The 52500-nt window shown below is 42.4% G+C and overlaps 2 protein-coding genes across 2 annotated transcripts in view; both read left to right on the plus strand.

The window, feature by feature from the left end:
* Positions 1-6417: 6417 nt before the first annotated feature.
* On the plus strand, positions 6418-26619 carry LOC133633731 (hexokinase-1-like). The gene is made up of 17 exons (XM_062026388.1): positions 6418-6574; positions 11564-11712; positions 15690-15809; positions 15902-15997; positions 16068-16167; positions 16310-16493; positions 18783-18938; positions 19007-19240; positions 19320-19624; positions 20280-20428; positions 20562-20681; positions 20786-20881; positions 21968-22067; positions 22137-22320; positions 22399-22554; positions 23324-23557; positions 25575-26619. The coding sequence occupies exons 1-17, from the start codon at positions 6433-6435 to the stop codon at positions 25723-25725; spliced, it is 2676 nt and encodes an 891-aa protein (XP_061882372.1). The 5' UTR covers positions 6418-6432; the 3' UTR covers positions 25726-26619.
* Positions 26620-39986: 13367 nt separating this feature from the next.
* Positions 39987-52500, plus strand: part of LOC133633737 (zinc finger and BTB domain-containing protein 45-like) — a 17147-nt gene continuing 4633 nt past the window's right edge. The window contains exons 1-5 of the mRNA XM_062026398.1: positions 39987-40543; positions 45233-46537; positions 46826-46963; positions 51908-52048; positions 52223-52499. Coding sequence (XP_061882382.1) covers positions 45488-46537; positions 46826-46963; positions 51908-52048; positions 52223-52499 — 1606 coding nt within the window. The 5' untranslated portion in view covers positions 39987-40543; positions 45233-45487. The remainder of the gene's footprint in view (positions 40544-45232; positions 46538-46825; positions 46964-51907; positions 52049-52222; position 52500) is intronic.

The following is a 52500-nucleotide window of genomic DNA, read 5'->3' on the forward strand; positions in this document are numbered from 1 at the left end:
GAAATATTCATTTATGATTGTTTATCAAAATATAACTATAGATGTCAACATTGAGAGAGTTAAGTGGTAAAAACTTAACTCTTTTAGGTTTTGCTCACATTTGATTTCTTCGCCAAGTTGGTGCTTTTCCAACCACATGTAGCAAGCAAGTGTTTAAGAAATACAAATAATATCAAAATAATACTTCAATAGGAAATAATAAAGGTTAAAAGTACATCAAACAAACCTTTAACGAAGTGATCACTGAAAACTCATGCATTCTTCGACTCTGCTTCCTTGAAGTGGAGTGTGAGCTACTTTTCTCGTCGCCTTTCGTAAAATCTTGCACTCTTCCGCACTTTTTGATTACCTCTCGAGCAACTCGGAAGAAACTTTTATCCTTTTTGCAATTTGAACCATTTGTACAGCCCAAAAAACACAGTGATAAGGCATTTTTTTCTTTGCCGCCGAGTACCTATTGAGAACAGAGCTAGCTTGACCACCACATTTATTCATTGGGCGGGATTTGATGTCATGTAACATCCCAGCAATTGTATCCATTTCGAAAGCCAGAGACGAAAGAAAAGAAACACACAGACGTAGCAATTTATGGAACGTTACCAAGTATCTGATGACATCTATTAAACAAGACAAGAAGCAAGGAATTAAACAGAGACAGAATTCAATTCAGCTCAATTGAGGAGAAACGCGTGGACACTGCACCCTTGCACAGTGTCGTCCCACGCTCTGACGAAAGATTGTACGCCTCCTCTTTTATTTGGACTTTCCCTGATTACATGGCAACAGCTGTTTCTAAGGGAGGGGGGGTCGTAAACAGCCATCGCCTTTGGTTACAAAACAGTTCAAAGAAAAGGTCGTAAAACAGTTCAAAGAAAAGGTGCCTGGAGCTCACGCTTTGTAGATCTCGGGTCAAGATAAAATCTTCCTGTGGATTACAATAGAAGAAAGAAACCGACGCCTTCATATCGCTCCTCATCCTACACAGTGGAGTTTTACAAGCCTTTTGCTTGGTAGGATCAAAGACAGCTTTTTTCCTCTCGCAGGGCGAGCTGAACTCAATGTAACACAAAGTCTTGTGATACAATTATTCTGACAGTATGAAGACTATGTCTCCTGGCTGGCCTGGGAACGCCTCGGTATCCCCCGGGAAGAGCTGGACGAAGTGGCTGGGGAGAGGGAAGTCTGGGCGACCCGACCTCGGATAAGTGGCAGAAGATGGATGGATGGAAAGCTCATTTTCATTTATCGTTCAATTATTGACTTATTGGCCCGGGGCCATTTTTGAATGCCTTTGTATATGTCAAGTGAGCTGGTGGAGCCCACAAACAGTTGCATCCCGTGCCGCGTTAACGAGCAGTTAATAATAGCAACGCCACAAAGGTCAACGTGACGACAAACAATCGTGCGTGACACAGCGTTTGACCGCTGATAAGATTACCCGAGAAAAAATAGCAAGCGGTCAGCCAATGAGAAGACGAGTACGCCATTCAGTCCTTGACAATGTTTCTAAAAGTCTATGAACAGTTTAGGTTCACGTGTGTTTGAGGGCTACAAGGTGCTCTGGTTTTTTGCAGAGCCAATCAAAGTATTGGCTTGGGGGGGGGGGGGGGGGTGAATCGATCCCACTCGCCTCTAGTTGAATGTTGAATCGGTCAAGCTGCCCTGACGAGAATAACAACACAAACATCGGTAGCAAACATGCTTGGTCGTCATTTTGTTGCAGTGTGAAAATACTGCTTTGACACAAACTCTGCCAACATTTTAGGTCTGTGAATCGATTCGATTCTTGGGGGTAACAATTCGATTCAGACGCTATTCCCGATTCACACCAATTCTTGATTCAAAATCAATACTTTTTTTTTTTTTTTTTTCAATAACACTGGGTGCCAGTGCTATGATTACCGTAATTTCCGGACTATAAGCCGCACCTGACTATAAGCCGCACCAGCTAAATTTAGGGGAAAATACAGATTGCTCCATATATAAGCCGCACCCGACTATAAGCCGCAGGGTTTTGATGTGTAATTACCGTAGTATATAGGGGTTCCTGCTACCACGGAGGGGATTGTCGGGACAGAGACGACTGTTTGGGAACGCAAAGCGTCCCATTTATTAACTATAAATCTTTCAATCATTCAATCAAACGTTCACATCTTTGACATGGCGAACAGCATTTGTGCAGAGTACAAATACAACGGTGCAAAGTAATACAAAGTGCTCGCATGTACGTTATCAAAATAACCAGCCTACCGGTATATGAAAAGTCAGTCTTTAATCATTGTGTCATCGTCTTCCTCCTGCGTACTAAAACCACCAAAATCCTCTTCGTCGGTGTCGGAGAAGAACAGGCCGTATATAAGCCGCACCCTTGTATAAGCCGCAGGGACCAGAACGAGGGGAAAACGTAGCGGTTTATAGTCCGGAAATTACGGTAACTACATTCCTCCATGAGACAGTTCTGATCAATTGGAATATTACTTCAAGGAAAACTAGTTTTTTTTATTAAAATTCTACCCAAACATTTAATAAAGTCAAATACAAATAAGGCAATACGAGAAGTATCCAACACTTCTCTTTTCTAAAGTAAATCTGTACAGCAAATAGGATCATTTACATCAGGGGTGTCCAAACTTTTTCCACTGAGGGCCGCACATGGAAAAATTAAAGCATGTGGGGGCCATTTTGATATTTTTCATTTTTAAACCATAACAAAATATATGCACTTTTTATTTATTTTATTTTCCCGGGGACCATAAAGGGTCTCAGTCATTAAAATGTTAAAAATAACTCAATTATTATTATTTTTTAATTATTTAGCGCTTACAGTAAATCTCTATATCAACTTCAAGTTGATATAAAGTAATACAAATTAAAAAAAAAAGTTTTATGGCTTTTCTGTCAAAAATAGAGATGTCCGATAATATCGGTCTGCTGATATTATCGGCCGATAAATGCGTTAAAATGTAATATCGGAAATTATCGGTATCGGTTTTTTTATTATCAGTATCGTTTTTTTAAAATATTTTTTTTATTAAATCCACATAAAAAACACAAGCTATACTTACAATTAGTGCACCAACCCAAAAAACCTCCCTCCCCATTCACACTCATTCACACAAAAGGGTTGTTTCTTTCTGTTATTAATATTCTGGTTCCTACATTATATATCAATATATATCAATACAGTCTGCAAGGGATACAGTCCGTAAGCACACATGATTGTGCGTGCTGCTGGTCCACTAATAATACTAACCTTTAACAGTTAATTTTACAAATTTTCATTAATTACTAGTTTCTATGTAACTGTTTTTATATTGTTTTACTTTCTTTTTTATTCAAGAAAATGTTTTTAATTTATTTATCTTATTTTATTTGATTCATTTTTTTAAAAAGTACCTTATCTTCACCATACCTGGTTGTCCAAATTAGGCATAATAATGTGTTAATTCCACGACTGTATATATCGGTTGATATCGGTATCGGTTGATATCGGTATCGGTAATTAAATAGTTGGACAATATCGGCATATCGGATATCGGCAAAAAGCCATTATCGGACATCCCTAGTCAAAAACAACTTAGTTTTTTTTATAGTAAAACTGAAATATGCAGTATTTAGTCATTAGAGCCCTAAAAGATCAATAATGCAGGACACCATTGATTTTAATTCTTTCATATTTTTGAGTAATCACAGTGAAAAGATAAATAAAAAATCACTAAATATATTTGGGATCCAAAAGGTGCCCCACTCATAAAGTGATACATTTTTATTAGGTTTTTCTTTTACTTTCAACACTTAAGTTATGAGATCAACTTCAGATATATCTGTCCATTTTATGCTGGAACTATTATTTTGTTTGTTTTATGCGCTTTTGTCAAAGAAAACTTTTGATGTTTTTATATGGCTGCTACACAATATATGCAATATTTACCACATAAAACATTTTAAAGTGAAATATTTGAAGTCATTGGAGCCCTGAAAATAATTCATTATAACATGGATTTTTTGTCATTATTTTTTTTTTGAGCAATGGCAAAAAAAAGAAAAATGAAGAAAGACAAAAGAAGAAAAAAAAGACAGCCTGCATGGCAGCTTTTGTGTCAACATTGCAACTTTTTCTCGTTAGATTTCACCTCATTCCACTTTTTTTAATGTTCTTTTTTATTTTTACAATAGTATTTCCAGAATGTGTGGCGGGCCGGTAAACAATTAGCTGCGGGCCGCAAATGGCCCCCGGGCCGCACTTTGGACACCCCTGATCTACATCAACTATATGATTTATCTGACTGGATAGACTGAAAAAAAAAAATACATTAAAAAAAGTTTACATTTTTTTTAATTAAGAATCGTTACAAATAAGAATCACGATTCATTCAAAAATATATACTTTTTGACACCACCACTACATTTACATACAAGCGCCGTATTTTCCGGACCATAGGGTCGTGTGTAATGTTCTACATTTTCAATGGAACATACAAAATGTTTGGTGTTGTTTACTTGTGTCATATTGCCATCATATTGCAGTCTACAAGTATCTCTTATGTTTGACTGCCATCTACTGGTCACACTTATCATTACACCACGTAGACTTAAACTTTATTGAGCCACAAGGGAAATTGTTCCACGCAGTAGCTCAGTTGCAAAGGATGGAAAGGGTAAGGATTGAAAGGATAATGCAGGTATAAAGTAGACTAAAAATGTACCATAGTAGCAATATAAAATATAACATATGTAATATTTACATATTATATATACAGAATATAATATATACTGACATATTATATTTTTATATAATATATACAATATAATAAATCCCAATTACCATGTACAATATTACAGTATATGTAACAGCTGCAGCAGAATAAATAATTGGTGAACACAGAAGGTCCCAGGGACCCAAAAATCAGTCATATATTAATTTTGTTTTTACTTTCAATGCTTAAATATCAATATAAAAATAGATCAACTTCAGATTTGTTTTTATGTTTTATGCCCTTTTTGTCAAAACGCTCTTTCGTAAGAAAAACACAAACTATGCAATATTTTCCAATATGAATTGAATATTTGATGTGAAGTCATTGGAGCCTTAAATAGGTCAATAACTCATAACAACAGTGGTCCCCAACCACCGGGCCGCGGCCCAGTACCGGTCCGCGGACCGATTGGTACCGGGCCCTACAAGAATTAAAAAAAAAAAAAAAAAAAAAAAAATATATATATATATATATTTTTATGAAATCAACATAAAAAACACAATATATACATTCTATATCAATATAGATCAATACATCCTGCAGGGATACAGTCCGTAAGCACACATGATTGGATTTATTTATGTAAAAAAAAAAAAAAAAAAAAAAAAAAAAATTAAATACACACAATAAAATAAACAAATAATACAATTGACTCTTCCGTGTAAGCAAAAATTTAACCTAAATAAATATTCAACTGCGATGAGGTGGCGACTTGTCCAGGGTGTACCCCGCCTTCCGCCCGATTGTAGCTGAGATAGGCTCCAGCGCCCCCTGCGACCCCGAAGGGAAGTAGCGGTAAAAAATGGATGGATGGAAATATTAAACACCTTAAAGTTATTTTTCTTTTTTATTCAATTTGGAAAAATTAGGTCGGACGTTGTCTTTTTGTTTATTGCCATCACGTGAATACGACATTTTCTCTTGTTGATGGGCTCATATTGCCCATCCGATTTGAAGCTGAAATATTCCCACAACGGGACTGTCAGAATAATTGTTTCTAAATGATCACAAAACTTTGTGTTGCCATGACTCCCGGCGAGAAGACACAAGCTGTCTTTGATTCTACCAAGAAGAAGGCTTGTAAAACTCCACTGTGTAGGATGGGAAGCAACATGAAGGTGTTCTGTTTCTTTGATGTATTGTAATCCACAGAAAGATTTCGTCTTGACCCGAGAACTACAAAGCGGAGAGGAAGCAGGACCAGACTCCCCTCAAGGCAACCTCTTCTTTGAACTCTTTTACGACCTTGTCTTTGAACTGTTTGTAACAAAGGCGATGACTGTTTATGACCCCCCTCCCTTAGAAACAGCTGTTGCCATGTAATCAGGGAAAGTCCAAATAAAAGAGGAGGCGTACAATCTTTCGTCAGAGCGTGGTGGAACTGTACAAAGAGTACAGTCCAGACGTTTCTCTTCATTGAGCCAAATGTAATTCTGTCTCTGTTTAATTCCTTGCATCTTGTCTTGTTTAATAGATGTAATCAGTGTTTGAACCTGACAGGGACATTTTGGCTTTTAATCATATTCTTTTCCTCCCAATTTGTGTCACTTATACGCAATAAGCGACCATTCACACGTGACCCTTGTCTCTGCCGCCCCCGAGCGGCGAGGGGCGGAACGGACCGGCCGCGGCTAACGTGTGTTTGCGTCCTCAGATCGACAAGTACCTCTACTCCATGAGGTTCTCCGATGACACGCTGAAGGATGTCATGAACCGATTCCGCCGGGAGATGGTGGACGGGCTGGGCCACGACACCAACCCCACCGCCACCGTCAAAATGTTGCCCACCTTCGTCAGGTCCATCCCGGACGGATCAGGTAGAGTCCACGAGGAAAAAACAGACATTGATTGTTAAAAGGATGTTTTTGTGTGTTACCGTTGCTCTTCACGTAATGCAGTATTAGGAAAATAAAAATAGATCTCTCATTTTATTATGTAACAAAATAAGCAATGCAATAATCAGAACCAAGAAGGACTACTTTGATAACATGTGTACAATAATAGCTTTTTCGAATATTCTCGGGAATATTTTATGGACCCCAACGACCGCGTTATTTGGAACTTTGAGTGTACCTTCAGGTAATGAATCCCCCCCCCAAAAAAACGCTCCAACGTAAGTTAAGTAAGGCTCTACTTTTCCAAAAATGCGCTAGCTTAATGCTAATATACATTGGCTTTGCCACCGACACGCTACTGATTAGCATTAGCGATTACACATGGTAATTTTAACAACTTCCAAGTTGTTAAAAACAACTCACAAATAAGATGCACGAGCTGGTGCGTGACACGAACAATTCTTACCGTATTAACACTTTGTAGGGCACAACAGACAGCAAAGGCTGAACGAACAAAACAACATAAATCATACACTACTGCCATCTCACGTCTTGGACTTAGAACTGCGACTTGGTGTCATACTTGCAAATGAGACTCGGAAATGTGATAACAAAACAAGATAAAGTTAGCATAAAAGGTTGCAAGACAAAATCATATTTTATTATGAACAAAAACGTGCATTTACTAACACACACAGAACAGTACCGAAAATTGGTACTGTTGTATGAATTCCCGGTTCAAATGTAAACCCATCCCCAACAAAGAAATTGACCAAAAAAAACACTCCAACGTAAGTTAAGTAAGGCTCTACTTTTCCAAAAATGCGCTAGCTTAATGCTAATATACATTGGCTTTGCCACTGACATGCTACTGATTAGCATTAGCGATTACACATGGTAATTTTAGCAACTTCCAATTTGTTAAAAACAACTCACAAATAAGATGCACGAGCTGGTGCGTAACACGTACAATACTTATCGTATCAACACTTTGTAGGGCACAACAGACAGCAAAGGCTGAACGAACAAAACAACATAAACCATACACTACTGCCATCTCACGTCTTGGACTTAGAACTGCGACTTGGTGTCATACTCGCAAATGAGACTCGGAAATGTGATAACAAAACAAGATAAAGTTAACATAAAAGGTTGCAAGACAAAATTATACTTTATTATGAACAAAAACGTGCATTTACTAACACACACGCAACAGTACCGAAAATTGGTACTGTTGTATGAATTCCCAACAAAGAAATTGACCAAAAAAAACACTCCAACGTAAGTTAAGTAAGACTCTACTTTTCCAAAAATGCGCTAGCTTAATGCTAATATACGTTGGCTTTGCCACTGACATGCTACTGATTAGCATTAGCGATTACACATGGTAATTTTAGCAACTTCCAATTTGTTAAAAACAACTCACAAATAAGATGCACGAGCTGGTGCGTAACACGAACAATTCTTACCGTATTAACACTTTGTAGGGCACAACAGACAGCAAAGGCTGAACGAACAAAACAACATAAATCATACACTACTGCCATCTCACGTCTTGGACTTAGAACTGCGACTTGGTGTCATACTCGCAAATGAGACTCAGAAATGTGATAACAAAACAAGATAAAGTTAGCATAAAAGGTTGCAAAACAAAATTATACTTTATTATGAACAAAAACGTGCATTTACTAACACACACGCAACAGTACCGAAAATTGGTACTGTTGTATGAATTCCCGGTTCAAATGTAAACCCATCCCCAACAAAGAAATTGACCAAAAAAAAACACTCCAACGTAAGTTAAGTAAGGCTCTACTTTTCCAAAAATGCGCTAGCTTAATGCTAATATACATTGGCTTTGCCACTGACATGCTACTGATTAGCATTAGCGATTACACATGGTAATTTTAGCAACTTCAAATTAGTTAAAAACAACTCACAAATAAGATGCACGAGCTGGTGCGTAACACGAACAATTCTTACCGTATTAACACTTTGTAGGGCACAACAGACAGCAAAGGCTGAACGAACAAAACAACATAAACCATACACTACTGCCATCTCACGTCTTGGACTTAGAACTGCGACTTGGTGTCATACTCGCAAATGAGACTCAGAAATGTGATAACAAAACAAGATAAAGTTTGCATAAATGTTGCAAAACAAAATTATATTTTATTATGAACCAAAACGTGCATTGACTAACACATACAGAACAGTACCAAAAATTGGTACTGTTGTATGAATTCCCGGTTCAAATGTAAACCCATCCCCAACAAAGAAATTGACCAAAAAAACCACTCCAACGTAAGTTAAGTAAGGCTCTACTTTTCCAAAAATGCGCTAGCTTAATGCTAATATACATTGGCTTTGCCACTGACACGCTACTGATTAGCATTAGCGATTACACATGGTAATTTTAACAACTTCCAATTTGTTAAAAACAACTCACAAATAAGATGCACGAGCTGGTGCGTAACACGTACAATACTTACCGTATCAACACTTTGTAGGGCACAACAGACAGCAAAGGCTGAACGAACAAAACAACATAAACCATACACTACTGCCATCTCACGTCTTGGACTTAGAACTGCGACTTGGTGTCATACTTGCAAATGAGACTCGGAAATGTGATAACAAAACAAGATAAAGTTAGCATAAAAGGTTGCAAGACAAAATTATATTTTATTATGAACAAAAACGTGCATTTACTAACACACACGCAACAGTACCGAAAATTGGTACTGTTTAGTACCGGTGTGGATTCCCGGTTCAAATGTGAACCCAACCCCAACATAGAAATTGACTAAAAAAAACGCTCCAACGTAAGTTAAGTAAGGCTCCTTTTTTCCAAAAATGCGCTAGCTTGATGCTAATACACATTAGCTTTGCTACTGACACGCTACTGAGTAGCATTAGCGATTACACATGGTAATTTTAACAACTTCCAATTTGTTAAAAACAACTCACAAATAAGATGCACGAGCTGGTGCGTAACACGTACAATACTTACCGTATCAACACTTTGTAGGGCACAACAGACAGCAAAGGCTGAACGAACAAAACAACATAAACCATACACTACTGCCATCTCACGTCTTGGACTTAGAACTGCGACTTGGTGTCATACTCGCAAATGAGACTCGGAAATGTGATAACAAAACAAGATAAAGTTAGCATAAAAGGTTGCAAGACAAAATTATATTTTATTATGAACAAAAACGTGCATTTACTAACACACACGCAACAGTACCGAAAATTGGTACTGTTGTATGAATTCCCGGTTCAAATGTAAACCCATCCCCAACAAAGAAATTGACCAAAAAAAACACTCCAACGTAAGTTAAGTAAGACTCTACTTTTCCAAAAATGCGCTAGCTTAATGCTAATATACATTGGCTTTGCCACTGACATGCTACTGATTAGCATTAGCGATTACACATGGTAATTTTAGCAACTTCCAATTTGTTAAAAACAACTCACAAATAAGATGCACGAGCTGGTGCGTAACACGTACAATACTTATCGTATCAACACATTGTAGGGCACGACAGACAGCAAAGGCTGAACGAACAAAACAACATAAACCATACACTACTGCCATCTCACGTCTTGGACTTAGAACTGCGACTTGGTGTCATACTCGCAAATGAGACTCAGAAATGTGATAACAAAACAAGATAAAGTTAGCATAAAAGGTTGCAAGACAAAATTATACTTTATTATGAACAAAAACGTGCATTTACTAACACACACGCAACAGTACCGAAAATTGGTACTGTTTAGTACCGGTGTGGATTCCCGGTTCAAATGTGAACCCAACCCCAACAAAGGAATTGACTAAAAAAACGCTCCAACGTAAGTTAAGTAAGGCTCCTTTTTTCCAAAAATGCGCTAGCTTGATGCTAATACACATTAGCTTTGCTACTGACACGCTACTGAGTAGCATTAGCGATTACACATGGTAATTTTAACAACTTCCAATTTGTTAAAAACAACTCACAAATAAGATGCATGACCTGGTGCGTGACACGAACAATACTTACCGTATTAACACTTTGTAGGGCACGACAGACAGCAAAGGCTGAACGAACAAAACAACATAAACCATACACTACTGCCATCTCACGTCTTGGACTTAGAACGGCGACTTATTGTCATATGAGACTCAGAAATGTGAGTTAAGTAAGGCTCTACTCTTCCAAAAATGCGCTAGCTTGACGCTAATATACATTGGCTTTGCCACTGACACGCTACTGATTAGCATTAACGATTACACATTACCGAAACAGTACCGGAAATTGGTACCGTTGAGTACCGGTACGGATTCTCGGTTCAAATGTGAACCCATCCGCAGCTGATGATAAAAAAAAAGAGTTTTACAAAGTCATCACCTTCACCCTCTACTACATTGTGCGAGTGCACTGCAGGCGCACAGTCACGCGTCCGTGCAAGCGCACGCCGGTTCACCCCGCGTCTACCCGCTTGCAAAAAATGTGCTGATGTGCGAGCGCGGCGCCGGCGACACGAGCCTCTTTGTGGTCACTGTTGTTTTTGGCAGGCTGGCGTCTGCGCCAACTCCTGACCTCGCCGATATCACGGCGAGTTCTGAGTCAACGAAACAAACTTTCTTTGTAAGGGCGACACGAAAAACTGTTGGGAGTGAGAGTTTGCACAGGATAAGCCTTGCACTTGCTGCAATATGTCCTCGCCACCCGCATTAAAAATAGCTCCGGGGTACCGCGGCTTGATGGCACACGCAAAGGGCAGAGTTGACAGACCCTTCCAAAGGCTGCAATGACAGACACGATACTGCTCCGACTACAACTGTTCTATCATGTGACCAGTGACGATAGAGGTTTTGGTCTCGAATGGGTTCAACCGGAAACGGAGGGCACCACAAAAAACACAAAGTTTATTCTTACCCTGGCTTGCTTTCCACCATCTGCAACGTTCTCATTCTGACAGAAAAGGGGGATTTCATTGCTCTGGACCTCGGCGGATCCAACTTCCGGATCCTGCGGGTCAAGGTGACCCAGGACAAAAAGCAACCGGTCCAAATGGAAAGCCAGTCCTATGACACCCCAGACAACATCATCCATGGAAGTGGGACACAGGTGAACACGTGTTTTGTTAATTAAGATCTTCTGATTGAAGTGTCCTCATCACCACAACAAAACCTTCTTCCTGTTCTTGCGACCAATATGGTAATCGAACATTGTCTGGATTCTGACTCAACAAAGTCATCCCCTGATCCCTGAAAGCACCTTCTCCAGTGTTTCCAACAGAACAGCAATCTATCAGTAGCGGCAAGGTCATTTAATTTGAATTATTGGCTGTGTCTATGAAGGTTCTCATAGATCTAGTCATTGTAGTCTCAGGGCATTCCATCGATCACAACTGGACCGGTTGGTTTGTCTTAAAAGACGTTTGGCCTCTCATCCGAGTAGACTTCATCAGTTCATGATCATAGACTTAAGACTGGTTAGATATAGTCTTAGACTGGTCAAAACTAGTCTTAGACTTAGATTGGTTAGATCGAGTATTAGACTTAGATTGGTCAGACCCAGTCTTAGAACTTAGATTGGTCAGATGGAGTCTTAGACTTAGATTGGTCTGATCTAGTCTTGGACTGGTCAGATATAGTCTTAGACTTAGATTGGTCAGAACTAGTGCAGCGATCATTTTGAACTCCTACAAACGTTTAACGGTACAAAATTGACACAAAAGAGCAGATTAATTCATTCTTCAGACTGTGGAAACACATACAGACTGCTTACTTTTGTACTATTAGACCAGTCAACTGCTCTGCATTGTACGCCGACTTGCTATGGAAGCCTGTTGCGTCAAACCTCAAACTCTCACTCGAAAACGAACTTGGTCAATGTTTAGTGGTACATGATTGCCAGGAGAGGGCAGCACTATGCTGAGAGTTACCTTCTTGGAATGCCAAATCTTTTCAAAAAAGGATACATTTGTAAAACACTTGCAAACGCAGTTATTTGTGGTGGCCCAAAATGTATTATTAATATACGAATGCATGGGGAACACTGGTTTTATCGAAAGTTGACTAACTTAACCAGATCTTCTCAAATGGGGGTGGGTGGGGGGGAGAGAGTGTGTGATGCTTTATCAGTATCATGCATCAAACCCTGCTTCGAAAACCTCTGCATTACAAAAAAAGCTTATTGTAGCCATTAATCCTGACTTCCTCATTTTGATTAAAAACAAACAGCACAAATTAGTGTATTAATTTTTGTTTTGTAGGTAAGTGTTTGATTTATTGTGCTCCTGAGATAATGTTCTTAATTCATTTGAGTATTATTAATTGAGTTTAATTAGATTTTTTTTTTAAATATCAAATGGTTCAAGTCGGTCAAATAAATAAAGATTTATTTTTCTTTTAATTTCAGGCAAATTGATGCACTTTATAATCCAATCAATCCAATCCACTTTATTTGTATAGCACATTTAAACAGCAGAAATGTTTCCAAAGTGCTGCACAACAATATTAAAAACAATATTCAAATATTATCCTTAGCTCCATTAATGACTGAATAAAAACAAAAAAATCATAAATATAAAACCAATATAAAAATAAATATGATTAAAAACAATTTTAAAGGGTAAAACCAATTAAAACAATAAATAGAAATCAAAAATTTAAAAACACAGAGGACCACACAACTCACGTAGTGTTAAAAGCCAAAGAATAAAAGTGAGTCTTAAGACGAGACTTAAAACACTCAACTGTGGGAGCAGTTGGAACATGGAGGGGCAGAGTGGTCCAGAGCTTAGGGCCGACCACAGAGAAGGCCCTGTCTCCCTTGGTTTTAAGTCTCGTCTTGGGCACCACGAGCCGGAGCTGGTTCTTGGACCTCAAAGCATGCGCAGGGGTGTAAATTGTCTATTACAGACTAATAACATTGGTAATATAGTTATTGTTTGTTGTAAGTTGATCTATTGTTCTTTAATGTTAACACAGCTAGAATGTTACGCAGAGGTGTACTTATAACAATTTTATAGACAAATGATACTGTTTACAGTCGGGGAAGAGGGCGTGTATTGTTTTCTTCCTCCTAGGGGAGGCGTAACAGAAAAAAATTGAGAAGCACTAGCTTAGACGCAGGTAATTACCACATACTCTGGTCTTGTTACGCAACACTGAGACAGGGTTCTCTCAACAAGCTTCAGCCAAATGCTCATTAAAAAAAACCCCACAACACAGCTCTGCGAGGAGCCACGTCACATCCGCGACCTCCAGTGAACTTGCGGACAGCAGCTGGTGGCCGAGTTGTAACGTGATCACCAAAAACACAAGAGACGCTCCGGTTCTGTACGGCCGGCTCGCAGCACGACTTCCACAGAACGGATAGCGACAGATGCACTTCCATGAAACCACAGCTGTCTTCAACAAGTAACGTGATATATGAACTGGTTAATAAACAACCGAGGTTGTTTCACAGCAAAAAAAAACTATAGGGAAAGATGTCTTTCTGCCGTCACAGTGGAGATTGTCCAACACTTGTGTGTGGTTTAAGTTACAGGCACGTTGTGTAAATGGTAAATAAAAACAAAATACAATGATTTGCAAATCCTTGTCAACCTACTGTATATTCAATGGAATAGACTTCAAAGACAAAATACTTAACGTTCAAACTGGAAGACTTTTATGATTTTTTGCAAATATTAGCTCATTTGGAATTTGACGCCTGCAACATGTTTCAAAAAAGCTGGCACAAGTGGCAAAAAAGACTGAGAAAGTTATTTGGAACATCCCACAGGTGAGCAGGCTAATTGCATACTTGCCAAACCTCCCGATTTTCCCGGGAGACTCCCGAATTTCAGTGCCCCTCCCGAAAATCTCCCGGGTCAACCATTCTCCCGAATTTCTCCCGATTTCCACCCGGACAACAATATTGGGGGCGTGCCTTAAAGGTACTGCCTTTAGCGTCCTCTCTCACCTGAAAAGGAGACTATTATATATGTCTCCGTTATCCATAGGTTTATCTATAACCCATAAAGTAGGCAGGCACAGAGCTATTTCTCAGCATGTGTTTATTCCAGCCGGCATGTTAATACACAGACACACAACATCCGGATTCCCATCATGCATTGCTTCAAAACTACGGCAAGTAGTAATGTCCAAAAACGTAACAGAGACGAAGCAGAAAAACGAAGGAGAGACATGGCGACGACGAGTAAGAAGACGAAGTACGCTTGCAAGTTCCAAAATGATTGGACAAAGGTAATTTAAGTTCATCCAGGACAGCTCGAAGGGGAAGAGGTATGCTGCTTGCAAATTTTGTAGATCAGACTTCTCCATTGAACACGGTGGCCGAACGGATATACTCATTCGTGAACGGTTTATATATTTATATATATATATAAGAAATACTTGAAAATATTATATACACCCCCCGCTACCTCACCCATCTCCCGAATTCGGAGTTCTCAAGGTTGGCAAGTATGTAATTGGGAACAGGTGGGTGCCATGATTGGGTATGAAAGCAGCTTCCATGAAATCATTCACAAACAAGGACGGGGCAAGGGTCACCACTTTTGTCAACAAAATGCTTGAGCAAATTGTCCAACCGTTTAAGAACAACATTTCTCAACCAGCTATTGCAAGGAATTTAGGGATTTCACCATCTACGCTCCGTAATGTCATCAACAGGTTCAGAGAATCTGGAGAAATCACTGCACGTAAGTGATGATCAATCAATCAATCAATGTTTATTTATATAGCCCTAAATCACAAGTGTCTCAAAGGGCTGCACAAGCCACAACGACATCCTCGGTTCAGACCCCACATTAGGGCAAGGAAAAACTCAACCATGATATTACGGACCTTTGATCCCTCAGGCGGTACTGCATCAAAAAGCGACATCGGTCTGTAAAGGATATCACCACATGGGTTTTGTACTACAAACAATAATAGGAAATGCTCATGCCGGAGGTCTGGCATCTTTATTACATAATGCTGGGAGATTAACGTGCAAAGACGATTATTGCATTACTGCCAGTAGACAAACAAGCAAGTCTTGTTGTGTTTTATTACCACCTCGTATTGTAAACGTGCTTTTGTCCGCAGCTCTTCGACCATGTGGCAGAATGCCTCGGGGACTTTATGGAGAAACAGAAAATTAAGGACAAGAAGCTGCCGGTTGGATTTACATTCTCTTTTCCCTGCGCCCAAACTAAACTGGATGAGGTAAACATATCAGCTCAAGTTGCAACTTTTCAAATCTGAAAATTGTGGAGTCCGTAGACAAATCTGACTTTAATATAACGATTCATTTACAGGCTGTTTTACTGACATGGACAAAAAAGTTTAAAGCCAGTGGCGTGGAAGGCATGGATGTTGTGAAACTCCTCAACAAGGCAATTAAGAAACGAGGGGTGAGTTTCACTGATCGCTGAAAATGAAAGTGGCATCCATTGTTGAGTTAAACGTCTTGGTGTTTCTCAGGACTACGACGCAGACATCATGGCCGTGGTGAACGACACCGTCGGCACCATGATGACGTGCGGATTTGATGATCAGCGCTGTGAAGTGGGCATCATCATTGGTAAGCCTGGATTGTTCGACTGAGGACAGAAAGTAGCACGAGCGCTAATCCTTATGTGGGATGCAAACAGTTCTATGCTCAACTAGGATGAGGGTTCTGCAGCTCCACTGATCCCTCTCTACTCTGTTCTAACCCTTTTCAGGCACAGGAACCAATGCCTGCTACATGGAAGAGATGCGTCACATCGACCAGGTGGAGGGCGACGAGGGTCGGATGTGCATCAACACCGAGTGGGGGTCTTTTGGGGACGACGGCTCTTTAGAGGACATTCGCACAGAATTTGATCGAGAGATCGACAGGGGATCCCTCAACCCAGGAAAGCAGCTGTGAGATTCTGTTTTTCTTTTCTCTGACAGGGATTCAATCAATCAAAGTTTACTTATAAAGCCCTTAATCACGAGTGTCTCAAAGGGCTGCACAAGCCACAACGACATCCTTGGCTCAGATCCCACATCAGGGCAAGAAAAAACTGAACCCAATGGTAACAATGAGAAACGCTGGAAGGGACAGCAGACCCCCCCGCCCCCCCGGTTAAACGGGGCAATAGATGCCGAGTGGATACGGTTATTAATGTGAGAGTCCAGTCCATAGTGGGGCCAGCAGGAAATCCTCTTGCATGTAGACAAGTCGGGACACCGAGACGTCATTGATGCATAAGGAGTCGTCCACCCTCGGCCCCGAATTAAAACAGCTAGCGCCTCCTCCATGGAGGCTGATTGATCTGTGTTCACCTGATAACCTCTCCACGCAGGATAGGGGGGCATAGCAGAAAAGACAGACAGCAGATCAACTGGTCTAAAAAGGGGTCTATTTAAAGGCAAGAGTATACAAATTACTTTTAAAATGGGACTTAAATGCTTCTACTGAGGTAGCATCTAACTGTTACCGGTAGGGCATTCCAGAGTACTGGAGCCCGAATAGAAAATGCTCTGAAGCCCCCAGACTTTTTTTGGGCTCTGGGAATCACTGATAAGCCAGAGTTCTTTGAACGCAGATTTCAGCCGGGACATATGGTACAATACAATCAGCATGATTCACGGTTTTAACGATACCCCCCACTTTTCCTTCATAAGATGACTGACAGCAACAGTACAACAGAGGATTCATGTTCTGTTATCCATACGAATTTACATTGCATACAACGTAGACTCCGGTGTTTGCGTGCAACGCCGAATGATGTGCTTAAGGTGTACGCGGAAGTCAGGATCTTAAACTAATCCTACAGCACGTTTGTGGACAAATGGAGACACAGCCACAAAAGCACGTTCAATCATTTATTAACTAGCGATAACATGCATTCAACAATGGCTGTCGTCACTCCTGCGAACTGCAGCCAATGCTTGTCTACCTTGCTGATGTAGCACGTGACTTGGCAACAGTCGCCTCATTTTTAAGGCACACACTCACACACTCTGGTCTCCTGAAACATTTCTCAATGGTATACACGGCTACAACTTATCACTGCAGTATTTACTTCATACTTACTTCCGTCATTTAACATTTAAAAACTCAGCCAGGGCAAAAACTCACAGTATCTGCGTTTTCATTACCCATAGAAATGCGCAATAAGGAACTATTATTTTTTTAAAAACTCTCAAATATTGCTAAAACATTTTTGCCCTGTCATAAAATGGTTTTTGAGATGTTTCAATTTAAAGTATTTGGCAAAAGCATAATAGTAACCCTTTTTTCGCATTTAAATGTCACCTAAATACCGAACCGGCGGGGCGCTAATGCAGGACGAGGGCAGATTTGTCGTCTTAGCCTCGCTTCCGATCGGTTGTTTATAGTAATTCATGGGCCAGAGCTTGAGTATTTTAGTTTTACTTTACAAGATTGTTTTGTAAGAACCACAACTGATAAATGGTACCAGTGGATTAATGGTATACTGGGGTGGTAAAAAGAACAACAAGGCACACCGAACGGAAAACGTTGGGTACACATCAATCAATCAAAGTTTACTTACGTAGCCCTTAATCACGAATGTCTCAAAGGGATGCACAAGCCACAACAACATCCTTGGCTCAGATCCCACATCAGGGCAAGAAAAAATTCAACCCAGTGGGCACAATGAGAAATCTCGGAGGGAACCGCAGATGTGGGGACCCCCCTCGGGCGACCAGTGCAATGGATGTTGAGTGCATCTAGTTAATAATGTGACAGTCCAGTCCATAGTAGGGCCAGCAGGGGATCATCTTGAATGGAGACAAGTCAGCCTCGCAGACTGATGCACAGAGGAGTGGTCCACCCCAGGGTCCCGACTTTGAACAGTTAGCGCCTCATCTGCGGTCACCTGATAACCACTCCACGCAGGAGAGGGGTGCAGAGCAGAAAAGAGACGGCAGATCAACTGGTCTAAAAGGGGGGGTCTATTTAAAGGCTAGAATATACAAATGAGTTCTAAGATGGGACTTAAATGCTTCTACTGAGGTAGCATGTGATAAAACCGCGATACGATCCAAAATGTGGCTTATATGACCCCTCGTAAGTTCAATAGGATGTTATTTGCCTTCCTCCTTAGGAGGCTGTTTGAAGGACAAATACAAATGACTAAGTATACTTGCATCCCATTGCAATGACTCATGTCAAAGCCAAATGTATTTGTTTCTGCTTAGCTTTGAAAAGATGGCCAGTGGCATGTACATGGGAGAGCTGGTGCGACTCATTCTGGTCAAGATGGCCAAAGAGGGTCTGCTGTTTGAGGGCCGGATAACCCCTGAGCTCCTGACAAAAGGGAAGATTGAGACCAAGCATGTTTCTGCCATTGAAAAGTGAGTGAAATTTGATTTCTCATGCACACAACTTGTGTGAGTGAAGGTGATGACTCTTCCTCCATCAGGACTAAAGAAGGGCTAAAGAAGTGCATGGAAATCCTAACGAGGCTCGGGGTGGAGCCCTCGGATGAAGACTGTCTGGCCGTGCAGCACGTGTGCACCATTGTCTCATTTCGCTCGGCAAATCTTATCTCTGCGACACTGGGGGGCATTCTCTCTCGCCTTAAAGAGAACAAGGGCGTTGCTCGCCTGCGCACCACTGTGGGCATTGACGGGTCCCTCTACAAGATGCATCCACAGTAAGAGAAAACACAAGAAGAGTTTGGATTGCAGCGAAATAACCAAGCCTCACGATGACGTGATCTCCTCTGTAAACAGGTACGCCCGCCGTCTGCACAAGACGGTGCGTCGCTTGGTCCCAGACTCGGACGTCCGCTTCCTGCTGTCGGAGAGCGGCAGTGCTAAGGGCGCCGCCATGGTGACAGCGGTGGCGTACCGCCTGACGGAGCAGTCTCGACAGATCCAGCAGACCATGGCCGAGTTCCGTCTCAGCAAGGCCCAACTGCTGGAGGTGAAGAAGCGGATGCGGGTGGAGATTGAAAGAGGCCTCAAGAAGGACACCCACAAGGAAGCGACCGTCAAAATGTTGCCCACATATGTCCGAAGTACACCAGATGGAACAGGTGACTCACTTGCGGTTGCGATGATGAACCAGCGTCAATCTTTCAATTACAAGTCACAAGAGTAGGGATGGGTGCTGAATTTGTTACTTTTATAGGTAGCAGCCGAATTCCGTCGGAGCTACCGGATACCGACTCACCCAAACGTTGGCATTTTTCACTACAGGTTGCAGACTCGACACCGGTTAAAGAGTGGACTGTCTCTAAGTAATGTTGCAATTTTCCATGCCAACAAATCAAGCATGCCTGGTAGAAAGCGCTCGGAAGTGAGGCTCTACTTTTAAAAATGCGCAAATTTACATTGGATATGGCATATACAGTACATGCTGCTGGTTAGCAAAGTTAGCATTTCAACACCTCCAAATGTGATAAAAACTTCAACTAAGATGCATGTTACAATCAAACAGCTGGTGTGCAATAAGTACAATACTTACATTATAAACACTTTGTAGGACTCAACAAAGGATAAGGCTGGCATTTTTAACTTAATGGCATAGACTAATTCCTGACTACGGAAACACACCTAGGACAAACTGAAATGAATGCTTACTTGCAAATGCAACATATGCAGCTGTGAATGGTACCCATCCCTACATGTCAGGAATGATTTCTGAAAAACGAAACCGTTACAATGAAGAACAATTTCCTTGCAATACAGAGAATGGAGATTTCCTAGCTCTGGACCTTGGAGGGACAAATTTCCGTGTCCTCCTGGTCAAGATTCGCAGCGGGAAGAGGCGATCAGTGGAGATGCATAACAAAATCTACGCCATTCCCATAGAAGTCATGCAGGGCACAGGCGAGGAGGTAAGAGATTAGATATAGTTTCCTCGCATTCAAAATTGGAGTTATTCTGGAATAGAACTGTGGCAACTACTAGTGATTTAAAAACCTCAAGTAAGGAAAGACTCAAAGTTTTGTGTGAATCATCTTTTTGCAGCTCTTTGACCACATTGTGCACTGCATCTCTGACTTTCTGGACTACATGGGAATGAAAAGCGCTCGTCTACCTCTGGGTTTTACTTTCTCCTTCCCTTGTCATCAGACCAGTCTAGATGCAGTGAGTTCCCTAGAAAACATCCAAGACTGTTTATGGCTTGATAGTATAACATAGTTTAGAGCGTGGTCCTGGGACAATGGATAACAATGTTCTGCGGTTGTCAGGGAATACTTGTGACCTGGACCAAAGGCTTCAAAGCGACAGACTGTGAGGGCGAAGATGTGGTGGAGCTTCTGAGGGATGCCATCAAGAGGAAAGAGGTGATTAGTGAATAAATCAGTCAGTATTTTTTACTGTATTCATTCTTCCAACTATTTTCCATAACTCCAGAGTGAGACAAAAAAGTTAATTTTCCTTAATTAGATGAATTGTCTTGTTTTGTATTGTACAACAAATGTACAAATACCATACTAGACTTGGTATCAATCAATTCATGTTTTAAAAAAGACAGAACAACTTTACTGAAGTACCATCATGATTGTGACTGGTTTCAGCTGCACTTTTGAATGTACCGCATGTCGTTAATAACTATAGTGTGATCCCCTTCATACCTAACAGTTTAACTCCTGCAAACATCCTGAATAAATGAAATCCTTGACAAGTTTTAATCAACCAAACAACTCAGACAATTCAATCTGTCTGTAGTTTTCTGGTGATTTCTATACGTTTAGTTAACCCGCCTCATAAAGTACACACTCTAAACACATCTTTATCACAGTATTCCGCTGAACAACCATTTCCACCATGCTTCCTACATGTCTGCCACATACAACTTAGAGAAAAGACACTTCCTGATTAGCGTGTGACTAATAGTTCGAATGTCATCATTTCTCATTCTCTAACAGTAGTTTCACCCTTCTAGATGGAGGAGCCAGTAAGTATTGGGTGACTGTTAGTCGTTAAGTGCAAGGTAACACGGTGCCAAGGCGCAGAGAAGTGTGGCAACTGTTGTGTTAGCATGTCCTAACCCACCACCCGACGTCTGAGCCTGCAGTGTGGGGTCTTTTACCGGGGAATACGGTAACCGCTGCGGAGACAAGGGTGCTCCTTGGTTTTTGGTCGGATTGGGAAACAGGTTGTGTCTAGTGTTGGCTGCATCTAGTGTGTGGTGTACAAATGTTGTTTTGGGTTGAACATCAGCAACAATCTAAAACTTTGGGAAGATTTGGGTTTTTGTGATTTTTTGTGACAGAGACTGTATTATACCTATTCAAACAAATGCATAGTCAGTCCAGTAGCACAAAGACAAAATCTAACGCATGCTTCTTGTCTACTTGTGGAAGATGAAAAGGTGATCATCTTTCAGCAGCCTTTGAAGTATCCTCTGCTGTCGTTTTCTCCCTCAGGAATTTGAGTTGGATGTGGTTGCTATAGTCAACGACACAGTTGGCACCATGATGACCTGCGCGTACGAGGAACCCACCTGTGAAGTTGGCCTGATTGCAGGTATGTAAAGGAAAGGACTTGTGGGAGGTGAGGCCAAGGAGGAGGTAAACTGGTTTGGTCTCCCCTCAGGGACGGGTAGTAACGCATGTTACATGGAGGAGACAAAGAATATTGAGATCGTGGAGGGAAACCAAGGTCGTATGTGCGTCAACATGGAATGGGGAGCATTTGGAGACAATGGATGCTTGGATGATATCAGGACCACGTACGACCAGGCGGTGGATGAGAACTCGCTCAACGAAGGCAAACAACGGTCAGGATGCTTTTCAGTATTACAGTAACATTTTCACGTCAAGGTTTCCTCATCGGTTTTTCTTCCTGGTCTCCTTAGGTATGAGAAAATGTGCAGTGGCATGTACCTTGGAGAGATTGTCAGGCAGATTTTGATTGATCTGACCAAACGTGGATTCCTGTTCCGGGGACAAATATCTGAAACGCTGAAGACCAGAGGCATCTTTGAGACCAAGTTCCTGTCTCAGATCGAGAGGTGAGTAAGTTCTAAAAATTAGCTTTGTGTCACCTTGTGTCTCCTGTGAGTTGCTCGTTTACGACCACGTGCCATTGCGATCCAAGGGTTCTTGCTAAGTTTCCAACTCTTGGCAGGTTAAAGATGCTAAAGCATGACAACCAAAGCTCTCTGCCAACCCTTTAAAGAGTCTGCCAACGTTAATCTTAGTTTTGAGCTCACTGTAGGCACAGGTGGTTTCCTCTTGGCTGGATGGACTGTACCGTAGCTTAGCGGCTAATGAAACATTGAAACAAGAGCTGTACAGCAAAGCTAACAGGAAACAACTGAGCTGTAAACATTTTCTACAAGTCAAAGAGTCTTAAGTTTTATAGTTTCAAATATAACTATATTAACCGGTATGATGATTGAAAAATAACCCTCTTAAACTCAGCCTTATCTTAATGTGTATTAAATGGTGTTTTTAAATGTTTAATATAATAATAAGAACCAGTATACTGTAAAAAGGAACATATTTGCCAATACATTTGAAATAGTCATTAAGTAGCTTTATGTAAAAAAAGTCCTCACTTTACATTTAGACACAAAAGCTTAAGACCGGTAAAATAATTACAGTATATAGAATATAAAGTCTATAAATTATTTAAATATGCAGTAGAATACACCCAAAAAATAAGAGGGTGATGCAGTGTCTGACTGCTCAAGCCTACCTTGGCCTCTGGCAACAGCTGTGAGGGATCCGGTGACTCTCCTGCTGTTAGCTGACCTCTGACATGTCCCCCTCGCACAGCGATCGTCTGGCGCTGTTGCAGGTCAGAGCGATCCTGCAGCAGCTGGGTCTGGACAGCACCTGTGACGACAGTATCATTGTCAAGGAGGTGTGCGGCACCGTGTCCCGCCGCGCCGCACAGATCTGCGGGGCCGGCATGGCCGCGGTGGTGGACAAGATCCGCGAGAACCGAAAACTGGACCACCTGGATGTGACCGTGGGTGTGGACGGAACGCTCTACAAGCTGCATCCACAGTAAGTTATTGTTAAATCCGTGAACAGATGAGCATCTTTATACGAGAGGAGTACCGTATTTTCCGGACCATAGGGCGCACCGGGTTATAAGGCGCACTGCCGATGAATGGTCTATTTTCGATCTTTTTTCATATATAAGGCGCATCGGATTATAGGGCGCATTAAAGGAGTCATATTATATAATACATTTTCTAAATGTAAAAGACTTCCTTGTGGTCTACATAACATGTAATGGTGGTTCTTTGGTCAAAATGTTGCATAAATGATGTTTTACAGACCATCTTCAAGTCGCTTTCTGACAGTCGCTTCCGGATGCACCGTTTTGTGGGCGGTCTTATTTACGTGGCTCACCTTCGACAGCGTCTTCCCCCCGTCATCTTTGTTGTAGCGGTGTAGTGTGCAAGGACGGGAGTGGAAGAAGTGTCGAAAGATGGCGCTAACTGTTTTAATGACAGTCAGACTTTACTTCAATCAATAACGGAGCAGCATCTCCTCATCCGGATGTGTCCCATGAAAAACTCTCTAATAACTAAAGTTCGTTGGGTGAATAATGTAAATTCACTACACCGGTATGTTTTAGCGTTTTGATGGCGAGTTTACTGACAGATATAAGTAAGAACTTTACACTACTTTATATTAGAAATGGCAACAGCGGAGGATGAATGTCCCATAACAAGAAGATAGAGAAAAAGAAGAAGCTTATCGACTACGGTGTCGGCACGGACTACAAAAGTGGACGCCCACAATTTTTCAGGATTTTTGCAGATCCCAAATACAGATCAGCAGGTACCAGTAGGTAAGAAAAGTTGATTTTGCATAATATTGCGAAACAAAACGCCGGATAATATGTCTTACCTTATACACACACCATAATAATACTCCTATGTTTAATGCGCCGACAATCCATCAAGCGGTGCGGTTTCATAGCTTACCAAAGTCGTACTAAAACATTTTCATAGATTTTTTCAGCGCCGTGTGTAATGTTCTATATTTTCAATGGAACATATAAAATGTTGGTGTTGTTTACTTGAGTCACATTGCCATCATATTGCAGTCTACACGTTTCTCTTATGTTTGACTGCCATCTACTGGTTGTCGGTCAGCAAAACAGGAATTATTCCTTACATTAGGCGCACCGGGTTATAGGATAGGGATAGGTCTTTATTGTCATTGCAACAAGTACAACGAAACTATGTGTTCAGCACAAACCCGTTCAAAATTAGACAAACAAACAGTGTACAGTGTTACAGAACAGGAACGCTGATAGGTCGCCACGAGGCGCCCCGTAAAAGGTAGGAAAAAGGTAAAATGCTGGGGAAGAAAATTAGTAAAAAAATACAATCTAGACTGAACTCCTAAGGGGGCCTAGTCTGGAGTGGGAAAAAACATTCATGCCATGCACACATAAACATGTTACATTTAATCACGACAACTCGCAACAGAGGGTGGGGGAGTTGGGGCCCTGGAGGTCAACTGCTGCTATGGCGCGCTGCCAGCCGTCCATCACCCCGAAGAGGTATCAAGCGGTGGTGAAGGCGTGGGGTGGGGGAGGGGGTGTGTGTGTGTATATGCCCATTGTCTTGGGTGTGTTGATGTAGTGTTCATGTTCATAGGCCTGGGGCCGTTCTGCATGCAAGCAAAGGTTTGACTCCAGGTGAGGCGCACTGTCGAGTTTTGAGAGAAAAAAAAGGACTTTAAGTGGGGCGGTTGGTAGAGTGGCCGTGCCAGCAACTTGAGGTTTCCAGGTTCGATTCCCGCTTTCGCCATCCTAGTCACTGCCGTTGTGTCCTTGGGCAAGACACTTTACCCACCTGCTCCCAGTGCCACCCACACTGGTTTAATTGTAACTTAGATATTGGGTTTCACTATGTAAAGCGCTTTGAGTCACTAGAGAAAAGCGCTATATAAATATAATTCACTTCACTTCAAGTGCGCCTTATAGTCCGTAAAATACGGTACATTTAAGAACTAAGACGCATTATTGCAAGAAAACTTCCAATGCATCTTCCTTCAACAGTTTCTCGCGGATCTTCCATCAAACGGTGAAGGAACTTTCCCCCAAATGCGACGTCAACTTCCTGCTGTCGGAGGACGGTAGCGGGAAGGGAGCCGCCCTCATCACGGCGGTGGGCTGCCGCCAGAGGGAGTTGGAGGCTCAGCAGCACTGAGACGCTCGCCTCGCCTCGGAGGATATCGACCCGCTGCGCCATCGCCACCTTCCACCCGCCGCAAAACCACCCCGCCTAAGCCTAACAGCCGTGACTCCACCTCTGCACCCCCTACAGTCAGGGTGGCGTGCTTACAAAGCACAGCCAACTCGCAGCCACTGCTAAGTATTTATTTCTACTGCACCAGCAGCTTTCTTGCGTTCATGTTTGTGCTTTGTCCCAATCGGATCTAACCTCCTTAGCCATGTAATATTTGTGTATTGCTAATTTTATTTTTATATGGAGGCAAATATATGACTGTATTTATATAGCTGAGGCCACTTTGGATCCCAGAGGTCATTAGCATTTTACACCGCTGACACAAGAAAACACCTGCACTTTTTATACGAGAGGTATATGGCCGCGGCGTTCCCGTGTAACTTCCAAACGCCGGATGTCGTCCTCGCCGAACCAACATAGCCGTTTTTACAGGTAGCACGCTGCAGAGGCTTGAACGCACGAGTCACGGCTGTTGGATTCCTCCTCATGACATCACGTGCTACTGTACGTTTCTGACCCGCTGTCGTGTGTCTGTCCATGTACCTCACGTGTTCGAGTCCTCCGGCGGAAGAGTTAGCGTAAACTTTAGAACTACTTGTGAACTACTAAGCTTTGTTGTCGTGATCAATCCATGCTTAACGGGCCCGGGGAGAAGTGGAACAATACCGCGAGCGCTTTATCGTGTATTTGTGACAAGAGTGTACGTGTGTCCGACCTGTAAGCTTTCAATGTCCAAAGCTCCGTGGAGACTGCATGCCTTACACTCAGACCCGGGGGTCTTTCTGTTTGTTTCACATGGGTATAGAGTTGTGATGGACACCGTGAAAGTCAGTTCATGATTAAATTATATTTTGTTGTGGAGCTCCGTCTGCTGTCCCTTTTTCTAACCGCTGCACAGGCACATGACCACCGCAGTGAATCCATAATTAGTGAGGAACATAAGTACAGTGGTAGCTCGTAGTGTTTGAAGATCCAAAACCCAAAACCAGTGAAGTTGGCACGTTTTGTAATTTGGTATATAAAAACAAAATACAATGATTTGCAAATCCTTTTCGACCTATATTCAATTGAATAGACTGCAAAGACGAGATATTTAATGTTCCAACTGGTAAACTTTGTTATTTTTTGCAAATATTAGCTCAATTGGAATTTGACGCCTGCAACATGTTTCAAAAAAGTTGAGGAATGCTCATCAAACACTTATTTGGAACATCCCACGGGTGAACAGGCTAATGGGAACGGGTGGGTGCCATGATTGGGTATAAAAGCAGCTTCCATGAAATGCTCAGTCATTCACAAACAAGGACGGGGCGAGGGTCACCACTTTGTCAACAAATGCCTGAGCAAATTGTCCAACTGTTTATGAACGACATTTCTCAACCAACTATTGCAAGGAATTTAGCCTGTAATGTCATCAAAAGGTTCAGAGAATCTGGAGAAATCACTGCACGTAAGCGGCTCGTGACCTTCGATCCCTCAGGCGGTACTGCATCAAAAAGCGACATCAGTGTGTAACGGATATCACCACATGGGCTCAGGAACACTTCAGAAAACCATCGTCAGCAACTGCAGTTGGCCGCTGCATGTGTAAGTGCAGGTTAAAACTCTACTATGCAAAGCCAAAGCCAGTTGTCAACAACACCCAGAAACGCCGCCGTCTCAGACGAACTGATGCAAAGTGGAAAAGGGTTCTGTGGTCTGACGAGTCCACATTTCAAATTGATTTTCGAAACTGTGGACGTCGTGTCCTCCGGACCAAAGAGGAAAAGAACCATCCGGACTGTTATAGGGGCAAGGTTCAAAAGCCAGCATCTGTGACGGTATGTATTAGTGCCCAAGACATGGGTAACTTACACATCTGTGAAGGCGCCATTAAAGGCCTACTGAAATGAATTTTTTTTATTCAAACGGGGATAGCAGATCTATTCTATGTGTCATACTTGATCATTTCGCGATATTGCCATATTTTTGCTGAAAGGATTTAGAATAGAACAACGAAGATAAAGATCGCAACTTTTGGTATCTGATAAAAAAAAGGCTTGCCCCTACCGGAAGTAGCGTGACGTAGTCAGTTGAACATATACGCAAAGTTCCCTATTGTTTACAATGAGGGCCGCATGAAGTGAGAGAGATTCGGACTGAGAAAGCGACAATTTCCCCATTAATTTGAGCGAGGATGAAAGATTTGTGGATGAGTAAAGTGCAAGTGAAGGACTAGTGGGGAGTTGAAGCTATTCAGATAGGGAAGATGCTTTGAGAGCCGGGGGTGACCTGATATTCAGCTGGGAATGACTACAACAGTAAATAAACACAAGACATATATATACTCTATTAGCCACAACACAACCAGGCTTATATTTAATATGCCACAAATTAATCCTGCATAAAAACACCTACGTGTTTGTTGTGCTAGCTCCTAGCTCCTCTGCTAGCTCCTAGCTCCATAGAACACGCCAATACAATTCAAACACCTGATCAACACACACAATCACTCAGCCCAAAAGACCGTTCACCTAACCCAAGGTTCATAAAGCTTATATATTTAAAAAAAAGTTACGTACGTGACGCGCACGTACGGTCAAGCGATCAAATGTTTGGAAGCCAAAGCTGCATACTCACGGTAGCACGTCTGCGTCTTTGTCATCCAAATCAAAGTAATCCTGGTAAGAGTCTGTGTTGTCCCAGTTCTCTACAGGCGTCTGTGTATCGAAGTCAAAAGTCCTCCTGGTTAGAGTCTCTGTTATCCGAGTTCTTCCATCTTGACTGCATCTTTCGGGAATGTAAACAAAGAAGCGCCGGCTGTGTACGTGTTGCTGCTGACTTCCCTCGCAAAATAGACGCTTCGCACCGACAACTTTCTTCTTTGCTTGCTCAGCTTCTTTCTCCATAATGCAATGAACATAATTGCAACAGATTCACCAACACAGATGTCCAGAATACATCCAGAATGAGATGAAAACAGCTATTTTGTATTGGCTTCAATGTGGAAGGCATACCCGTGTTCCCCGGGCTACGTCACGCGCATACGTCATCCTCAGAGGCGTTTCGAACCGGAAGTTTAGCGGCAAATTTAAAATTGCACTTTATAAGTTAACCCGGCCGTATTGGCATGTGTTGCAATGTTAACATTTCATCATTGATATATAAACTATCAGACTGCGTGGTCGGTAGTAGTGGCTTTCAGTAGGCCTTTGATGCTGAAAGGTACATACAGCTTTTGGAGCAACATACAGTATGTTGCCATCCAAGCGACGTCTTTTTCATGGACGCCCCTGCTTATTTCAGCAAGACAACGCCAAGCCACATTCTGCACGTGCCAACTTTTTTGCAATGTGTTGCTGCCATTAAATTCTAAATTAATGATTACTTGCAAAAAAAAGGTACGTTTCTCAGTTCGAACATTAAATATATTGTCTTTGCAGTCTATTCAATTGAATATGGGTTGAAAAAGATTTGCAAATCATTGTATTCTGTTTTTATTTACCATTTACACAACGTGACAACTTCACTGCTTTTGGGTTTTGTACGAGCTGTCTTTGTGTTAGGTTGCAAGCATAATTTGAGTTACCCGCCGCCGGTTTAAGTAGTATTTGTCAACAGCCAGCGGCCTAGAAGCGACACAATCCTGCCCTCCAACCACCGGAACTGAGAAAGTTAGTGTGAAGGAGAAAAAGTGGACGCCCGAATCTGAGGATCAAACCATTAAAAACGTGTCCTACAGGTTAGTCCACAGCTCCATCGGTCCACATTACACACCGCAGCCAACCCCCTACGGCATGCATCCACAAACATCCAAACGACAGACATTTATCCATAAAAGTATGGAGAAGTTGCCAATGCTGTTAAACCCGTTTCAGTTTCTGGACAATTGAGCAATACTTTTGGTACACAGACACAGCTTTTTGTCAACGCCAACCTCCGGTCCATCAGTCAGACGTCCGTGTGCAACATAACCAACAATAGCAATTCCTATTGCGACACGAGAAGCAACCCATACGAGACACCAACAAAAAAAACATTTGGGCTGTTTTTTCCTTTTTCTTCCTCGCTTCCCTGTGCACCATTCCTGGGTGTATTTTTTTTTACATTTTGGTCATTCTGGCTCTTCCCGGAACTTATGGAACTCAAACTAGGTATTTTTGATAATTTTCGGCATTTTTCAAATTTTTGGCTGTTTTTGCCTTTTTCTTCCCAGCTTCCCTGTGTGCCATTCCTGGGTGTATTGTTTGACATTTTGGTCATTCCGGCTCTTCCCAGAACTTATGGAACTCAAACTAGGTATTTTTGATAATTTTCGGCATTTTTCACATTTTTGGCTGTTTTTGTCTTTTTCTTCCCCGCTTCCCTGTGCGCCATTCCTGGGTGTATTGTTTGACATTTTGGTCATTCCGGCTCTTCCCAGAACTTATGGAACTCAAACTAGGTATTTTTGATAATTTTCGGCATTTTTCAGATTTTGGGCTGTTTTTTCCTTTTTGTTCCCCGCTTTCCTGTGCACCATTCCTGGGTGTATTTTTTACAATTTGGTCATTCTGGCTCTTCCCGGGACTTATGAAACTCAAACTAGGTATTTTTGATAATTTTCTGCATTTTTCAGATTTTGGGCTGTTTTTTCCTTTTTGTTCCCCGCTTTCCTGTGCACCATTCCTGGGTGTATTTTTGACTATTTGGTCATTCTGGCTCTTCCCGGAACTTATGGAACTCAAACTAGGTATTTTTGATAATTTTCGGCATTTTTCACATTTTTGGCTGTTTTTGCCTTTTTGTTCCCAGCTTCCCTGTGTGCCATTCCTGGGTGTATTGTTTGACATTTTGGTCATTCCGGCTCTTCCCGGAACTTATGGAACTCAAACTAGGTATTTTTGATAATATTCGGCATTTTTCAGATTTTGGGCTGTTTTTTCCTTTTTGTTCCCCGCTTTCCTGTGCACCATTCCTGGGTGTATTTTTGACAATTTGGTCATTCTGGCTCTTCCCGGGACTTATGGAACTCAAACTAGGTATTTTTGATAATTTTCTGCATTTTTCAGATTTTGGGCTGTTTTTTCCTTTTTGTTCCCCGCTTCCCTGTGCGCCATTCCTGGGTGTATTGTTTGACATTTTGGTCATTCCGGCTCTTCCCAGAACTTATGGAACTCAAACTAGGTATTTTTGATAATTTTCGGCATTTTTCACATTTTTGGCTGTTTTTGTCTTTTTCTTCCCCGCTTCCCTGTGCGCCATTCCTGGGTGTATTGTTTGAAATTTTGGTCATTCCGGCTCTTCCCGGAACTTATGGAACTCAAACTAGGTATTTTTGATAATATTCGGCATTTTTCAGATTTTGGGCTGTTTTTTCCTTTTTGTTCCCCGCTTTCCTGTGCACCATTCCTTGGTGTCTTTTTTTTTACAATTTGGTCATTCTGGCTCTTCCCGGGACTTATGGAAGTCAAACTAGGTATTTTTGAAAATTTTCGGCATTTTTCACATTTTTGGCTGTTTTTGCCTTTTTCTTCCCCGCTTCCCTGTGCACCATTCCTGGGTGTATTTTTTTTTAACATTTTGGTCATTCTGGCTCTTCCCGGGACTTATGGAACTCAAACTAGGTATTTTTGATAACTTTTGGCATTTTTCACATTTTTGGCTGTTTTTGCCTTTTTCTTCCCCGCTTCCCTGTGCGCCATTCCTGGGTGTATTGTTTGACATTTTGGTCATTCCGGCTCTTCCCAGAACTTATGGAACTCCAACTAGGTATTTTTGATAATTTTCGGCATTTTTCAGATTTTGGGATGTTTTTTCCTTTTTGTTCCCCGCTTTCCTGTGCACCATTCCTGGGTATATTTTTGACAATTTGGTCATTCTGGCTCTTCCCGGGACTTATAGAACTCAAACTAGGTATTTTTGATAATTTTTGGCATTTTTCACATTTTTGGCTGTTTTTGCCTTTTTCTTCCCCGCTTCCCTGTGCGCCATTCCTGGGTGTATTTTTGACATTTTGGTCATTCTGGCTCGTCCCGAGACTTATGGAACTCAAACTAGGTACCTTTAATAATTTTTGGCATTTTTCAGATTTTTGGCTGTTTTTGCCTTTTTCTTCCCCGCTTCCCTGTGCGCCATTCCTGGGTGTATTTTTTTTTGACATTTTAGTCATTCTGGCTCTTTCCGGGACTTATGGAACTCAAACTAGGTATTTTCTATAATTTTCATCACTTTTCACATTTTGGGCTGTTTTTGCCTTTTTCTTCCCCGCTTCCCTGTGCGCCATTCCTGGGTGTATTTTTAACATTTTGGTCATGTCTGCTACCCAAATAAATGCTGAACATTATTAAATTATTTCAGAAAAACCACTGTCGTTGTTGTAGTACATGATACTGTGTTGTTTTTAGAACAATACCAGGCATGTGATTTGACCACAATGAAAAAGACTGAAAACATTTCTGGGGGTCCAGGTCCAGGTGGGGGTACAATGGAGGCAACGCCCCCCGAAGCTCCTGGTTTTTCACCAATTTAACATGCTAAAATTAACAAAGACAGCACCATTTGAAGAAAATATTTTAGTGTTTAAAGACATGAAAACATCATTAATAGAACATACATAACCCAATTATCCTAATGAATCACTGTATATGGTTCAGTCCCAACAGTATTTAGTCACTAATATTTACATCTTGTGTTCATTTCACATCCACAGGTGTCACATTGATCAGTGTTATTATCTACAGTTTATTTACAGTATTACCACATTACTTCAGTTCACTTCACACATTAGCTTTCTCGGAGAGCCCAGCCCTAACATGAGCTTTCCTTGCAAATTTCTGAGCAGCCTGCATTTTCCTTTTGGTCTCTGCTTTTGTAGCTTCTTTTTTGGATTTTTGGATAAATATAACAAAATACCAAATGTAAACATTTCATTCTTTTTGCCAAAATAGGATATACATTTATGAAAATAATTAAACATGTTTAGTATTGTTAACTCATATTTGAAAATAGGAAATAATAATGTGAGGACACTGACATATTGCATGAAACAAGTGTGAAAATATTTACCTTCAAGATTGTTACACCACTGACAATAGTTTCAAGAGACTACATAAGAACTTAATATTACAAAATAGTAATATATGCAAATTTATTTCAAATAAATTGTTAACTGGAATCAATAATGCGACTCTTTGAATTTCTGTAATTTCATAATATATTTTCACGTGGCTTTTTATTTTTAGAAAAACCCATTTATATTTCGCAAAGCAATAATTGGTTAATATTTAAAACAAACGTATTTCGCAAGCAAATATTTTTTAGCTTACCTCATTATTAACAACCCTGTCTGCAACTGAAGTGGGTTGTGGGTGGATCTTTCCTCTCCATGTCACTTTCGGTTGACATCCAAAAGTACCAGCTAGTGAAAAGTTTGTTTTCCTTGCTTTTCGCATGTACTTCCAAAGCCTTGAAACCTCGTGATCCATAGTCAATATTATCATGACACCACGTGCACAAAACCTTTCCGGGACGATCGATTTTCCGAATAAAATCACCGAACAAAGTCGTAACTTCCTTCTTCCCAACAGTATCAGTGATTTCCCTTTCCATCCAGTCCCATCGAAACTTATTTTTGACATGTTTATCAATTTCTTTTACTGGTAAAGTGTCCTTTCTCTCGAGAACCGACATCGTTTACATATGGACAATGGCGGTAATAACCATTATGAATGATGACGTTATTAACGTCATCATTCATAACAGATGTCCTGATTGGTCACAAGGAACATACTGACCAATCAACTACGGCGTAATATAAACTACGTCTCGAATCTTGATTTAGGGTCGGCAAAAAAAACAGAAAAACGGGAGATCTTTTTTTTTTTCCCCCGAGATTAAAAAAGACGGAATTCCGACTTTAGACGGAAAAATCACATGCCTGCAATACTTATGATACAAAAGCATGTTTTTCTTTTTATGAGGCATTTTACATGTTAAAATTGTGACGTTTTGTGAAGGTCCGAGCACAGATTAAAGTGATTTCAATAGGAATGGCTGATGAGAGATTTGAGTGTTTTAAGTTACAAGGTCGGTCGTGGAACAAATCGAGCTCTTAAATTGAGGGACTGCTGTATTTCTAAGCCCTCCACACACTCGACACAGCTTTCACACACACTTAGAAACATTTCCTACGCTCTTAAAACACTTCATACACTCAAAGTGGTGTAATTTTGACATTAAACTTCAATGGGTACTGAAATCCTAATGTAGTCAATGGCACGTTTACTCTCAACTTGTCATGTGTATAAAATACATCCCGACACAAGTGAATAACAGTCATAAAACATGCCAGAAAACTCCTAGACTAGTCCAGTAGACTACTAGAAGAAACATCTGTGCTTGGCAACAATACTTTCTACACCAAGTACTAAAAATCACATTTTATAATGGCATCAAAAACTTATGTCACTTTGACCAAATACTAATTGATTTATAACCTTTATTACCTTCAATGGGAGGTTATGAAAATGGTTGCAGTTGTTTGTCAGTCAGTTAGTAAAATAACTCAAAAGGTTATGGGCAGATTTTGATGAAACTTTCAGGAAATGTAAGAAATGAGATGAGAAACAAGTTCTTCGATTTTGGGCCTGAGCCAGGATAATTTCTATTATCTTACTGCGGGGGTCGCCAACACGTCGATCGCGATCCACCAGTCGATCTTTGGAAACCTATACCGGTCGATAGCGAAAATATTAGAAAAAAACCTGTATTATTTTGACCAACAGGCACGCATTTTCACCTCTGAACACGCCCTCTGCCTCTCTCTCTTCAGCCTCACATCCCGCCGCTCTCGACACACCGGCCACACCCGCATGACCTGCACAAAAATCGTCGGGCTGCAACGATGCATTAAGGCTGACCGTTACAACGCGTCGGACATTTTCTAGAATGCAACGTCAAACAACTCTTTCCTCAACCACGACCATCATCGATCGCCTGCAACGGGAAGCTAACAGACCAAATACAAGAGTCCGTGAACATTGCTCCAAAGTACGGTTTTTGTGACGATTAACTGTGCACACAAAACTAAACACTGCCAAGTGCAAAGGCAGTAATATGTGATCAAACAAGGCGGCAGCTAAATAAGGACTTCCCTGTTTCTCCCCTCTTTATCACACAGGGAAAACTCGCCAGGTGAACAGCTAACTGATTTTACTACTTCCGGTGCTGACGTAAGACAACCATGTGACTCGCATCCCATATGTGACCATAGGATGAACAAATAGTTAGCTACAGTTACAGTTAGCTTTTACAGCAGCGGTGCCCAAAGTGCGCCATAGGGGCCATCTGTGAGAACCTGTGACTCCTTTGTCAATGGCCCTTGGCACATTACAAAAAAAAAAAGGGAAAACAGCTAGAAGCACAATGAGAAAAAACAAAATGTTAACAGCTAATAATAACAAAAACGTTGTCTTTAAAAACTAAAATATGTTATGTTAAATATATATACATACATATATATTAAATAGATTATACATATATGTATGTATATATATACAGTAAAGGCCAAAAGTTTAGAAACCCCTAATTCAATGCATTTTCTTTATTTTCAAGACTATTACCTTGTAGATTGTCACTCAACGAGCTATTGCAAGGAATGTAGGAATTTCACCATCTACGGTCTGTAATATCATCAAAAGGTTCAGAGAATCTGGAGAAATCACTGCACGTAAGCTGCAAGACCGAGAACCAACATTGAATGCCCGTGACCTTCGGTCCCTCAGGCGGTACTGCATAAAAAAGCGACATCAGTGTGTAAAGGATATCACCACGTGGGCTCAGGAACACTTCAGAAAACCACTGCCAGTAACTACAGTTGGTCGCCACATCTGTAAGTGCAAGTTAAAACTCTACCATGCAGAGCGAAAGCCATTTATCAACAACACCCAGAAACGCCGCCGGCGATGGACTGATGCAAAGTGGAAAAGTGTTCTGTGGTCTGACGAGTCCACATTTAAAATAGTTTTTGGAAACTGTGGACGTTGAGTCTTCTGGACCAAAGTGGAAACTAACCATCTGGACTGTTATAGGCGCAAAGTTCAAAAGCCAGCATCTGTGATGGTATGGGGGTGTATTAGTGCCCACAAAGATGGCTATGCTGATAGCTGCAAGCAACAACCCGTTCTCATTTGCGGATGTTTTCAACAAATCCGTGAAGGATATGTTCCCGGATTCAGAGATCGCTCACCAGTACTCAAATGGCAGAACAAAGGCTACTCAAATAGTGAAAGGTAAGTGTTATTTGTTTTTTTAAGTAAGCAGCAAGTACAGTACAGTTAGTAGAACAACTGTGTTTTCATTGCTGTGTACCAGGCCTGGGCAATTATTTTGACTCGAGGGGCCAAATTTAGAGAAAAAAATATGTCTGAGGGCCGGTATATCTATTTTTAGGAACACTAATACAAAACCTCACAATAATGTCTGATTGAATGCTAAAAAAGTTATGACAGACTGCTTAAAAAAAACAGAATGGCATTCTCCCTTTTTTTATGAATGAGACACGCAGAATGTACATGAAAATAAAGAATGCGGGATTTACAATATTACCTATGAACGATAAAACACTGAATATTGACAACATATGCAAAAGCGCAGATTACGACTATTCAATCAATTAATCAATGTTTATTTATATAGCCCTAAATCACAAGTGTCTCAAAGGGCTGTACAAATACTTTGTATAGTTCAATGTCAATGTTTATTTATACAGCCCTAAATCACAAGTGTCTCAAAGGGCTGCACAAACCACAACGACATCCTCGGTACAGAGCCCACATACGGGCAAGGAAAAACTCACCCCAGTGGGACGTCGGTGTTCAATACTTACGGTAATTTGAAAACATCACTACACATCATAATGGCAGCTACAGTTTCCATCTTAAAGATCTGAACAAATATCTGATTTTTAGGAACACTAATACAAAACCTCACAATAAAGTCTGATTGAGTGCTAAAACGTTATGACAGACCCCCTTAAAAAACGGAATGGAATTTTAATTTTTTTTACTGAATGAGACACCCAGAATGTACATGAAAATAAATAATGTGGGATTTAGAACATTAAAGGCCTACTGAAATGAGATTTTCTTATTTAAACGGGGATAGCAGATCCATTCTATGTGTCATACTTGATAATTTCGCGATATTGCCATATTTTTGCTGAAAGGATTTAGTAGAGAACATCGACGATAAAGTTTGCAACTTTTGGTCGCTGATAAAAAAGCCTTGCCTGTACCGGAAGTAGCGTGACGTCACAGGTTGTGGAGCTCCTCACATCTGCACATTGTTTACAATCATGGCCACCAGCAGCGAGAGCGATTCGGACCGAGAAAGCGACGATTTCCCCATTAATTTGAGCGAGGATGAAAGATTTGTGGATGAGGAAAGTGAGAGTGAAGGACTAGAGGGCAGTGGGAGCGATTCAGATAGGGAAGATGCTGTGAGAGGCGGGGGTGACCTGATATTCAGCTGGGGATGACTAAAACCGTAAATAAACACAAGACATATATATACTCTATTAGCCACAACACAACCAGGCTTATATTTAATATGCCACAAATGAATCCCGCATAACAAACACCTCCCCCCTCTCGTCCATATAACCCACCAATACAAATCAAACACCCGCACAACACACTCAATCCCACAACCCAAAGTACCGTTCACCTCCGCAAAGTTCAAGCGGCACGCACATACGGGCAAGCTATCAAATGTTTGGAAGCCGCAGCTGCGTACTCACAGTACCGCGTATCCAACTCAAAGTCCTCCTGGTAAGAGTCTCTGTTGTCCCATCTCCACAGGCCAATGGTAAAGCTTGACTGTCATCGTTTGGGAATGTAAACAATGAAACACCGGCTACGATGTAGCCGCTACGTGTTTGTGTTGCTGCAGCCGGCCGCTAATACACCGCTTCCCACCTACAGCTTTCTTCTTCGCTATCTCCATTGTTCATTAAACAAATTGCAAAAGATTCACCAACACAGATGTCCAGAATACTGTGGAATTTTGCGATGAAAACAGACGACTTAATAGCTGGCCACAATGGTGTCCCAATATGTCCGCTACAATCCGTGACGTCACGCGCAAACGTCATCATACCGAGACGTTTTCAGCAGGATATTTCGTGGTAAATTTTAAAATTGCACTTTACTAATCTAACCCTGCCGTATTGGCATGTGTTGCAATGTTAAGATTTCATCATTGATATATAAACTATCAGACTGCGTGGTCGGTAGTAGTGGGTTTCAGTAGGCCTTTAACTATGAACAATAAAACACTGAATATTGACAACATATTTTACAATCAAGCGAAACACAACAAAAATGAAACAAACACAGCGAAACATGAACGCGAAGGGTAAAATCGATCTTAAATATCGAAAAAAAAATGGGGCGGGGGGAATGTCCTGTGGGCCAGATTGAAAAGCTTAAAGGCCTACTGAAATGAATTTTTTTTATTTTAACGGGGATAGCAGATCTATTCTGTGTGTCATACTTGATCATTTCACGATATTGCCATATTTTTGCTGAAAGGATTTAGTATAAAACAACGACGATAAAGATCGCAACTTTTGGTATCTGATAAAAAAAAAGGCTTGCCCCTACTGGAAGTAGCGTGACTTAGTCAATTGAACATATCTGCAAAGTTCCCTATTGTTTACAATGATGGCCGCCAGAAGTGAGAGAGATTCGGACCGAGAAAGCGACGATTTCCCCATTAATTTGAGCGAGGATGAAAGATTTGTGGATGAGGAAAATGCAAGTGAAGGACTAGTGGGGAGTGGAAGCGATTCAGATAAGGAAGATGCTGTGAGAGCCGGGGGTGACCTGATATTCAGCTGGGAATGACTACAACAGTAAATAAACACAAGACATATATATACTCTATTAGCCACAACACAACCAGGCTTATATTTAATATGCCACAAATTAATCCCGCATAACAAACACCTAGGTGTTTGTTATGCTAGCTCCTAGCTACTAGCTCGAGCTAGTTATAGCTCGAGCGGGTTATATGGACGGGATCCCGTATATATAACCCGCCAATACAATTCAAACACCTGCACAACACACACACTCACTCAGCCCAAAGGACCGTTCACCTAACCCAAGGTTCATAAAGCTTATATATTTAACCAAAGTTACGTACATGACGCGCACGTACGGGCAAGCGATAAAATGTTTGGAAGCGCGCGGGTGGGACCTGATATTCAGCTGGGAATGACTACAACAGTAAATAAACACAAGACATATATATACTCTATTAGCCACAACACAACCAGGCTTATATTTAATATGCCACAAATTAATCCCGCATAACAAATACCTAGGTGTTTGTTATGCTAGCTCCTAGCTACTAGCTCGAGCTAGTTATAGCAAGCGATCAAATGTTTGGAAGCGCAGCTACGTACTCACGGTATCGCGTCGGTGTATCCAAATCAAAGTCCTCCTGGTTAGAGTCTCTGTTGTCCGAGTTCTTCGATGTTGACTGCATCTGTCGGGAATGTAAACAAACACCGGCTGTGTTGTGTTGCTGACTTCCCTCGCAAAATAGACCGCTTCGCACCGACAACTTTCTTCTTTGCTTGCTCAGCTTCTTTCTCCATAATGCGATGAACAAATTGCCACAGATTCACCAACACAGATGTCCAGAATACTGTGGAATAATGAGATGAAAACAGAGCTATTTCGTATTGGCTTCAATGGGGAAGCCATACCTCTATTAAACTGGCTACGTCACGCGCATACGTCATCATACCGAGACGTTTTCAAGCGGAAGTGTGGCGGGAAATTTAAAATTGCACTTTATAAGTTAACCCGGCCGTATTGGCATGTGTTGCAATGTTAAGATTTCATCATTGATATATAAACTATCAGACTGCGTGGTCGGTAGTAGTGGCTTTCAGTAGGCCTTTAACGGGCCGCATGTGGCCCCTGGGCCTTACTTTTACAGCCCTTTGAGACACTTGTGATTTAGGGGTCTATAAATAAACATTGATTGATTGATTGACTTTGCCCAGATCTGCTGTGTACTGTACTATATATATATATATATATAAGAAATAGTTGAATTTCAGTGAATTCTAGCTATAAATATACTCCTCCCCCCTTAACCCCGACCCCCGGCCCCGCCCACACCAATCTCCCGAATTCGGAGGTCTCAAGGTTGGCAAGTATGGGTGTGTCTCAGAATTTTAGAAAAAAATGTGCCTTGGCTCAGAAAAGGTTGAAAAACACTGTTCTAGAGTCCAGCAGTGAAAACAGTCCTTGGTGGGGGTGGGCGGAGTCTCTTCAGATTTTCTGAGCCCTGGTCAGGCAGCGCTTTTTTTCGCCATCTCCCGGATAGGAGGAAGAGGAGTCCTGATGATCATGCAAAATCATTTGCAACTGTCATAACAAGCATTAGAATAATAGTCTTTGTCTTCATGAGCATGTTTTTTTCCCCTCAACATTGTGTGGGCGTTTACAGGTGTTCCTGAACCTTCTGTGTGTGTGTGTAGTTGTCCTACTTCTAGACAGCAGTGAGCATGCGTGTGTTTCTTTGAGACACTGCCTTAGGAGAGCTCTGCGTGATTTTTTTTTTTTTCTTCCTCCCCACTGCCTGCAAACATCACATCCATCTCCGAGCCCGTGGAGTGTGTGCGTGTTGTCGTGCGTGTGTTTGTTTGCAGCGCTCACCCAGCAGCTCGGAGGAGCGTCCGACTGACGGCTTCCTCCTGCCCGCATCGTCCGCAGCAGACAAGTGTCAGCGCGCCTCGCAGGTACGCAGTGAACATTCCGACATCGTGCGTGTAAAATGTGACACGCAGCCTAGTTAGCTCGGCGTGCTAACTTCCTGCCCCCCCCACCCCCAACCCCCGGACATGTTAGCCTAGGCTAGCGCCTAGCATCGAGCTAGCTTAGCACGGATGGCTGCTTCTACGCGAAGCTACACGCTCTGCCAGGTGATTTTTGTTTTTGTATGTTCAAGTCTGCTTTTAAGTCCACAGAAACGTGTGTCGTGCTGGGCGCCGTCGTTGTTATTTGGCGCTCATTTTCTGTGCGGGAGTCGAGTGGCTAATGTCAACAGCTAGCTAGGTGCTAGCTCGTTTTAGCACGTCACGGCTGCGAGCTAACGTCACTCGCTGGGTCAAAAAGATTTTTCTAAAAGTGTCAAAATGCTCACCACATGGCGGAGTTATCTCAGCTTTCTCAAAGGGTCGCATTTTTTTTTTTTTTTTTTTTTGCCCATCTTGTGTCCGCCGAGACTTACCATTAAGTACAAATGACCCCAAAGTTGTTGTTTTTTTGCCCACCTTGTGCCCGCCTAGACTTACACTACCGTTCAAAAGTTTGGGGTCACCCAAACAATTTTGTGGAATAGCCTTCATTTCTAAGAACAAGAATAGACTGTCGAGTTTCAGATGAAAGTTCTCTTTTTCTGGCCATTTTGAGCGTTTAATTGACCCCACAAATGTGATGCTCCAGAAACTCAATCTGCTCAAAGGAAGGTCAGTTTTGTAGCTTCTGTAACGAGCTAAACTGTTTTCAGATGTGTGAACATGATTGCACAAGGGGTTTCTAATCATCAATTAGCCTTCTGAGCCAATGAGCAAACACATTGTACCATTAGAACACTGGAGTGATAGTTGCTGGAAATGGGCCTCTATACACCTATGTAGATATTGCACCAAAAAGCAGACATTTGCAGCTAGAATAGTCATTTACCACATTAGCAATGTATAGAGTGTATTTCTTTAAAGTTAAGACTAGTTTAAGGTTATCTTCATTGAAAAGTACAGTGCTTTTCCTTCAAAAATAAGGACATTTCAATGTGACCCCAAACTTTTGAACGGTAGTGTACATTAAGTAAAAATGACCCCAAAGTTTATTTATTTTTATTTTTTTTGCCCACCTTGTGTCCGCCAAGACTTACATTAAGTAAAAATGACCCCAAAGTTTTTTTTATTTTTTTGAAATTTTATAAACCTTTATTTATAAATTGCCACATTTACAAACAATTGAGAAATAATTATATTCAAAATAAGTACAAAAACAGCGCCAGGGGGTTGTAAACTCAATATCTATCCATCATCCATTTTCTACCGCTTGTCTCTTTCGGGGTCACGAAAGGGACCCCGCTGCATTCGGGCGGAAGGTGGGGTACACCCTGGACAAGTCGCCACCTCATCGCAGGCCGAGACTTACCATTAAGTAAAAATGACCCCAAAGTTGTTGGTTTTTTTGCCCACCTTGTGTCCGCTAAGACCATTAGGTAAAAATGACCCCAATGTTTTTTGTTTTTTTTTGTATTTTTTTTCCCCCCACCATTAAGTAAAAATGACCCCAAAGTTGTTGTTTTTTGCCCACCTTGTGTCCGCCGAGACTTACCATTAAGTAAAAATGACCCCAAAGTTTTTTTGTTTTGTTTTTTTGCCCACCATGTGTCCGCCAAGACTTACCATTAAGTAAAAATGACCCCAAAGTTTTTTTTATTTTTTTTTAAATTTTATAAACCTTTATTTATAAATTGCCACATTTACAAACAATTGAGAAATAATTGTATTCAAAATAAGTACAAAAACAGCGCCAGGGGGTTGTAAACTCAATATCCATCCATCATCCATTTTCTACCGCTTGTCCTGCATTCGGGCGGAAGGCGGGGTACACCCTGGACAAGTCGCCACCTCATCGCAGGCCGAGACTTACCATTAAGTAAAAATTACCCCAAAGTTTTTTTTTTTGTATTTTTTTTTTTCAGTCAATCAATCAATGTTTATTTATATAGCCCTAAATCACAAAAGTCTCAAAGGGCTGCACAAGCCACAACGACATCCTCGGCACAGAGCCCACACAAGGGACGTCGATGTGAATTACTATGAGAAACCTTGGAGAGGACCGCATATGTGGGTAACCCCCCCTCCTAAGTACAGTCCCTATTGGATCCACATAACAGTGAGAGTCCAGTCCATAGTGGGGCCAGCAGGAGACCATCCCGAGTTTTTTTTTGCCCACCTTGTGTCCGCCGAGACTTACCATTAAGTAAAAATGACCCCAAAGTTTTTTTGTTTTGTTTTTTTGCCCACCTTGTGTCCGCCAAGACTTACCATTAAGTAAAAATGACCCCAAAGTTTGTTTTATTTCCCACCTTGTGTCCGCCAAGACTTACTATTAAGTAAAAATGACCCCAAAGTTTTTTTGTTTTTTTTTGCCCACCTTGTGTCCGCCTAGACCAGGGGTCGGGAACCTTTTTGGCTGAGAGAGCCATGAAAGCCAAATATTTTAAAACGTATTTCCGTGAGAGCCATATAATATTTTTTTTAACACTGAATACAACTAAATGCTTGCATTTTTAAGTAAGACCAACATTTTTAGAGTATAATAAGTCTCTCATTCTTTTTAATAACATTGTTATTCTGAAGCTAATCAATAATAAATAAAATAGTTCTTACCGTTAATGCGACTTCTTGAACAGGTGCGGTAGAAAACGGATGGATGGATTAAAATGCATGAGAATGTTTTATATTTTGAACGTTATTTTTAACACTGTGATTACCAGCGGAATTATTCAGTACTTATCCTGTTAAGTAATGTCAGCTAAGATTTATCTGAGAGCCAGATGCAGTCATCAAAAGAGCCACATCTGGCTCTAGAGCCATAGGTTCCCTACCCCTGGCCTAGACTTACCATTAAGTAAAAATGACCCCAAAGTTTTTAGGTTTTTTTTGCCCACATTGTGTCCGCCGAGACTTACCATTAAGTAAAAATGACCCCGAAGTTTTTTGGTTTTTTTTGCCCACCTTGTGTCCGCCTAGACTTACCATTAAGTAAAAATGACCCCAAAGGTTTTTTTATTTTTATTTTTTTTGCCCACCTTGTGTCCGCCAAGACTTACCATTAAGTAAAAATGACCCCAAAGTTTTATTTATTTATTTATTTATTTTTTGCCCACCTTGTGTCCGCCGAGACTTACTATTAAGTAAAAATGACCCCAAAGTTTTTTGTTTTTTTTGCCCACCTCGTGTCCGCCAAGACTTACCATTAAGTAAAAATGACCCCAAAGTTTTATTTATTTTTATTTTTTTTGCCCACCTCGTGTCCGCCAAGACTTACCATTAAGTAAAAATGACCCCAAAGTTTTATTTATTTATTTATTTATTTTTTGCCCACCTTGTGTCCGCCGAGACTTACTATTAAGTAAAAATTACCCCCAAGTTTTTTTTTTTTTTTTTTGCCCACCTCTTGTCCGCCGAGACTTACCATTGAGTAAAAATTACCCCAAAGTTTTTTGTTTTTTTTTGCCCACCTTGTGTCTGCTGAGACTATCCATCCATCATCCATCCATTTTCGAGACTTACCATTAAGTAAAAATGACCCCAAAGTTTTTTTTGGTTTTTTTTGCCCACCTTGTGTCAGCCGAGACTTACCATTAAGTAAAAATGACCCCAAAGTTTTTTTTGTTTTGTTTTTTTTGCCCACCTTGTGTCTGCCGAGACTATCCATCCATCCATCCATCCATCCATTTTCGAGACTTACCATTAAGTAAAAATGACCCCAAAGTTTTTTTTTTGTTTTTTTTGCCTACCTTGTGTCCGCCGAGACTTATTATTAAGTAAAAATGACCCCAAAGTTTTGTTTTTTTTGCCCACCGTGTGTCTGCCGAGACTTACCATTAAGTAAAAATTACCCCAAAGTTTTTTGTTTTTTTTTGCCCACCTTGTTTTCTGCCGAGACTTACCATTAAGTAAAAATGACCCGTTTTTTTTTAAATTTATTTTTTATTTTTTTGCCCACCTTGTGTCCGCCGAGACTTACCATTAGGTAAAAATGACCCCAAAGTTTTTTTTTTGTTTTTTTTTGCCCACCTTGTGTCCGCCGAGACTTATTTTTAAGTAAAAATGACCCGTTTAAAAAAAATATATATATTTTTTTTCCCCACCTTGTGTCCGCTGAGACTTACCATCTATCCATCCATCCATTTTCGAGACTTACCATTAAGTAAAAATGACCCCAAAGTTTATTTATTCTGAATATTTTTTTGCCCACCTTGTTTCCGCAGAGACTTACCATTAAATAAAAATGACCCCAAAGTTTTTTTTTTTTTTTTTTTTGCCCACCTTGTGTCCGCCGAGACTTACCATCTATCCATCCATCCATTTTCGAGACTTACCATTAAGTAAAAATGACCCCAAAGTTGATTTATTCTTAATATTTTTTTGCCCACCTTGTTTCCGCCGAGACTTACCATTAAATAAAAATGACCCCAAAGTTTTTGTTTTTTTTGCGGCACCTGGCACTGTACAGTTCATCTAGGGAGGGGAGAGAGCAGCCAGTGATCTTCATGGCAGTTTTTATGACCCTCTGAATTGAGTTTCTCTCTGCCGCCGTGCAGCTGGCATACCATACACACATGTTGTGAAGTGTCACTGCTCCGTTTGCCACTAAAAGACCGTATCTGTCTTTTTTTTCAGTGAATTCCGGCAACTTCGACCATCCCGCTCAGAACGGCGGCGGCGGCTCTCCTCGCTCTCCACCCGCTGCAGTTTGACGGGCGTCGCCAGCCCCATGACTCTCTGAGGGGACACGGCCCCACCGTGGCCCATGCGCTCTACCCTTTTCCCTCCCTGTCCGCCTCGCCCCTCAAGCTGACGCAAAACCCCAGACACCTCCCTCCCCTCCCCCACCCCCACCCCCACCCCGTCCCCAGCGACTCGCCGCCGCCGGCCATGGCGCCCGGCACGGAGACGGTGCACTACATCCACCTGCACAACTCCAGCCAGTCAGTGCTGGAGGCCCTGCGCACGCAGCGGCGCGAGGGCCTCTTCTGCGACGTGACCGTGCGCATACATGATGCCTCGCTGCGGGCGCACGCCTGCGTCCTGGCGGCCGGCAGCCCTTTCTTCCAGGACAAGCTGCTGCTGGGCCACTCGGAGATCTCGGTGCCGCCGCTGGTGCCAGCGGAGACCGTGAAGCAGCTGGTGGACTTCATGTACAGCGGATCGCTGGTCGTGCTGCAGTCACAGGCGCTCTGCATCCTGACCGCCGCCAGCATCCTGCAGATCAAGACCGTCATCGACGAGTGCACTCAGATCATCTCGCAGAGGAAGGCGGCGGCGGGGGCGGCGAGTGCAGCTGCTGCCGCTGCTGCTGCTGCTGCGGCGGCGGCAGCTGCAGCCACAGGAGGGGGGATGCTTGGAGGAGTGCTCCCCAAACAAGAGGAGCGTGGCGGGGGCAAAGGAAGGGAAAGCAGTGGCAGCTGTTCAGGCGGAGGCGGCATGAGCGGGGGCTACCCAAACTTCTCTAACTTCATGGTGGACTGCGCAGCGGCCTTGGGCGGCAACATCAGTGTCAGCGAGAGCGGGCCCGGCCCGATGGAGCAAGCCAACAATCTAATGGAGCTGGGAGACATGGGCCCCGGGCCCCTGTGTGACGGCGACGGGCTGGGACCGGGAGCGGGGTCCATCCTGATGAAGCAGAGCCCCAGCTGCACTCAGGACGTCCGCTACAAGCTCCGGGATCTGTTGGCGCAGACGGCCAACGGCGCCGCCAGCACCGGCAGCCTCTCGGCGAGCTGCAGCTCCGGCGTGGGCAGCGTGGACAGCATCGGCAGGGACAGCCTGCGCGGCAACGCCACCGACCTCTCCGACGAGCTGGTGGGGATGGAGCGCTTCAGCGAGGAGGAGGACTTGGACGCCAGAGAGCGAGGGAGAGACGGCGGCGACCGAGACAGGGGGGCGAGCCACAGCCGCAAGCAGAGGCAGCCGCTTAGACTCCAGGTGGGAGGGGTGGATATGGAGATGAGTTGCCATGGTTACAGCTTTCAGAGCTGCATTGGTTTGCTTGTCTTTGCTTTTTGCACTGCATTGGCGTGCATGACTAACATGTCGGCACGCAATCACACAGAAGCTTCCTTACGCTCTGAAACCCTATGGACGCCTGCATGTTCGCTGTACGTCGATAAGCGTGTCGAAAAAGCTTCTCAAACACGCCGCCTATATTCTGCCGCCGTGTCGCCCGCTTTTGATCCCATCCCGCTGTTAAGACTGAGCCCTGTCGTCCCCTAGGTGCTGGGAGGAGGCGAAGGCGTGGTGGTGAAAGATGAAGGCGTTCAGGATGCCGACGGGACGGCCTTTGCCTTGGAGGACGGGAGACGGGACGGAGAGCAGGGCGGCCCCCAGGGACACATGGCGGGCTTCGGACAGGTGAGGTTATGATGGAAAAAGTGTGATGCCTTCGCATTTGATGAAAGATCATTTCATGTGAAAATATTGTCAGAAATAAGAGAAACATGTTGGAGAATCCTGTAGAGAGAATACAATTTACTAGGGGTGTAACGGTACACAAACATTTGGGTTCGATACGTACCTCGGTTTAGAGGTCACGGTCCGGTTCATTTTCGGTACAGTAAGAAAACAACAAAATATACATTTTTGGGTTATTTATTTACCAAATTTGCAAAATCTTCCACCAAAAATATTGTTCTTAGTGGAATATTTGATGTGAAGTAATCGGAACCTTGGATAGGTCAATAATTCATAGTAACATTGATTTTGATTCAATATTATGTTTTGAGCAATGACCGTTTGAAAGAAAAAAAAAACAGCTTTGTTTTATTAGGCAACATTGCAACTTTTTCTAAATTACATTTAACCTTTAAGCTTTTTTATTTCACTTTCGTTATGTTTTTGTTTATTTTAATAGTATTTTTAGAATGTGCCGTGGGCCTTTAAAACATTAACTGTGGGCCGCAAATGGCCTCCGGGGAACACTTTTGACACCCTTGCTATAGATAATAAAAAATTAAATGTGATAAATCTATGGATAAAAAGCAGAGCCTGGCGACGCATGCGCGTTTATCATAACTCTCTCTCTCTCTCTCTCTGTCTCTGCCCCTCCCTCACCAATGCTGCTGCATGCACAATTTGTTTTGTTTTTAACCCCTTCTTAACCCTGAACGTACATTGAAAATACACGCAACCCTAACTCAAAATGCCGGACATTTGAGGCATTTAAGAAACTCCGCCCTGACAGCTCCGCAAAAGAGGACATGTCTGGTGAAAAGAGGACGTATGGTCAGTCTATCGTAGCCCGTTAGCTGCTAGCATGCCGTGTGTTGGGCCTCGGTGTGCATTGTTTACACAACGTGCGTTACGCTACTTAATATGTCCGTGTGGAAACTTGTTCGGTACACCTCCGAACCGGAACCCCCGTACCGAAACGGTTCAATACAAATACACATACCGTTACACCCCTACAATTTAGTGATCTTTGTTTTACCCAATTATTCAAATATTGCTGACTCCTTTTAAAATCTCTCAATCATACTCTAAATATAGATAGATGTGCACTGTGCATTATTTTGTAAATACAGGGTTTTCCCTACATGTAATCGATCTGCCACGGCAAAATAAAAGTCGCCACACCTTTTAAAAATTAATGAAAACATTGGATTATTTTTTTCAAGACAGCAGGCGTTCTTCAGGGCTGACTCAGTGCTCGAGTGCTGAAAATAGCCTTGCCAAAGGTAAAGGGCTGTTCAGTATTCTGTACTGACGATACTGAAAAGCAGGTATTGGTGTACTTTTTGTGTGTTGGTATTTTATGGACAGAATTTGTAGGCACAGTCAAGGCGTTGAGGGGATCCGGTTTGGTGGCTGCAGGATTAGGTGTCTGCTTTTTGCAGATGATGTGGTCCAGATGGCTTCATCTGGCCAGGATCTTCAGCTCTCACTGGATCGGTTCACAGCCGAGTGTGAAGCGACTGGGATGAGAATCAGCACCTCCAAGTCTGAGTCCATGGTTCTCGCCCGGAAAAGGGTGGACTGCCATCTCCGGGTTGGGGAGGAGATCTTGCCCCCAAGTGGAGGAGTTCAAGTACCTTGGAGTCTTGTTCACGAGTGAGGGAAGAGTGGATCGTGAGATCGACAGGCGGATCGGTGCGGCGTCTTCAGTAATGCGGACGCTGTATCGATCCGTTGTGGTGAAGAAGGAGCTGAGCCGGAAGGCAAAGCTCTCAATTTACCGGTCGATCTACGTTCCCATCCTCACCTATGGTCATGAGCTTTGGGTTATGACCGAAAGGACAAGATCACGGGTACAAGCGGCCGAAATGCGTTTCCTCTGCCGGGTGGCGGGGCTCTCCCTTAGAGATAGGGTGAGAAGCTTTGTCATCTGGTGGGAGCTCAAAGTAAAGCTGCTGCTCCTCCACATCGAGAGGAGCCAGATGAGGTGGTTCGGGCATCTGGTCAGGATGCCACCCGAACGCCTCCCTAGGGAGGTGTTTGGGGCACGTCCAACCGGTAGGAGGCCACAGGGAAGACCCAGGACACGTTGGGAAGACTATGTCTCCCGGCTGGCCTGGAAACACCTCGGGATCCCCCGGGAAGAGCTGGAGGAAGTGGCTGGGGAGAGGGAAGTCTGAGCTTCCCTGCTTAGGCTGCTGCCCCCGCGACCCGACCTCGGATAAGTGGATGAAAATGGATGGATGGTATCAACTTAGTGTCGAAGTATGGATAGTTTTGACGACCCAATTTTGAGTACATTTTAACATGTTTCCCAGTGTGAACGTCGTCATGCAAACACATGACTAAGTACAAGTACTGTACACACGTGCACTAATTGAGACACAGCAAATATGTAGACCGGATCCAAATGTGTCCCTTCAAAGAATCCTCACGTTGGGCTAGGAGAGGATTGGGGAACCTGTTGGACGGTGTGGTCGAGGCTCGAGACAAACATGACCCCTCCGAAGCCTCAAACATGCTGCCAAGCCTTTTGGAATCAACACCTTGGGAACATTAAACTGTGAGTGCTTGATTCTCCCTCAAGCACCAGATAAGGACGCGCAAACAGGATTGTGGTCATGAAAGGCTTTGGAGCCTGACTGTCATGTGACAAAAACACATTGAAAGCAACAAGAAAAGCCTGGGGGCAAAGACAAAACATTAAAGAAAGAACCTGTATGACCAGGAACAGTGTTGATGCTCAAGGGCAGCTCCTTCCCAGCCGCCATGTCAACACGCTACTCCAAATTGAAGAAGTCCTTATGTTGTTTTTCTTCATCAATTTTTACACATCAGAGGGGGTACCTTTTACATTTGAACTCAGACGGCGCTAGGGGTGTAACGATACGTGTATTTGTATTGAACTGTTTCAGTTCGGAGGTGTACCGAACGAGTTTCCACACGGACATATTAAGTAGCGTAACGCATGTTGTGTAAACAATGCATACCGAGGCACAACACACTGCATGCTAGCAGCTAACGGGCTACGATAAACTGACCATACGTCCTCTTTCCACCGGACATGTCCTCTTTTGCGGAGCTGTCAGGGCGGAGTTTCTTAAATGCCTCAAATGTCGGGCATTTTGAGTTAGGGTTGCGTGTATTTTCAATGTACGTTCAGGGTTAAGAAGGGGTTAAAATCAAAACAAATTGTGCGCGCAGCAGCATTGGTGAGGGAGGGGCAGAGACCGAGAGAGTTATGATAAACGCGCATGCGTCGCCAGGCTCTGCTTTTTATCCATAGATTTATCACATTTAATTTTTTATTATCTATAGCAGGGGTGTCAAAAGTGTGCCATTTGCGGCCCACAGTTAATGTTTTAAAGGCCCACGGCACATTCTAAAAACACTATTAAAATAAACAAAAACATAACAAAAGTGAAATAAAATATCTTAAAGGTGAAATGTAATTTAGAAAAAGTTGCAATATTGACTAATAAAACAAAGCTGGTTTTTTTTTCTTTCAAACTGTCTTTGCTCAAAACATAATATTGAATCAAAATCAATGTTATTATGAATTATTGACCTATCCAAGGTTCCGATTACTTCACATCAAATATTCCACTAAGAAAAATATTTTTGCTGGAAGATTTTGCAAATTTGGTAAATAAATAACCCAAAAATGTATATTTTGTTGTTTTCTTACTGTACCGAAAATGAACCGAACCGTGACCTCTAAACCGAGGTACGTACAAAACCGAAATTTTTGTGTACCGTTACACCCCTACCATTTAGTGGTCAATTGTACGGAAAATGTACTGTACTGTGCAATCTACTAATAAAAGTTTCAATCAATCAATGTACTTACCAAAAAAAGGTGAAATAATTGAAAACATGTCTTACATTCTAGTTTCTTTAAAATAGCCACTCTCTGCATTCTCTCGATGAGCTTCGAGCACACCTGTGAAGTGAAAACCATTGTAGGTGACTACCTCTTGAAGCTCATCGAGAGAATGCAGAGAGTGTGCAAAACAGTAATCAGAGCAAAGGGTGGCTATTTTGAAGAAACTAGAATACAAAACATGTTTTCAGGGATTTCACCTTGTTTTGTTAAGTACTTAACTCCACAGGCCCTGCGATGAGGTGGAGACTTGTCCAGGGTTAACACCGCCTTCCGCCCGAATGCAGCTGAGATAGGCTCCAGCACCCCCTGCTACCCCAAAAGGGACAAGCGGTAGAAAATGGATGGATGGATGGACATAACTCCACATGTGTTCAGTCATAGTTTTGATGTGACAATCTACAATGTAAATAGTCATGAAAATAAAGAGAATGCATTGAATGAGGAGAAGGTGTGTCCAAACTTTTGGCCTATACTGTATATACCACCACCACTATATACCTGTATATTGTTTCTTTACATGTAGTGCCAAATTTACCAAGAAAAAGTGCAAATTTCGGTACCCTTCCCTGCTTAAAGCGATATGTTTCTTGAAGCTCCACTCACATGAGCGGTCACTGAAGACGATACTGGAATTTCTAGGGCGCACACGATGAAATTGACAGCTCCGTGCCGCCAGACGCGCGTGACAGCATCATCAGGCGCTTCTCACGACTTGTAAATGACACCTGATGCTTTCGGCAGCAATGTCGCCCGACTGGTCCGACCGCGGCGCCTCTCCAACGTGTGGAAATTGCATATGTTAGAAATGAGGGTTGTGGTCCGTCCTCACCGGTTTCCTGCTAATTAAAGGAAGCCTGCATGACATGTTTTTAGTGTGTTGAGTTGTGCTGCAAGGTTTCAGACGAGGCAACAAAGTGCTGCGCTCATGGAGGTAAGCGTCCAGGGGGTCTCTGCTTCTCACGCCGGACAGGACGCCCGGGAGCAAACAGGACCTTGAATACGGACTTTGTGTCTTGCAGGACTTCTACGACGACCAAGGAGTGTTCACCGAGAGTTTCTGGCCGCAGAGCGAGCCTCCTCAGGCCATGGCCTTTAACCCCAGAGGACGGGGCAACAAGCCTCTGACTCCGCCCCCGACCTCGCAGTCCATCAACAACCAGGTCTGTGTTTTTCACCACTACATACCTTTCAAGTCACTTCAACTGCCGTACCCAAAAATAAGTGAAGCCCTGAATAGTAAGATGAAACAAGAGCAGATTACATGAACTGTTTGTCTCTGTGCCTCCACCGGTACAAAAAAAAGTATTTATAAAGACTTTCATTTCGTTCCTCAGCTTCTTTTCCAGTACCCAGTGAGCCAGTCGCAGCCGCCGCCATTCTACGTGAGCGGGCACATGGGGGGGATGGACACCATGGCGGGGACGGAACCTAGCCAACAGGTTCCGCCCCCGGCTCCCATGACGCCGGTGCCGACCCCCACCAACACCGCCGCCCTCTCTTCGGGCCCCTCCCCTTCCACCCAAGGATCCGAGACCTCGTTTGACTGCACGCACTGTGGCAAATCGTTACGTTCCAGGAAGAACTACAGCAAGCACATGTTCATCCACTCCGG

This window comes from Entelurus aequoreus, linkage group LG18, assembly GCF_033978785.1.
Source record: "Entelurus aequoreus isolate RoL-2023_Sb linkage group LG18, RoL_Eaeq_v1.1, whole genome shotgun sequence".
NCBI lineage: Eukaryota > Metazoa > Chordata > Actinopteri > Syngnathiformes > Syngnathidae > Entelurus > Entelurus aequoreus.

Coding starts and splice junctions, on each gene's coding strand:
- LOC133633731 (XM_062026388.1), top strand. CDS start 6,433: ATGAGGTTCTCCGATGACACGCTGAAGGATGTCATGAACCGATTCCGC. Junction 15,810..15,901: donor CCCAAACTAAACTGGATGAG/GTAAACATATCA, acceptor ATTCATTTACAG/GCTGTTTTACTGACATGGAC. Junction 16,168..16,309: donor TGAAGTGGGCATCATCATTG/GTAAGCCTGGAT, acceptor AACCCTTTTCAG/GCACAGGAACCAATGCCTGC.